The following is a 72,089-nucleotide window of genomic DNA, read 5'->3' as shown; positions in this document are numbered from 1 at the left end:
TTGAATAATAACTTCTATCAACTTTTGAATACCTTTAATATATGAGCCTCCATGCTAAAAACATTATGCTCATGTAAATTATCAAATATAGATCTAAGAGCAATAATGCAAAATAGCCAATATTAAAACCTTTCTATAAGTAAGGGAAGTGGGGCTTGGAGAAGTTCAGGATCTTGGCATCTGTCAAATATGAGTCCTTATTTTGATGCATACCTACCTGAATCTCATGCAAGTAACATAAATTCCACTATGACTTTCGAAAACTGTGAATTAAAAAAACAGAAGTGGAGGCCATATTGACTTCATAAAATTAAAGAACTGTCATAACATCAATGATCCCTATTTTCAAGAAACCAAGACAGTCATCATGTATACTCCAAACAAATGAGTATACCGATCCTTTAACTTAGAAAACCTACTGTTTTAGCTTCACTTCGGTTTTCTACATAATACAGCTTCCAAATTATAGCTTTCCATATAAATAGACTTCTAATTAAAAGCATTTATAACCACCACTCACAGTGTTACTAAAAGGAAAAGTCCCACAAAATTCTGATTTGTATGTAAAAGGGGGGCAATACCCAAACACTAGACCAGAGATGTTTGGGGAGCCCAGCAGGAAATGCACAAAAATGTTGGTGGGGGGGGGAGTCTTGGCAGAGTTGGAATGCAGGACCAGTCAGAATAAATCTCCCAAGGAAAAATGCTCTATGCTGAAAAGAAACTTCTGAAAGCAGGTCCCATGCCTGGTGGGTCAAACACTGGAAAAGGGGAATTATAATGAGTTCGGGAAAGCGCATCTGGGGTAGAGAAAGAGACCCACTTTGGAAGGCAGAGGCAGTGCGTTTAGAAGCACCACTTGATAGTAAATGAAAGGGAAGGAAGGAAGCAGATAATACTATGGTCCTACTGAAACAAGATGGACTCTAAAAATCAGGGGGAGTCTGAGCACATAAGAAAACATCCTATACTAAAGAACTGCTCTTCACACAGCAACAGAAAGACTCCTTTAAAAAAACTGAAACAAATAATAAAAAGAATCAGAGACAACATGATACAAATGAAAGTCAGGCAAAGATGATTGCTATTAGTTTATCGGGGTGACCGTACTAAGTACTACAAGTTGAATGACTTAAAACAACAGTAATTTATTGTCTGTTGGTTTTGGAAGCTAGCAGTCCAAAATTAAAGTGTCATCAGGGCCATACTTCCTCTAAAACCTTTAGGGAAGGCTTTCCTTGCCTCTTCCTAGCATCTGGTGGTTTGCATGCAATCTTTGGTGCTCCTTAGCTTGTAGATATATACCCCCAACCTCTATCTTCATTGCCACATGGCTTTCTGTCTTGATCTTCATATGGTCATCTTCTTAGAAGGAACACCAGTCATATTGGAGTAGGGACCCAACCTACTCTAGTAAGAGTAGAGTTATAACATCATAACTTTAAAAATTGCATATGCTATGACCCTGTTTCCACATAGGGTCATATTTAAGGTATTGAGGATTAGGACTTCAACATATCTTTATGGGGGGAGGGAGGAAGGACACATTTCAAGTCATAACAATTTTATATATATAGATGTATATATATAAATTATATATAAATATATAGAATATATATAAATATAAAATATATGTGTATTTTTTCCTAAAGAAGAAACTAAAATGATTAAACATAAGTATTTAAAATCATAATTTAAGATTCAAGAAAATTTCTAGGAATAAAAAAGCCCTGTGTATATATATGCCGCAACCAGATACTGTATACTGAATAAAATGACAATAATGTTAATGTGTATTGATTAACACATTATAAAATTATTAGACTGATAAAATTATTAGACTTTAAATATAAAGAAAATAATGCTCTAGGTATCTGGGCTAAACAAAACAAAAAACAAAACAAAAAACCCACTTTTCTTGTAAAGGACAGAAAATTAGATTGTTATAATCTTCTGCACATAAACACATCGAACTCCAAAGTGTAGTCAAGCAATATGTATAAGGTACTCAAGGCAAAGAGTGTAAGCAAAAGTTTTTATCTAGCCCAGCCTATTCTCAGTAACAAGACAATTTGCCTTCTTCTGGAAGAATTTAGTACAAAAAAAAACATTCAACCAATAAATCATTGTGCAACTTCAGAAAAAAAACTGGTGGTGAGGAGTGAATTTATTGAACTATACAGATCTAAGATCAAAACAAAGTTTGGAATTGGGTGGTTTTAAAATATGTTCAAAATTACTTTATGTGTTTCCCTTCAAGAGGTCTAGCCTAACTCCCCTGTTGTTGAGTGAGGGCTGAACTTAGAGACTTCTTACAAGTGTAAAAAACAAAAAAGTAGAAGTGATAGTGTATGATTTTTGAGACTAGGTCATTTTTTAAAAGTATGGGTTTTGGTGTGAGTGGGTGGTGCAGTTGGTTTAGCCTCTGACTCTTGGTTTCGGCTGAGGTCATTGTCTCAGGGTTGATATCAAGCCCTGCATCAGGCTCTGTGTTAGGTATAGAGTCTGCATAAGACTCTTTCTTCCTCTCCCTCTGCCCTACGCCCCCTAAAATAAATACATAAACCTTTAAAATAAATAGATAAATAAACAAATAGCATGGCTTTCTCTCTCTCTTTCTTTCTCTGTCTCTCAGGACTCACTCTGGGGAATATCCACTGTCACATCATCACAGTACTCAGGCAGCTCTTTGGAAAGAATAAGGAACTAAGTCTTCTGCCAAAAGCTATGTGAGTGAGCCATCTTAGCAGAGGAAGCTCCAACTCCTATCAGAATTTCAGATGACGTCAGCATTGGCCAATATGTTGAATTTACATAATCTTGTGAGAAATTTGAAGCCAGAATCACTGAATTAATTCCACTCCTGGACTTCGAACACTGAGAAAAAGTTTTCATTGTTTGAAGTTACCACATTTTGAGGCAATTCTTTACATAGCAAGAGACAGCAAATACAGACTTTCATAGCTGTGAGTGGATGTATTCTCACAGGAAACAAGTGAAAATGTGAGTGTGCCTTTGGAACCTGGCAGTGGGAAGATCTGCAAGGACTTTGCAAAGGTTGTTAGTGAAACCATAAAGTCCCTTGAACAGACTGTGGGTGGAAGTCTATACAGTAGAAAGGCTTTTAATGAGACCTTAAAGGGAAATGAGGAACATGTTATTGGAAACCCAAGAAAGAGAATCTTTGTTATATAGTGACAGAAATTTTAGCATTAATGTGACTTGTAGCTCTATAGAAATGAAAAAACATACCTAATGAACTGGATGATATAGCAAAGGTTTAATCATAATGTTAAACCTGTTTTAGTCTTGATGCTTATAATAGTATGAGAGAGGATAAAGATGAGAAAGAAGAAGAAGACAAAGATGAAGAAGACAAAGATGAAGACGAAGAAGACAAACAAGATGAAGAAAACAAAGATGATGAATACGAAGACAAAGATGAAGAAGAAGAAGAAGAAGGAGAAGACAAAGATGAAGATGAAGAAGAAGACAAACAAGATGAAGAAAACAAAGACAATGAAGACGAAGATGAAGAAGACAAAGATGAAGATAAAGAAGACAAACAAGATGAAGAAAACAAAGACGATGAATACGAAGAAGAAGAAGAAGAAGAACTAGTAAATCAAAAGGAGTGAGGACTTGCTAGTTTGAAGAATCCCAGCCTCATCAGATCACAAATAATGCTAAAATTAAGAAATGCCTTCCAAGTAAAAGTGAAATCCAGGGCACTACCAGGATCACTTGGTCTAAAGATGAAGCAGAACATGGCTTCAACTTTTATGAAAATTATTCCTCAAGACTGCAGAAAGCTCTAAAGTGGTGCTTAAGAATACCATTCAGTCAGACAAAGGCACTCTAAAGAGCATAAGGATATGCCTCACTGGGACATGTGTCCCAACAATAGCATTTCTAAGAAGCTGAAGAGCTTTATCCCTCAGCTCTTTCCACAGAAGGTTAAAAGACAAGAGAGGGTGTTTACCCTGAAGAGATCGGTGGGCATGGCTCTTATCTAATGGAGTGAGATTCACAGGAAACCCACCGAGTTTTTAATGGAATTACATTTTTCATTAACACTTCCCACTTAGAATAAAAAGTACAATGATAATATATAATGAAAAGAGTTCTTTAGACACAGAGTTCTGACATGAAGATGGCTGAGAAACTATGCAACTGCAAGCATGAGTTACCATTCTCGGAAAAGGAGAATGATTCATAGGGTGAAACTAACAGTCCAGAGGGTTTAGCCAAGAGCCATGGATATTATTCCTGGCAGGAACAGAACCGAGTCTTAATCTAGAAATTGCCAATGTTTGCCCAGCTGAGTTTTCATAATTCCTGTAGATGAGTGACTCCTTGAATCACCAATCATCTTCCCTCTTTTAACAGGAATTTGAAAGGTTATCTTTTTTTAATTAATTAATTAATTTTGGAGAGAGAGATAATGAGATGGGGAGGGGCAGAAGAAGAGGGAGAGAGAATCTTAAGCAGACTCCCCGCTGAGCATGGAGCCTGAGGCAGGGCTCCATCCCAGGACCCTGAGCCATCCAGGAACCCCAGAATTTGAGACATTACCCTGATGCGTGTCCTACCATCATATTATTTGGTAGATGAGGTGAAGATAACTTGTCTCTTTCAGATCTAGAGAAACTATACTGAAGGAGTTATACTAAAGGAACTATAACAAGGAGCCTCACAGGTACCTAGCTGGGGCTGATTTAAGCAACAAGATTCTTAACTTTAAGGTGATATTTGAATGGTAGGAAACAGTTAAAGGTTCTGGGAGAAGAAAGTGTATCTTGAATATGAGAAGAATACTTTGTGGCCAAGAGATTAACAGTGGATTTTTTGTTTATTTGTTTGTTTTCAAAAAGTCTACAAATTCTCTGATATGGCCCCATTCAAGAGGTACAGCCTAATGCCTCCTCCCCTCAGTGTGAACTGGACATAGTGACTTGCTTCTAACAAATATTACAAAATGCAGAAGTAATGCTATGTGACTCCAAGATCAAGACTTTGAAGGCACTGCAGCTTCCTCTTGTTCTGTCTTGGAGTACTCACTCAGAGAGAACCCACCTGCCATGTAATGAGGATACTCAAATAACTCTGAAGAAAAGCTCATATGATAAAGAACTGAGACCCAGTCACTAGCAAGGAATTGAAGCTTCCTGCCAACAGCCATGTGAGTGAATCATCTTAGAAATGTATCCTCCAGTGGCAGTTAAGCTGTCAGATGACCACTCTGCAGCCAACAGCTTAACTGTAATCTCATGAAAGAACCTAAGCTCGAACCACTCAGCTAAGCACTGGTAGATTTCTTGCCCTCACAAACTATGTGATGTAATAAATGTTAATCTTAGATTAAGTTTTGAGGGCAATTTGTTATACATAAAAAGTATCTTTAAGAAACATAAATAAAGAAGATGTGGTTTTTGTATACAATGGAATATTATTCAGCCATTAGAAACGACAAATACCCACCATTTGCTTCGATGTGGATGGAACTGGAGGGTATTATGCTGAGTGAAATGAGTCAATCGGAGAAGGACAAACATTATATGGTCTCATTCATTTGGGGAATATATAACAATCGTGAAAGGGAATAAAGGTGAAAGGACAAAAAATAAGTGGGTAATATCAGAAAGGGAGACAGAACATGAAAGACTCCTAACTCTGGGAAACGAACTAGGGGTGGTGGAAGGGTAGGTGGGCAGGGGGAGGGGGTGACTGGGGGACAGGCACTGAGGTGGGCACTGACGAGATGAGCACGGGGTGTTACTCTATATGTTGGCAAATTGAACACAAATTAAAAAATAAATTTATAAAAAAAAGAAACATAAATAACATAGGGGCTAAATGAATGCCATAGGATTGAACAATGTGGAAATAAAATAACAAAAAAATGGGGAAATAGGTACAGAGAGAGAAAGAAGAAACATGTGCATCAATTATCTCAAAGGTGGGCATCAAAGAATATAATAAGCTGATAAATCAAATAATAAATCTGAATCAAACCTATGAGTAAACACTTAAAAAGCTAATACCATTGATTCAAACTGAATGAAAGGCGAGTGAGAAGAGACATGGTTCTAATCAAATAAAACAATTACTAAAACTGACAACTAATACAAACAAAATAAACCTAACTGCATATTAAGTCAATAACACTAACATCCATTTAGCAGGATCATTTCAGATTTGTATGTTCTTAGTGACAGAGATTAAAAAGAAAAACAATGGGACTCCTGGATGGCTTGGTGGTTGAGTGTCTGCCTTGGGCTTGGCTCAGGTCATGATCCTGGAAACCTGGGATCAAGTCCCACCACGGGCTCCCCACATGGAACCTGCTTCTCCCTCTGCCTGTGCCTCGGCCTCTCTCTGTGTGTCTCTCAGGAATAAATAAATAAAAGCTTTAAAAAAATTATTTCTAATAGTTAATGAAAACTCAAAGGACATTGTTAAAAGAAAAGTGCACAAAATGAACACACACACAAAAATTAAACTCATAAGTCGCTGGATATCATATTTCAAATACTTTATCACGTAAACTTGATTCTTCTGAAAGAAAAAGCAAAATAAATAAATATAGTGGATGATTTCATTCTTTGAAACACCCAAGATTTGAGACGCCTGGGTGGCTGAACATCTGCCTTCGGCTCAGGGCGTGATCCTGGAGTTCCAGGATCAAGTCCGACATTGGGTGCCCTGTGAGGAGCCTGCTTCTCCCTCTGCCTGTGTCTCTGCCTCTCCCTCTGTGTCTCTCATGAATAAATAAAATCTTAAAAAAACAAACAAAGAACTGAAGAGGAAAAATATTCAGCTAAATTCTTTTTGTAGTAAAACATAATTACACAGAAATTATTGCCAGTAATGAGATGACAAAGATATGTAAAAGAAGTACTAAGTGAAGTAAAGCTAGATAGTTATATTAATATCATGAAAAATTGCTTTCAAGGCAAAAAAATATTAGAGATAAATAAGGTCATTAAGTGTGGTGAAAGAAGCAATGCATCAAAAATATAATTCAGAATAACCTACCATGAACTCAAAATATCTCTAAGTGACAGAATTATAACCAGAATTTAGACAATTTACAATAAATGAAAGATTTAAACAAACCTACACTACAAACAAGTAATTGATAAATCATGTAGACAGAAAATTAATAAAGATGAATAATATACTTTGTGAGGCTGACTTAAGAAATATATATATAAATCTACAACAAAAAATCAGGATACATGCATGCTTGGAAAGCAGTCATAAAACATTTAAAAAGCTGCTGATGGGGGCTTAGGCCACAAAACAAATCTCAACCAAAAATACTAAAAAACTACTTTCTCATAACACAATATAGTACAACTAGAAAGTAATGTCAAAAGTGGGCCCCCAAAGCTCATACTCATCAAAAAAATAAAACAAAATAAATGTGAATAATTCATATGTTAAAAAGGCTTAATAAGAATTGTTCTTTTTAAAAGATTTTATTTATTTATTCATGAGAGACAGAGAGAGAGAGAGAGAGAGACAGAGACAGAGACACAGGCAGAGGGAGAGGCAGGCCCCATACAGGGAGCCCGACGTGAGTCAGGATCTGGGGACTCCAGGATCACGTCCTGGTCTGAAGGCAGGCACTAAACCGCAGAGCACCCAGGGATCCCCAAGAATTATTAAATAATTAGAACTACTTGTGGTTCTAATTGTAAAATCCGGTTAAATTAATAGGTAGAAGATGATTTATAGGCTTGAATGTGTATATTGAAATGTAACAAATATTAAGAATTATGATTTACATAGTGATTTAAGAACTCAGATAAAGAACAAAAGACCAAGTCCAAATAGAAGGAAAGAAATACTGAAGGCAGTATGAAGTAATAAAATAGAAAACAAAGAATGATAGGGTGTAGTAATCACACACAGAAGATATTTCTTAAAAATATTAATAAAACAGGGATCCCTGGGTGGCACAGCAGTTTGGCGCCTGCCTTTCGCCCAGGGCGCGATCCTGGAGACCCAGGATCCAATCCCACATCGGGCTCCCGGTGCATGGAGCCTGCTTCTCCCTCTGCCTAATGTCTCTGCCTCTCTCTCTGTCTCTCTGTGTGTGACTATCATAAATAAATAAATAAATTTTTAAAATGTTAATAAAACAGACAAACCTCTGCCATAGTTGATAAATATAAAAAATAGATAAATTAGCAATATCAGCAATGATTAGTTTATTATTTAGGTAATGCTCACTGCTAATAAACTTCAAATGTCAGTGACTAAACAAAATGAAAGTTTCTCATTTATCTAACAGCTGAGTACAGAAGGTTTTCCTCCATTCATTGATTTAGAGAACAAGATTTACTCTGTCTCAGAGGTCACACATTCCCAAGGTATGAGTTTTTTCATCTACACTAAAAGATTTCTGTAAAAGGCCAAATAGTAAACATCTTTGAAGCCTACATATGGTGTCTGATGCATACTATTTTTATAAAATAATTCTTGAAAATATTTCAAAAATTCTTAACTCACAAACTATGAAAACAGGCCAAAGACCAGATTTGGCCCTAGGTCATTTTTTGCCTATTTCTGACCTACATGAAAGAAAAGAGAAAGTATATATATATATATTAAAAAAAAAAAAGTAAATCCTCTTAACCAGCTTGATTCATAGGTGACGCTTACCATTTTTGTTCAAATTCCACTAACAGGAACTAGTCCCACAACCTTAGTTAGATACAGGAGGAGCTAGAAAAAGTATCTTCCAGTGAAATTTCCTCACTATGGGAAAAAAAAAAAAGGAGAAATTTTAGTTGAAAGTTAGCCATCTCTGGAACAGGCATGAAGAAGGACATAATGAAATTTTTAAAAAACAAAATCACACAAAATGTTTCGTGACCATGTAGGTTACTTCTCAATATTGCAAGAAACATTTGAAATAGAAAAAAATTCACCATTTAAAGAAAAATTCTATGAACATCTCATTTTATACAGAAAAAAAAACTGAGAAAATATATTTGTTCACAATTAAAACTCTTTCAAGTTGGAATCAAAGTGAATCTTGACAAAGAATATCTATCAAAAATCTACAGGCATCTGTCCTCATTTAGTCAATATTATACCCAAGTTCTAGCCTCTACATGGGCAATGTGCAATTCTAGCCAATGCAATAAAACAAGATAAGAAAATGAAAATTACTAGGACAGTTGCATGGCTTAGTCAGTTAAGTGCCAGACTCCTGATGTCACTCAGGTCTTGATCTTATGGTGATGAGTTCAAGCCTTGTGCTGGGCTCCATGCTGGGTGTGGAGCCTACCTAAAAAGAAAAAAATGGAAATCACTGATAACTATTAAAAGACAAGTCGCAGCATATGAGTTTATTAGTTTTTAATTCATATAATTGGGGAAAAAAGCTCTAGGAAACAAAACTGAAGGTCAACAATTCATATAAGAAAGGATAAAACATAAGACCGTGTCATTCATAGGACACAAAAATACAAAAAGTCATTAAATATATCTTTAAAATTAGGAAATACACATTAAGGGCACCTTGGTGGCTCAGTGGGTTAAGCATCCATGATCCCAAGGTCCTGGGACTGAGTTCTGAATCAGACTCCCCGCTCAGTGGGGAGTCTGTTTCTCCCTCCCTCTCTGTCCCTTCCCCCTGCTTACGTGCATTCTTGCTCTCGCTCTCAAATAAAGAAATCTTAAAAAATAAAAATAAAAATTAGGAATTACACATTAAAGAATTGCCACTTCCTACTAATCCTAATGAAGGGGGAAAAATATTCTAAGTTCTCTTGATGTTGGGAGTGAATAGTACACACTTGTTGATGTGTAAATTTGCAAACATTTATGAGAAGCAATTAATAATATCTAGCAAAACTTCAGACTTGCATACATTAGAATCCAGTGATTCTGACCACTCACAGTGAATACTGCTAGCAAACCTTCAAACAACACAGGTCAGAGGGCCAACAGAGTCCTCTATTATTTCAATAATAAAAGCTAACTAATATCACACATACAATCATTAGGAGGTACCTTAAAGGTTAAGCTTAACTTTTAAATGTTTGAAAAGTTTTTTGGGAAAAGAATGCTTCCATGCATTACTTTGAGACAGGAACCAATTGACATGTCATCATTTCTTAATAGCATATAAATCAGAGTCATATAATGGATCATCTGCCAAATACATAGTCTACTGACATCAAGCCAAGGCATTTAAAGTAGACTTTCTTTCATTTAGAAAAATAATGAAAAACAAGGTACCAAGGATGCTCTGACTTCCTGCAATCATAGAAGTATGGATATACAGAGAGCAGAGGGAGCCAAAGTTGCTGAACCTATTTAGAAGTGTCGTAAATTGTTTAAGGATCCAGGGAATTATTTTTTGCTTCAAATTAAAATACTATAAAATGCTATACCAAAAGTACAAGAAAATAGTGGTAAGGAGAAAAAAATGTTAAATGAATGACTTCCACATCATCCCAACCCCAAAATGTAATTCATGGGGAAAAATGCACCATAAAGTGCATGGCCCCACATAAAGGTGACCTAAGATAACAATTAATATTTATTCACTGGAGGGGCACCTGGGTGGTGCAGTCAGTTGAATATCTGACTCTTGGTTTTGGCTCAAATCGTGATTTGGGTCCTGCTTCTCACTCAATGAGAAGTCTGCTTAAGACTGTCTCCTTTTCCCTCTGCCCCTTCCCCCAAAAAATAAATAAATAAAAATCTTTAAAAATATATTTATTTTTTGGAATTAAAAAGGAATACAAGCATACAGAGAAAAAACAAGTTTCTCACCAAAATGGTCAGAAAATTTTTATGAAGTCTAATTTCTTTTACCTAGATATAAAATCTAGAAGTTCACCACCAAGATAATACAGATTATTTTTAATTCCTGTAAATATAATCAATTCACTACAGTAAATGATTTAATTACATTACAATGTCTCCTTTTAGAGAACAGATTTCAATCATTTATGTGCTTTTCTGCAAGGCTAACACCATAATATAAAGAGTATATTAAATTTATCAGGATATTATACATTCACTTTCATAGATGAAAGAAAGGATATAGTTCCCTAGATAGTAGAAATAAAATAACCTAGAATAAAATAACCCATATGTATATTAAAATAGAATTTGTGAAAATGAAGCCTGCCAGATATTAGAAATGATCTCATTACAAAATCTTCAGGTTCTCATTTCTCAGAAAAGCCATAATTACAACCTTATCTTTTTAGTGACCAATTACCGTGTTCGGGGTATTTTCTGAAATAAATGCTTTGCTATTTTTACGACTTGCCTATCTGTGTTTCCAGTTCCAAGAATAGAAATCTACAATACAGCCATTTCCATAAATAAGAAGTCTGAAATAAATGACACTGTTCTATCAAAACACAAGACAAAACCTTAAATTTTAGATGAAATGTAAAATAGAAATCTTTATTAGCATAAATAAGATACTTAGATGAAAACCTTGATATCTCTCCAATTTTTAAAATTAGGTCATTAGAGCTTTCAAACTAACAAGAAAAAAAAAATATGCCTGTGCCATACAAAGTAAATTGGGCAGCTTTTCTAACGAGCTAGTTTCTTGCATTAGAAGGAGAGAGTAGCTGATTTGCATTCCCAAATATAAAGGTTTGAAAAATCTTACTGTTCTAAAGAGGATAACTTTTTCCTATATAAATTAATGTTCTTATTTCCCTTTTTTGTTACTAAACTAGATATTCACAATGTAAACACTACTCTCCAGGTATAGGTATGTGTGTATTGGGATAGGGGCTGGTGAAACAGAGGATAGATGAGTGTGACAACATCCCCAGAAAATACCGTCTTCCGACACATGCCATGAGAAACACCACCAGAAATAGCATTCCAATATGACCATTGTTCCAGTACCTGACCCCCAAAATCATTTGGAGGATACAAAACAGAAGTATTACATAATCTCATTAGAACATGCTTGATATTTACGTATCACTAGAAAAATGATGGATCATCACTGCTCAAAAGTTACACATACATGCTCCAGCTACCTTTCAAATTGATATGAATAGATCCCTTTCCTTTACAGCATTGGCTTAGGAGAAAAGCATCTCCTATTCAAGGCTGATAGAATCTCTCAACCTTCATATTGAATGAGGACCTGGTAAACCAGCTTGGAATAGAAGTCAACCAGATATTGGAGGAAAAATGATCGTTAAAACCTCTAAGTGCCTCTGGTCATCTTTTTCAGGATCCTTCTTTGCTGGAAATACCCTGCTCAGTTGAATTTTTTTTTTTTATTTTAGCTCCTGAAATCATTTATTCTTTCAATTTTTGGGTTTATTTGATGAACAAAGAGACCTCTTTAAGTAGTCCAAAACTGAAACTGATATTCAAATCTTTCTTAGATTATAATTTAGGGTTTTTCAACAGTGGTAATGTTGATATTTAGGCCAGATCATTCTATATTGTATGGGGCTACCATATATTTAATAACATCTTTGACTTCTGCCAGAGGTGATCTACTAAGGGTGATCCCTTTGTGTTCTTAGCTTCGCGATAACCAGGAATGTCTCCAAATACTACCAAATGCCTTTGGGATAAATACAGCCCCTCCCCTTGAGGACATCTGGATTAATGTGAGTTTTTTCTTTAACATTTGTAATGGAAATACAGAAGAAATAAGTCTGCACACTCAAATGGAAAAAAAACAAACAAAACAAAACAAAACAAAAAACAAGTATCTTTAATTTGAGATAATAATAAAAGCACTCTAAAAATATACGTATTATATTATAAAAAATAATAATAATAATAATAAAAGCACTCAGAGGCTCTTTCCAGGGCATAACAAGCTCCAGCTTGCTGTTTCCAGATGAGATTAACACTTAATTTGGTAGACAAAGCAAAGTAGATTGCCCTCCGCAATGTGGGTAAGCCTCATCCAATCAGTCAAAGGCCTAAATAGACCAAAATGGTTGACCCTTCACCTAAGCAAGGGAATTCTTTCTACCTGACTGCCTTCAACCTGGGACACAACCAAAACATCTCTTCTTCTGACATAACAAAAACATCTGTTCTTCCTGAGCTCAATCCTAATGGCCTCTGGACTAAAGCTACACCATTGCTTCTTCTAGTTCCCAGGTCATCAAATTCAAACTGGGACCACGTCATTCTCCTGGATCTCCAGCTTGCTGACTCACCCTACAGATCTTAGAATTTGTCAGCCTCCACAGTAGCATGCCCCAATTCCTCTTAACAAATATAATATATGATTAATTTATATATATTCTATTGGTTTTTGTATATATACACACACACAAACAAATCTGTAGATACATATATATCCTATTGATTTTGCTTCTCTGGAAAATGCTAATACAAATGACCTGGTCTTTTGAGGGAAGAAAGTAGAGAAAAGAAGAAGGGAAGACCTGGTTAAACATTTTTACACAAACAAAAAATCTGTACACAAATATGTGTTGGACTATATTGAACTAGTCAGTGGCTCAATACATGAAAACCATAATTTAATTCTCCTAAGTGTTACATTCAGTTTCCAAAAGGGAAAGTTAATCTTTATACCCAGGTCACAGGCACTGCTTACTTTCTTTTTCATAAGCCTTATGTGAATACAGATCACTTTATTAACTTTCCTTGCCTATGAAATAACACAATCTAATCTCTTTAGTGCAACTTCCCTAGATCTCCTACTTATAATTCCATTAATTTTGTAATGAATTTTTATTTCTGCTTCATGTTCAATTTGTGAATCCCTGAAGAACTTTCCCCTTTTCTTGTGACATGTAGTTAGAAATGAAAATTATGTTTCTGGAATTCCCTCACCCGATATATTTCAAGGTTAGAATTGGCCAAAAGAGTTGCTAAGGCAAATTTTGGAATGTTGGAGTGAAAGTTTCCATCATCAGATATGATGACACACAGTTACAGGTAAGGTCCCACTTTATCCTTTATTCTCTATCTAGTCATTTTTTCTAATTGCTCAACTTCCTGGCTGACAGCGATTCCAGACCCAAAACAACTGTTTGCCTGTAGATGTACTCGGTGAGAGCCAAACAGAAGCAACAGATTCCCATGCCTTTCCCCACGAGCTTTTCCCTTTCAGTTCCACTTTGGTGACTAGATGTGGTTGCTTTTTCAGATGGATATGTTAATGACTCCCTTCCTGAACTCCAACTCGCCTTCTGAACCTTTCCCCACATCCTGCACTTGTGTAGATGTAAGTCGCATAATAAATCCCTTGTCGCAAAACTCATAGTGACTCTGCTCCCCTGACTGAAACTTAATTGATAAATACCCCACATTGCATATGTTATATTTTATAATATAGCACAAACCCCCAAAAAGATGTGTCTATCATGAAAATGGGAGTTTCCTAGTTTCCTAGTAGTTCACCTCTATTCAGGATCAGATACCTAACATTCTTCTTCCTTGGCTCAGTTGGTTAGGCTGCAGACTCTTGATTTCAGTTCATGTCATGATCTTGAGGTCTTGGGATCAAGCCCTGTGTTGGGCTCTGTGCTCGGTCAGCACAGAGTCTGCTTGAGGATCCTCTCTCTGCCTTCCCACACTCACATGTTCTCTCTGGCTCTAGGATAAATAAATATTTTTTAAAAAGTTAAGCTGTCTTTAAACAAAAATACACATAAAATAAGGTTATATAGGGCAGCCCTGGTGGCCTTTAAAGTTTAGCGCTGCCTTCAGCCCAGGGTGTGATCCTGGAGACCCGGGATCGAGTCTCACGTCAGGCTCCCTGCATGGAGCCTGCTTCTCCCTCTGCCTGTGTCTCTCTCTCTCTGCCTCTCTCTCTCTCTGTGTCTGTCATGAATAAATAAATAAAATCTTAAAAAATAATAATAATAATAAGGTTATATACTGATTGGTTGGTGATTAATGTTGTGATCAGAGGTTCACAAGAACTTATTTCTGTATTTCTCCTAGGAACAACAGTTCCATATTTGCTAATTCAGTGTTCACAGTGATATTATAGAACATAACTACAGTGAATAATGAGGATCAACTTTATCTTGTACTCTGCATGCTAGATAGAAGAAAATGAAAATCCTCTTTGACAAGAAATAACATACTAAGTCTCCAATTATTCCTACAAGTAGGTTTTCAAATATAATGTCTAGCACATAGTCTAAAATAATACACACAGGAGTTAAGAGTTCATGAAGAACAGTGCACAGAAAAACAGATAATGGAAAAGTGCTTCTGATACTGGAATTATTAAACACAGGCTTATAATTAATGATGCTTTTGTTTGAGGACACAAAATACTACCTTCACAGAGATTTTTAAAAGATTTTATATATTTAAAAAAGATTGTAAATATAGCAAATAACTAAGAAATACACACAACTGGCATGGCATGTTTGAAAAAGTACCTTTGGAAAATCTAAAATTAAAAAATAAAATATGCAAAATTGAGAACTCAGTGATCAGGTTTGTTATGGACTGAATACCCCCCCAAATTCTTATGTTGAAATTCTAACCCCCAGTGTGATGCTATAAAAAGAGGGGCATTTGGGAGACCATTAAATCATGAGGGCAGAGTCCTCAAATAGGATTATAAAAGAGACCCCAAATAGCCCCCTCATGCCTTGTACTATGTGAGGACAAATGAGAAAATGGCAGTCTCTAAAATAGGAAGAAGGACCTTATCAGATGCCAAATCTGCTGGCACCTTGATCTTGGACTTCCCTAGCCTCTAGAACTGTGAGAAATAAATATTTGTTATTTAAATCACCCAGTGTATATTTTTGCTATAGCAGCCCAAATGGACTAGACAGTGTTTAATGTCTACTTATTCATCTAGTCCAATATAATAAAACTGGTGAAAATAAAGAAAATGAGAAAATGTCAAGAGTAAGAAAAGATTACCTTCAAAGGAGCAAAAGTAAAACAGACTTCTAATTTCTCAACAGATTTAGTGAAAGTCAATAAATAACAATGAAATTTATAATGTGCTGAAAGATTTCTACTAACCTAGAAATCTGTAACAAAGAATTTATTTCATTTTGAAGAATTAAGATGAAATGACATTTTCAGATAAATAAAACTAAAATGATTTGCTACTAGCAGAACTACACTAAACAAAATATTAAAGTGTATTCTTTAGGCAAAAAAAAATGACATGTAAGCAAGAAAGAGATACAAGAAGGAATAAATGAAACAAAAATAATATGTGGGTACATCCAAATGAATAATGACTATATACAATTTTTTTAATTCTTGAGAGATTTAAAATATAAGAGAATTAAAATAAGAAAGCATGAATAGGACAGAAGACAGAAGAAGGATATGTGGTGTTAAAGTGTACTAAATTTCTTGATTGAGAGGACAAAAACACCAATTAACATTAGAAAAGAAGTGTAGCAGAATTATTTTTTAAATAGTCAAAGAAATGAAAGCAATCCACATTTGCATCAATAGTAAAATAGATTAATTATAATATATTCATACAGTTTAATGCTGCACAACAATGAAAGTAAGCTAACTATAGCCTATGAATAAACCTCAGCAAATTCATGTTTCAAGGAAAGTAGCCAGACAAAAACAAAACAAAACAAAACAAAACAAAAAACACATATATAATTATTCTAGATGTATAAAATACAAAAACAGGCAAAACTAAATTTTGGTGTTAGTGATCATGCTTAGGCAATAAAACTACACAGAAAATCAAAAAACTAATCACCATACAATTTAGAATAGTGGCTACCTTTGGGTGGGAAAGATTGGGACTGGGAGGAAAGCTTAAGAGGGTTTCTGAACTGCCAAAGCTGACAATGTCGGATTTCATGTGACTCTTGTGGTGATTACTAAGGTGCTTGCTTTGAGATATAATGTTAGGCTGTATATTTTATTTTCCATACTTTTCTGTATGAATTTCATAATAAAAATATTTTAAATGCAAGTTACAATGCCAAAAGTATAATAGGTTCCCAATCTTGTGTCACAATTTTATGTGCATATATACATTTGAAACCCTGAAAGGGCTTTTTCTAAACTGTTAGCAAAGTCATTTTTTATTTCTGTTTTCACATTTTTATTTTTGTTTTCATACTCTCTAAATTTTCTACAATGATGAACGTGTGCTTGCAAATGTGCACCCCTTACACAAAAATGTGTAATTAATTTAAGCAATATCATAAGAGACATTTATACTGCTTCCCATTTTTTTCACTCACAAGTGTAACGGTCTTTCTACATGTATATTGTTGTGAAATAAATTCCTAGAAGCTAAATTACTAGGTTGAAAGTCTAAATATTTGGCATCTGCTACCTACTGCCATATTGATCTAGAAAAACATTTCCACAAAATCTTACTAACATTAGATGCTGTGATGATCTGAAAAATGGCCTCTAAAGAACCCAGTCTTAACCCCTGGAACCTGTTGAATATTACCTTAAATGGAAAGTGCATTTTGCAGGTGTGATCAAGTTAAGGTTCTTGAGGAAATTTTTTCTAGATTATCCGAATGGACCCCCAATCAGAGCCCCAAATATAGTCACAAATGTCTTTATAAGAGAGATTCGATGTAGAAGTAGATGTGATGATAAAAGCAAGACATTAGAATGATGCAAGGAGGGAATGTAGGTGGCCTCCAGACACTAGAGACAACTTCTCTCGCTTCTCCACAAGTAACCATCTCCACTAATGCCTTGACTTTAATACAATGAAACTGCAGCCTTCTGGCCTCCAGAATTGTGGAATAAATTTATGTTGTCTTAAGACACACCGTTAATGCTAATTTGTTACAGCAGCCATAGGAAACTAATATAGAGCCCATCACTTTTTTTTAAGCTTTTATTTATTTATTCATGAGAGGCACAGAGAGAGAGAAGCAGAGACACAGGCAGAGGGAGAAGCAGGCTCTACACAGGGAGACCAATGTGGGACTCGATCTCCGAACTCCGGGATCACACCCTGAGCCAAAGGCAAGTACTCAACAACTGAGCCACCCAGGCATCCCCATCCTATCACTTTCTAATTTTTGCCAATTTAGTAGTTAAAAAAAAATATCTGCTTATTTTCTTTCTTTTCTCTTTCTTCTTCTTTTTTTTTTTATTGCTACATCAAAAAGGCTGGTCATCTTTTCTCATGTTTTTTTATTAGTATTTTTTCTATGAATCATCTGTACATATCCTTTGCCCTTTCTGATATTAGATATTATTGCATACATATATATATTCATATTAGACATGTATTACATAAACATAATTCCTTATCTTCCCATATCTCGCTTAAAAAAAATTAAAGTGTTTGATTTTGAATCCTTTGAGTAGTTGAAGCCTTACTACTCATGAAGGACATCCCTAAAGCTGACTGCTTATCTGAAATTTTAAGACAAGCTAACTGCTTGTCTGAATTTTGAGCCCCTTGTTGGCCGCTTCATTTTTGCAAAATATTCAGACTAATTTCACCTCCCTTATATCAACTGTGTCCTCATGCCTCAAACAGCCTTATGCCTATAGACTGGTAAATTCACACCAGCACCTCCCCCTCCGCCCCAAAAAAGGAATTCATTATTGTTTTCTTTTTTAAACTTTATGTCCTCCCTCATCTCCTGGACTTGACATTACTGCCCTGGCTTTCAAAGTTTAATGCTGGCTCCCAGGTACATCATGAATGCTGCTACCCTAGACTGAGTTTTGACTTACTTGGTATTTTCACTATGGACCAGGTATATCATTCTTTGGCTTTTAAAACAAATACACTGGAACTCTATGCCAGACTTACACAATACATCGTATGTTTATCTAGCTCTGTGAGTGTATTCCCAGTAATTATAAATCCACACTCCTTCTTGGGGACACCCTAGTCTAGTCTTTCCTGTCCCCAGATCATATTCCTGCCAAGTGAAACTCCTTCCCACACACAGGAACTGAACATATTGGACAATCATCAATAGCATACACTTTCATACATAATCCATATATCTGACAAGTTCTTTCTGAAATGTGAAATTGTGTTCTATGCTCCTAGCAGTACCCTTCTATGCACCTAAGCCCTCCCACCTCTACTGTTCATATCCCACTCCACCACAAAGGTCCTGGCCCCTTCCAATTACTTCATACCACTGCAGATAACTTTTTCATGTCAATTTTTATGCTAATATAATTTTATCTACTTCTTGAGGTTGTTAGGTAATGGATGGAATTGTGTATATCTAAGGCACGATTATTTATCAAGTTAGTTGAAACTAAAATAAATTTATACTTGAATGTCGTCTGGAATCATATCCATAGCTCTGATTCTAATTCATTTCAAGATCTGGCATATACTCCTATTTCCGTTATTAATGAAATGAAATGTGATATCAAAGACAATTATATTAAACCTCAATAAAATCTGATTGATGTCAAGTGAAAGCCTTTCTATTGAATTTTACTTAAGTGAGAAATCTATATTTTACTCACTTTGCTCAGAATCAATCAAGTTACCAACGACATAAAATATTCCAAGCACAAATTAATACCTCATAAGAAAGGCAGTTTGAAAAGGTAATCTACATATATAATCAATAGAGAACACTCAAAGGCAGTATTTTTATAGTTTCAGAAGTATTCAAAGTAAATTTTACCTTTATCCAGCACTTCTTAAGGCCTGAAGTAAAGCTTTTATTACAAGGTAGATTAAAGAAAATGACCTAAAAGTAAGTCATTTTCTCAAATAAATTGAAATACTATTATCTTAATTCTCAATTCATTTCTGAGTATAGAAAGTTATTGGGATATTCAAAAGATAAGATTAATGATATTCCACTCTGTCTTGATGGTTATAAAGTAATTCCAAAATTGGCTTCATATTATGGTCTCACAAACTAAAATAAAATATACTTATAGCAGACCTGGTGCACTATATGTGTGTGTGTGTGTGTGTGTGTGTGTGTGCGTGCATGAGAGAGAGAGACAGACAGAGAGAGAGAGAGATGCAACATCTCTTCCTTTAGGAAAATATCTCTGATTCATATCATTTGTTGAGATGGGGTTGACTTCCATCAGATAGGTCTAATCAGAGTTCTCCCTGGTGTTTCCACAAAGCCTTAGGAAAATTATATACTTTCTCAAGGATCTGCAGCTTTGAGAGTCTTGTAAGGCTAAAGGCTCTGCTGGCCATTTTCCAACTTCACAGAGAGTCTTTATAAAAATGAAACCAATACAAAGAGACAGAGAGAAACAGACTTGAACCCTATATGCAATGTTTAAGTACTTGTCATGAGGTCATACACGAAATTCTACTATTTTTTGTATACTTATTAGAATCATTAATAAATACTTTCTAGGTTAAGATAATGGAAGAGTAGTGGGACCCTAACCTTGTCTCGTCCCTCAAACAGTTAGATAGTTATCAAATCATTCTGAATGCCCAAGAAATTAATCAGAAATCTGAGAAAATAAAAACTATAAATTAGAAAAGCGACCACCTTTTGGGAAGTAGGAGGTGTAGAGAGTTGATCTGGGGGAGATATAACTCCCGAGTACTGCAGTGGGGAGGGAGCTCTGCTTACTGAGGCTCCTGCAAAGTATTATAAGCAGCAGAATGCAAAATCTTAACTTTTAGAAGTCAACTACCTTGGAGGAGGTACCAGGCTTAAAGGTGCTCAGGTGGTGAAGCAAGTCAGAGTCCCAAGAACTACAGCATGGTCTGAGGATCCTCTGGGTCACAAGAACAATGAGTGGTGCCCCAACATGCTGCACTGTTTGCAGGCATAGGAGCAGGGATGCCAGCTGAGCCAGCAAGTCTAGGTGCTGGCTTTTTGCTCTGTTTTGCCATAAACTCAGAACCTGTTCATAGTAGTTGGACTGCTTTCCTGGGACTGGACTGCAAAAGTGCAGTGAGACCCTCCTCCAGAGGATCAGTATGGGTTCATACTATTTAGGAGTCCCTAAATTTGAAGTTTTGAAACTCAGTCATGCACCTGATATACAAAAAGGTCAGACACAGGGTTCTAACAGAAATTAGGGACACAAGAGGGGTGATTGACTGCTCTTCTCTGATGGCTCCCTGAAGGGGGGGTGGTGGGGAACAAACTTCCAGCTCTAGAGATAGAGAGCAGGGCACACCATATTCCACCTTCTAATAGTAATGAAAGGCTTCAGGGAGCAAAACAACACTGCTTAGTGGAGGCCGGAGCTGCTTTCAAGCCCCTCCTCCCTGAACCCTGGAGGCCCATTTTCACTAGAGCAAGTCCAACTGAGAATCAAGGCAACAGGCCCCTGCCCCAGACCAGCACAAACAACTCCCTAGCACCAAGTCTTCTTCTTCTTCTTCTTTTTTACATTTTTTTAAATTTAAAGTCAATTTGCCAACATATAGTATAACACCCAGTGTTCATCCCATCAAGTGCCTTCCTCATTGCCTGTTACCCAGTCATCCCATCTCCCCACCCACCCCCCCTTAGCACTGAGTCTTCTAATCATAGAGAGCTGCAAAGCTCCAGTGCTAAGGGAAATAGGATCTAGCTTCTTTTTTACTTTTTTACTTTCTATTATTTTTTTCATTTATTTTCCTATTTTTTCAATTCCTTTCTAAATTTTTATTATTTCTTTATTTTTACATTTATATTTGTATATAGACATATGTATATATTTTTGTTTATTTCATTTTATTTCATGTTACTTTTTTAAATTTTTGGACCAAGATTCTTTTAACAAGCAGATCAATACACAACCAGGATCTAGTTTTTCTGTGTTTAGGATTTTGTTTTCGTTTTGTTTTTTTCTTCCTTCTTTTCTTTTCTGGACAAAATGATGAGATGGAGAAATTCACCCCAAAGAAAGAACAAGAAGTAGAACTCATGGCCAAGATTTTAATTAATACAGATATAAGGAATATGTCTAAACTAGTATTTCAAACAATGATTATAAGGATACTAGCTGGGCTTGGAAAAAGCATAGAATACTCTAGAGAACCCCTTACTACAAAGATAAAAGAACTAAAATCTAGTCAGGTTGAAATTAAAAATGCTATAACCCAGATGCAAACCAAAATGGACGCCATAAAAATGAGGATGGATGAATCAGAAGAATGAATCAGTGATACAGAAGATAAATTGTGGAAAATAATGAAGCTGGAAAGGAAGAGGGAAGCCATCTGGCCCTGGATTTTTGTTTGTTGGGAGATTTTTGGTTACTGATTCAATTTATTTGCTGGTTATGTGTCTGTTCAAATTTTCTATTTCTTCCTGTTTCAGTTTTGGTTGTTTGTAAGTTTTTAGTAATTTGTTCATTTTTCTCCAGATTGTCTAGTTTGTTGGCATATAATTTTTCATAATATTATAATTGCTTGTATTTTGTGGTGTTAGTTGTGATCTCTCTTCTCTCATTCATGGTTTTATTTATTTGGTTCCTTTTTCTTTTCTTTTTGGTAAATCTGACTAGAGGTTTATCAATTTTATTATTTCAAAGAATCAGCTCTTACTTTCAATGACTTGTTCTCCTGGGTTTTATTTGTTCTTATACTGTTTATTTCTGCTCTAATCTTTATTATTTCCCTCATTCTGCTGGCTTTACATTTTATTTCCTGTTCCTTTTCTAGCTCCTTAAGGTGTAAGGTTAGGCTGTATATTTGAGACTTTTGCTTCTCGAGGTGGGCCTATATTACAAAATACTTCTGTCTTAGGACAGCCTTTGCTACATCCCAAAGGTCTTGGATTGACATGTTTCATTTTCATTTGTTTCCATGTATTTTAAAAACTTTTTCTTCAATTTCCTGGTTAACCCATTCATTCTTTAGTAGGATGTGTATTTGAAGTTATTCCAAATTTTTTTCTGTGCTTGACTTCAAGTGTCGTAGTGCTGTGGTCTGAAAAAACATATGGTATAATCTTGCTCTTTTTGTACTTGTTGAGGGCTGATGTGACCTAGTATATGATATATTCTGAAAATGTCCCATGTGCACTTGAAAGGAATATGTATTCTGCTGCTTTAGGATGAAAGGTACTGAATATACCTGTTATGTCCATCTGGTCCAGTGTGTCATTCAAAGCCAAGGTTTCCTTGTTGATTTTCTGCTTTATCTGTCCATCACTACAAGTGAGGTGTTAAAGTCCCCTACTATTATTGTATTGTTATCAATTCTTTTTTATGTTTATTATTAATTGATTTATATATCTGGGTGCTCCCATATTGGGGCATAAATATTTACAATTGTTAGATATTCTTGATGGATAGACCCCTTAATATATTGCCCTTATTTATAGGTGGTTATTCATCCCTTCATTTTCCATCTGTATATGTCTCTAGTTGTAAAGTTAGTCTCTTGTAGGCAACATATAGATGGATCTTGTGATTGGTTTGTTTTTCCATTCTGATACCCTATGTCGTTTGATTGGAGCATTTAGTCCATTTACATGCAGAATGATTATTGAAATATAGGAATTTAGTGCCATTGTATTACCTGTAGAGTTGGTATTTTGATAATGATCTCTCTTCCTTTCTAGTTGCTTTTGGTCATTTTTTTCTCCAGAGTCCCACTTAAAATTTTCTTGCAGGGCTGGTTTAGTAGTCATGAACTCCTTTAGTTTTTGTTTGTCTGTTTGTCTAGGAAACTCTGTCTCTCCTCCTATCATGAATGACCACCTGGCTGGATGAAGTATTCTTGGGTTCATATTTTTCCCACTCAGCACATTGAATATATCCTGCCAGTGTCTTCTGGCTTGCCAAGTTTCTGCTTCGAACCTAATCTGTCTTCCCTTGTAGGTTAAGGACTTTTTTCCTCGTGTTGCTTTGAGGATTCTTTCCTTGTCTGTGTGTTTTGTGAATTTGACTATGATATGCCATGGTGATGGTTGGCTTTTGTCAAATTTGATGGGAGTTCTCTGTGTTTCTTGGATATTGATGTGTATCCTTCCCCAGATTAGAGAAGTTTTTTAGTTCTAATTTGCTCAAATAAACGTCTGCCCGTTTCTCTCCCTCTTTATCTTCTGGGACTCCTATGATATGAAAGTTATTTCATTTTAATAAATGCTGAGTTCCCTAATTCTGCCTTCATGATCCATTATCTTTGTTTCACCATTACTATTTAACATAGTACCAGAAGTCTTAGCTTCAGCAATCAGGCAACAAAAAGAAATAAAAGGCATCCAACTTGTAGGAAGAAGTCAAACTTTCATTATTTGCAGGTGACATGATATTCTATGTAGAAAACCTGAAAGAGTCCATCAAAAAATTGCTATAACTGACACATGAATTCAGCAAAGTTACAGGATATAAAATCAACATGCAGAAATCCTCTGCATTTCTTAAGATTTTATTTATTTACTTGAGAGAGAGAGAGAGCAAGCAGGGGGGAAAGGTAAAGGGAGAAACAGACTCCCCACTGAGCAAGTAGCCAAATCCAGAACTCAATGCCAGGATCCTGGGATCATGACCTGAGCTGAAGGCAGACACCTAACCAACTGAGCCACTCAGGTGCTCCAATCTGTTGTATTTATATATATTAATAATGAAGTAGCAGGAAAAGAAATCAAGGAATTTATCCCATTTACAATTGCACCAAAACCCATAAGATACCTAGGAATAAACCTAACCAAAGAGGTAAAAGATCTGTACTCTGAAAACTATAAATAGCTTATGAAAGAAATTGAAGATGACACAAAGAAATGGAAAAACATTCCATGCTCATGGATTGCTATACAACCCAAAGCAATCTACGCATATAATGTAGTTCCTATCACAATACCACCAGTATTTTTTACAGAGCTAGAACAAACAATTCTAAAATGTGTATGAAACCACAAAATACCCCAAATAGCAAAAATAGAAAAACAAAACAGGAGGCATTAAGATTTCAGATTTTAAGCTATATAACAAACCTGTAATCGTCAAGACAACATGACACTGGCACAAATACAGGCACATAGATCAATTAACAGAATAGAGAACACAGAAATGTACCCACAACTATTTGGTCAACTAATCTTCAACAAAGCAGGAAAGACTGTCCAAAGGAAAAAAGACAGTCTCTTCCACAAATGCTGTTGGGAAAACTGGACAGCAACATGCAGAAGAATGAAACTGGACCACTTTTGTACACTATACATAAACATAAATTCTAAATGGATGAAAAATCTAAATCATCAAAATGCTAGAGGAGGACACAGGCAGCAACCTCTTTGATCTCAGCTATAGCAACTTCTTACTAGCCACATCTCCTAAGGCAAGGGAAACAAAAGCAAAAATGAACAATTGGGACTCCATCAAGAAAAAAATCTTCCACCCAGCAAGGAAACAGTCAACAAAACTAAAAGGCATCTAACAGAATGGGAGAAGATATTTACACATGCCATATTTGATAACATCACTCATCATTAGGGAGATACAAATCAAAACCATGATGTGACACCACCTCACACCAGTCAGAATGGCTAAAATTAAAAACTCAAAAAACAATAGATGTTGGCAAGTATGCAAAGAAAGGGAAAACTGCTTGCACTGTTGGTGGGAATAAAACTGGTGCAGCCACTCTGGAAAACAGTTTGAAGCTTTCTCAAAAAACTAAAAATAGTACTACCTTATGATTCAGCATTTGCAGTACTAGACATTTACCCAAAGGATACAAAAATAGTGATTGAAAAGGATACACGTACCCTGATGCTTATAACAACATTATCAACAATAGCCAACCTGTAGAGAGAGCCCAAATGTCCACAAATGTCCAATGTCCATCATCTGATGAATAGATAAAGAAGAGGTGAGATTATATATATTATATAATATTAATTATATGTTAATATGTTTATTATTATATTAATAATGTAATATAATATATAATATAATAAAATATATTAATATAATTATATATTAATATATTCAATTATTATATAATAATATATTAATGTATTAATGTATTAATATTACATTTTGATAATGTATGATTAATATTATATAATATATATTATAATATATATTAGCCATCAAAAAGAATAAAATCTTGCCATTTGCAATGACATGGATGGAGCTAGAATATATTATACTAAGCGAAATAAGTCAATCAAAAAAAAGAGAAATACCACATGATTTAACTTATATGTGGAATTTAAGAAACAAAACAGGCAAACATATGGGAAGGGGGGATAAAGGAGAGAGGGAAACAAACCATAAAAGACTCTTAACGATAGACAACAAACTGAAGGTTGATGGAAATAGGTGGGTGGGGAGATGAGTTAAAGGGGTTATGGGCATTAAGGAGGGCACTTGTTGTGATGAACACTAGCTGTTACATTAAGTGATGAATCACTAAATTCTACTCCTGAAACCAATATTGCACTGTATGTTAACCAACTAAAATTTAAATATAAACAAACAAATAAATTCTTTCTTTAAAAAAGTATATTTCTTAATAAAGTCCTAATTCTTCATTATGCCCATGTTATAGTTCTCAGCATTTCTACTGACACCAAAACAGCATTTCAGACTATGATCTCTATTAGAAAATGATCATTACCTGTCTATAGGTTTTCAATAACTGTTCTTCCTTTTACTTCAACCTTTTAAATAAATTTGAATTTGTAGATCCTGTTGTCCTAAAAGATTATCCAGAAAATTTAATCAAGTCTAATCTGATGAAATATTCATTATTTAAAGCTCGCTATGTAATTTACATTTGCAGCTAGGGTTAGTATTTATCTTGATATTAGACTTTTCCTTCTCATAAAGGAAGGAAGGAATCAGCATCATATCTTTTGTTTGATCAACAATATTTATAACCATTTCCAAATATCTATTATCTAGTACTAGGGCTGCACAACCCAAACAAGAAAAATATTATCAGAGATGGGAAATAACTTTGGTTCCTTCATTTTCTAAGAATGGTCTACGTTCATGATGATGATACACTGCTTTATTAGAACTTTAGTGCATCTCTCAGATATTCTGTTTCACATTCAAGCAGTATTTAACATAATTTTAAGTATAACCTGGCATCATAAGGCCACAGATATTTTTTGACTTGCATGGTTAAAGAAGAGGATAGTACACAGATATTCATCCCGAGATTAAAACTCAAGTAGTGTGTGGCTCTCAGATTTTAAAACTGTTGAATTATTCAGTTCTAAATTCAAATTCTGAGGTTTGGAGTTATGCTTTTAAATAGAAATATTAAGATATTTTGTTAAGATATTTTGTCCTGACACTTAAAATATGACCAATTTAAATATTTCAGATGAAAATGATGAGGTTGTTTACAAAAGCTGAGCCTATTTCTGTGACAGAAAAATAGTCATTTTAATTTTATTGAACATTAATTTTATATCCATGTGTTCAGCTAAAAAAATTTCCATCATCCCTTGCAGCTACATAATTAAAACATGTTGCTAAATTTGGGTCAATGAGATATTACCAAAAATGTCATGTGGGTGTCCCTAAAGGGAGAAGATAATCTCCCATTCATCCTGTTGCTTGCCACCAAATGTGATGTGGACTTCAAGATAAAACCACATACTGAAGGGCAGAACAGATATATTAAAACCAGGATGCCTGATGATATAGTGGACACTATGTACAGCCCTGAATTGCCAAATTCCAGGCTTGTTTTATGAGAGAAAGAAATAAACTTCTGTCTTATTTAAGCCACTCTGGTGTATGGACCTCTTTTCTGTTTGCAGTTGCAGCTATACCAATTTTTGAATTTCAAACTGGAAATACCTCTTGCTAATGTTATACCAGCAGTTCCATTAGGTAACATTATATGCTTAAAATCCTTATTTCCCATGTCTCTTTTCCAATTCTCCAGTGGTCAGTATAAAGAAGAAATAGGAATTAATCAGTGAAATTGAGGCCCTGCAGAAAACTTCCCTAAACAACAAGGATCATGTATGTGTGGGGCAAATACGTGTATTGCATAGTGATAAACATAAGGCATGTATCTTTTTTCAGGTTCTAGCTTAACAAACATCCATATAAATCTATGTGGCAAAGTATGGAATCAGATAATCATGTTTTCATGATAGACATGGGCTAAGATTATTCAGGATGAAGTTACCAGATCGCCTAACTTAATTATGTATCAGTTAACAGAGAGTGAAAGCTAATACTTCAAAAGTTTTCTTTCTTGTATGTCTTTCTTCTTTCTAAGTGTAAGAATTCCTGGGCCACTTTCTCCTTCTTTTTCCAGATTCATTATACTATTTTCTAGAAAGTCCATTGTCATTATAACCGATGGTGGGGGGTGGTATTTCAAAACACCATTCAGGAAATTTTTTCCCAGACCATAAGACAACTGACATTCTGAAAAATCAACTTTAAATAAGTCACTAGTGTAATGAAATACTTTCTATAGGCCATTGAAATTCAATTTTCAGATCAAATAAAAAATAGGCACATGTAACATTTTTCTTACATAACTTTTTCAAACACTGAAATGATTTTTTTTTTTTTTTGGTTTGGAAGAAAAAAATATTCTATTATCCTCCTTTCCACTTTCCAAGATAATTTATTTAGAAAGAGATGACCTAGAACTCACCCTAAGAATTTTCTGTAGATATTTAAGGGTATTTAAGAAATGCTATAATTTTAGAGTTTTCTCCCATTGTCTATATGATGAAAGGTAAAATATGGGTCTAGTAGAGCCTTCGGTACACAACAGAAATTCAGTTCAAATTATGATCTGCAAACCCTGAGACTTTCACAGTATCTGTAAGGTCAAAATACATATGTAAATTCAATGAAGGAGGCTTTTTGGAATCCTTTGTGAAAGATTTTTGCTGGCTCATTGTGGAGTTGTTGGCAGTCCTCTACTCACACTTAATCTCCCATTTCTACTTTTTTGGTGGTTAATTCCCTTCTCCCTTACCCTGACGATGGTAGCATAATCATTCTACCAGTGTATTGCTTTCATCTTGAAAAACTGGATAACTTATTGAGATATCCACTAGGTAATATTGTTTCTGAGGGGAAAATATTAAGATAGTCTCCCTTTTCCTAGATTCAGTGACCAACAAATTATAAAAATAAGCAATGCTAGGTAAAGTAAAAACAAAGAAAAGATCCAGGGTCACACTAGCCATAGCTTCTCTATAGTTGTTAAAACTAAGTAATTCCCAGAATATGAAAGCAACCCTAATCTTTGTCATTCCTTGATTTTCTTTATAAGAAGATTCAGATGTGAATGCAACTCCACCAGTGAAGAGTATAGCTCTCCTTTTAGTTGCCATTATCACAAAAATGAAGCTTAGAACATTTAAATAGTAAACAAGACAAATTCTTTAGGTGAACCATGAGGTCCTGAACTATACTGTCATTTTGATGTTGAAACTACAGGCAGATTCCAAACAGCAGCTATTTACCATTTTGAGAGCCTCAAATGACAAGTGGTATATAAATAGGTGTTGCTATTACTATACTTAGGAAATCATGAGGGTTGATGTGCAAGACTCCAGGATAATGAGTTTTTGAAAGAGATGTTCCCACTCTGGATAGCAATGCTATTATTAACTTGCAGATTTTTCAAATATGTTTTATAAAAATCGATCATCCTTTCTAGCATCCTTCTGAAGTTAGCCAGTAACACTTCTTTATGCTTTAACCAGTTTTTCTTATTCTCTCCTTTCTTCAAGGGCCCAATATGAGAAAAGCCATCATGTTAAACCTTAAATGTTTAAAATCCTCTGAGTCAGGTCCCTAAACCTAAGCCCCAGTCAGTTTGACCGGTATTCAAGTATTAATATTAAAGTTGACTGTGAGACATACAGTCAATATTTCCCAAAGTCTAGGAATTGAGAATAATCAATATTGCAATTCCTATGACTGGCTCAATAGATAACCTGTGTCATTACATATTTGCTTTCTAGGGTCACAAGAAAAACCCTTTGTGAGTCCAGGGCAACAATCATAGCAGATAGTAAGTGAAACTTGTGAAACCAACTTTGAGCTTCCATATTTTTTTTTCAAATAAGAAACAGGAGTAGTCTATGAGAAGGCCAAGAAAGTTGAAGAATAATATCTTCATTTGCACATTGAGGATGAATTTCTAAATAGGACCAAGTGACCTCCCAATACTTGGAAGCTTGAGGCAGGAACAAAGTAGACTCACATGGCACACATCTAAATTTTTAAAGTTATAAATTGAGCCAACAAATTCTAAATAAAATATGTTATATCCTCCTGTCTTTACATTTCTTGGGCTTCTCAAAATGCCACCCAGGAATATGACAGTGTAGGGAAAGTCATCCCTACAACACCCACCTCAGCTCCTGTTCCTGCCACCACTCTCTCCACTTCCTTGCACCTGGCTTTGTCTCTTACCATGAGGATTCTCATGACACAGGTATTTCTATCCCAACTTACACATCCAAGTTCTATCTACATCCCTCATTCAGCAACTAACCACTCCTTAGTCACCCCTTGGACCAAAGGGATCTACTCACCATTGATGCTGTTTCCCCTTTGGCCAGAGTCTCACTAATCTTTCCAGAGGCCAAATTTGGAGAAAAAGATTCATGTTAACTCTACAAGCAAGTTCAGCATTGGGAATGGAATTCTGGGCCCTCACATACTCAGAACCTGGTCTAGGTGGGGAGATGGTGCAAGAGTTGCAAAGGCATGTCCCACTAGTCCCATAGACTCTTTGACCCATTAAAAATATCACAACCAATGGAAAAACAGACCAAGGCAAGGGCCCCTCTTGTTTGAGTGTAAGGATAACATTGTAAATTCATATCATTTACTGATTTTCCAGAGCAAAAAAAATTACATGAAATGTAATGTTTTGTTGGTCCTTTTAATGCCATTGTATATTCTAGATTTTCTGGAGCAAAAATTACATGAAATGTAATATTTTGTTGGTCCTTCTTATGCTACTGTATATTCTACCTACCAATCAAGTGGCCAGTGGGATAGTCTAATGCAAGGAAATTTGAATTTAAAAGGTCAGGAATAGGGATCCCTGGGTGGCGCAGCGGTTTGGCACCTGTCTTTGGCCCAGGGCGCGATCCTGGAGACCCGGGATCAAATCCCACATCAGGCTCCCGGCGCATGGAGCCTGCTTCTCCCTCTGCCTGTGTCTCTGCCTCTCTCTCTTTCTCTCTGTATGACTATCATAAATAAAAAATTAAAAAATTAAAAAATATATATATTATAAAAGGTCAGGAATATTAGATGCAGGAAAAAAAGATGGAAAATCATTGCCAATATTCATTTTACAAGGCACAGAAATCATCATTTTCTAATGATATCATTTGTCAAAGAAGAACTTGGAACTTTGATCACAGTGAAGCTGCCGTCAGATCTGCATGTCTGTTCAGAAGCATGCAGTATGTTTGTTCAAATCTGCTTTACTTTGGATGCACTCTGTACATTGGAAAAGGTAACCATTCTTGTTGGTTCCTAATGAGTACTCCACACTAGGCATCCAGACTAATTCAAAGGAATGAGCATTTGGTATCTGAACAGTGGTACTGGATAACAAGTTTCCTAGTTGGCAAGAGAACAGACCCATGTAGGAAAGCCTGAGATGAACTGGGCATGTGAAACTCTGACCCCTCTCACTGTAGGCAAAAGAGAAAGGGAGTTTCACAGGATTTCCCTGATTAGACAACTGCTTCATAATGGTCTCATCCATGAATTGTGGGTGTTCTGCATAGAACTGGCACCAATTTTTTTTTTTTTTTTGTAAATTAAAGAACTGTGCTTCTAATGCTTTGTGTTTCCCATTGTCATGACCCTGTGGCTTCCTTCTTTGTTGGCCCTCAGATTCCTGGGACTTCCATTACAACTCCATCTGTTCATATCCACAGCAGACTAAATTACCACCAGTATCTCAAGGACAGATCTGAGGGAAGTCTGCCGAAGCACACCGCTCACTTCTGAAATCACCAGATGTAAGAATGCACAGGAACTTAGCCTTCACTTACTCAAAACCCTCATTTTATAAATGAACAAGATGAAGCCTAAAAATCTAAGTGCCATATGCTTGATCACATGGCTTGGGACTAGAATCCAGGGTAGGAAAAGGAACAGAAATAGCTACTTCATAGCTATTAGGTTTTTATCAGTATGTGCAATGTGCCAGGCATTTGACTCAATTCACAGCTTTTTAACATCCACATCAATCACATAAGATGAGTATTTATTAATCCCATTTACAGATAAGAGAACAGAGGCTCAGATCAGGTGGGTAACTTAGGTCACAGTTCAAGTAAGTGGCAGAGCCAGGATTCAAAGTCTCAGTTCTTTCTATTACACCAGGCTGCCTCTCATATTCTATACACTTTTATGCTCCCTATAGTGTGTATAGTAAACATGGTGCGCATTTGCCAAGTGATTATCTAAAAATAGCTCAGACAAAGTAGAATAACAGACAGGACAACTTGGAACTCTCTTTCTATTGTTGACACCGTGATAAAGATGGCAATAAACTGAGTTGCTTTATTTAGTTCATAGCAATGTGAATAACAACCCAGTGTGCCTTACAGTCACACAGAATTGTTATGATTCTGAGCTCAACTGCCTATAAGGTTATTGCCATTTTCATTTCCATTTTTAAAACAATAAAACTGAAAAAGAAATAATGGAACTGAGACACAGCAAAAGACATTGAGAAACCTCCTTCAAAGTCACAAAGGTAAGCAGGAAACAAAATAAGAACTGAAAAATGAATTTCTGCCCATTCCCCTACACTCCTCCCATCTGGCAATACTGGTTTATTTTCTGTATTCATAAGTCCATTTCTGGTTTTTTTTGTTGTTGTTATTTTGAGTTTTAGATTCCACATATAAGTGAAATCATTTGTCTTTTTCTATCTAATTTATTTCACTTAGCACAATACTGTCTAAGTAACCATGTGGCAAATGGCACAATTTCACTTATTTTATGCCTGAATAATATTCCATTGTAATATTCCATTCCACATATACACATACATATACCACATCTTCCATATCCATTCATCTACCAATAGATATTTAGGTTGCTTCCCTACATTGGACATTGTAAATAATGTTGCAATAAACATAAGAGTGTATATATCTTTTAGATTCAGTGTTTTTATTTTATTTGGGTAGATACACAGAAGTGAAATTACTGGTTTATATAGTATTTCTATTTTTAATTTTTTGAGGGCCCTCCATACTGTTTTCCACAGTGGCTACTTAATGTATAGTCCCGATAATGGCGTACGAGGGCTCCCTTTTCTCCACATCCTCTTGACACTTGTTTTTCTTGCCTTTTTTTCTTTCTTTTTTTTTTTTTTTAAATTTCAGGTAGTTAACAGTGTAATATTAGTTTCAGAATTTAGTGATTCGTCACTTACATACAATATCCAGTGCTCATTACAAGTGCTCTGTAATGTCCATCAGCCATTTAAAAACCCAGCCCTTAGGCCACCTCCCCTCCAGTAACCCTCAATTTGTTCTCTATAGTTATGAGTCTGCTTTCTAGTTTGTCTCATTGTCCCCTCACCTCATATTCATCTGTTTTGTTTCTTAAATTCCACATATAAGTCAAATCATGTGGTATTTGTCTTCCCTGACTGACTTACTTCACATAGCATAAAGCACTCTAGGTCCATCCACATCTTGCAAATGGCAAGATTTCATTATATATTTATTTACTTATTCGTTTGTTTATTCATTTATTTATATAAATATATATAAATGTTTAATTTGATAAGTTCTTTCAGATTTTGAATACTAACTCTCAGTCATATATGTCATATGCAAATATCTTCTCTCATTCTGTCAGAAGCCTTTTAGTTTTGGTGATTGTTTCCTTTGCTGTGCGGAAGCTTTTTATTTTGAAGTCCCAATAGTTCATTTTTTCTTTTGCTTCCCTTGCTTCAGGAGATGTGTCTAGTAAGAAGTTGCCATAGCCAAGGTCAAAGAGGTTGCCGTCTGTGTTCTCCTCTAGCATTTTGATGGTTTCCTGTCTCACATTTAGGTCTTTCAGCCACTTTGAATGTATTTTTCTGTACAGTGTAAAAAAAGGATTCAGCTTAATTCTTTCACATGTCACTGTCCAGTTTTCCCAACACCATTTGTGGAAGAGACTCTTTTTTCCATTGGATAGTCTTTCCTGCTTTGTTGAAGTTTAGTTGGCCATATAGTCTTAGGTCTACTTCCGTGTTCTCTATTCTGTTCCATTACCTATGTGTCTGTTTTTGTGCTAATACCATGCTTTCTTAATGATAACAGCTTTGTATTATAGCTTGAAGTCCAGAATTGTGATGTTTCTGGCTTTGCTTTTCTTTTTCAACATTACTTTGGCTATTTGGGATCATTTTATGGTTCCATGCAAATTTTAGAATTGTTTGTTCTAGCTCTGTGACAAATGCTGGTGGTATTTTGATTACTTTAGGTAGTATAGACATTTTAGGAGGATTGCTTTAGGTAGTATAGACATTTTTTTTTTCTCCCTCTGCCTATGTCTCTGCCTCTCTCTCTCTCTCTGTGACTATCGTAAAATAAAAATAAATAAATAAATAAATAAATAAATAAATAAATAAAATAAAATAAAAATTAAAAAAAAAGAAGAGAAAGGAAAGGAAGCGAAATTGTGTTCATGGATAAGAAGAGTCAGTACATCCATTCCTTCCGACCGGATCTGTAGAGGCAGTAGGGCTGGTTGCATTAGAGTTCCCAAAAGTCCGGGAACGCTCAGCGGAAACAGACAGAAGGCAGAGAGACGAGACCTCTAGCGTCAGAGCGCCCCAAGGAAGACGAAAAAGAGACCGCCCGGCACAAACGCAGGCTCCAGCTTGGCTTGAGACACAAGCCCCACAGCAAGAAAGGAGCAGGTTGCAAACCCAGCGATAGCCGCGTCCCCCGCAAGGCAAAAACTTCTCTTTGACAAGATTATTTCCCCCGAGGGGGTGCACCGTTCCTGGAGGTACTGCAATACCAGGTCGATGCGCGGAGTGGACGGAGCAAGCTCCTATTCCATCTCCCTGCTCCAAAAATCCATTTAATATATTGTCCTCGGATAGAGGATGTATCAGATATTAAACTGATAAGAACAGATACTACACTTGATCTTAGCCAAAAGGCCGAGAAGCGATGGTAGTATAGACATTTTAACAGTATTTGCTCTTCCAATCCATGAGCATGGAATGTTTTTCCATTTCTTTGTGTCATCTTCGGTTTCTTTCATAAGAGTTCTGTCATTTTCAGAGTACAGATCTTTTACCTCTTTGATGAGGTTTATTCCTAGGTATCTTATGGTTTGAGACACAATTCTATATAGGATCAATTCCTTGATTTTTCTTTCTGCTGCTGCATTAGTGGTATATAGAAATGCAACAGATTTATGTATATTTTGTACCTTGTAACTTTACTTAATTTGTTTATCAGTTCTGGCAACTTTTTGGTAAAGTCTTTCATGTTTTCTACATACAGTACCACGTCATCTGCAAAGAGTGAGAGTCTGAGAGTTTTGTTTTGTTTTGTTTTTGTTTTGTTTTTTTGCCAATTTAAATGCCTTTTTATTTCTTTTTGTTGTCTGATTACAGAGGTCAGGACTTCTAGTACTATGTTAAATAACAGTGGTAAGAGTGGACATCTCTGTCTTGTTCATGACCATAGAATAAAAGCTCTGTTTTCCCCCACTGAGGATGACATTTGGTGTGGATTTTTCATATATGGCCTCTATGATGCTGAGGTATGCTCCCCCAATCGTTTTGCTGAGGATTTTTTATTATGAATGGATATTGCACTGTCAAATGCTTTTTCTGCATCTATTGAGAGTATCATATGGTTCTTATCCTTTCCTTTATTAATGTGTTTTATCACACTGGCTGATTTGTGAATGTTGAACCACCCTGGGCAACCCAGGAATAAATCCCACTTGATCACAGTGAATGACTCTTTTAACATACTGTTGAATTTGATCTGCCAATATTCTTTTGAGAATTTTTGCATCCATGCTCATCATAGGTAAGTTTTGTTTTTTATTGGAGTCCTTGTCTGCTTTTGGAATGAGGGTAATGCTGGTTACACAGAATGAGTTTGGAAATTTTCCTTCCATTTGTATTTTTGGAACAGTTTGAAAAGAATAGGTATTAAAATTTCTTTAAATGTTTGGTAGAATTTCCCTGGGAAGCCTATGGCCCTGGACTTTGTTTGTTGTGAGATTTTTGATTACTGATTCAATTGCTTTGCTGGTTATCAGTATGTTCAAGTTTTCTATTTCTTCCTGTTTCATTTTTGGTAGTTTATATGTTTCTAGGAATTTATCCATTTCTTCTGCATTGTCTGATTTGTTGGCATATAATTTTTCATAAAATTCTCTTAAACTTCTATTTCTGTGGTGTTGGTTATTATTTAACTCTCTCATTCTTGGTTTTATTTATTTGGGTTCTTTCTTTTTTCATTTTGATAAGTCTGGCTAGAGGTTTATCCATTTTATTGATTTTTTTCAAAGAACCAGCTCCTGTTCTCATTGATCTACTTTTTTTTTGTTTGTTTCTATATCATTTATTCCCACACTAATATTTATTATTTCCCTTCTTCTGCTGGCTTTAGGTTTCATTTGTTATTCTTTCTCTAGCTCCTTTAGGTGTAAGGCTAGGTTGTTTATTTGAGATACATGGAGTTAGGCCTGTATTGCTATATACTTCCCTCTTATGACCACTTTTGTTGCATCCCAAAGGCTTTAGACTGACATGTTTTCATTTTCATTTGTTTCCCTGTAATTTTTTATTTTGTCTTTAATTTCCTGGTTAACCTAGTCATTCTTTAGTAGGATGTTCTTTAACCTCCATATATTTGAATTGCTTTGTTCCAAATTTTTTCTTGTGGTTGACTGCAAGTTTCATAGTGTTGTGTTTGAAAATATACATAGTATGATCTTGATCTTTTTGCACTTGTTGGGGGCCAATTTGTGACACAGTATGTGATCTGTTGTGGAGAATGTCCCATGTGCACTCAAAAAGAATGTGTATTCTACTGTTCTAGGATAGAATGCTCTGAATATATCCGTTAAGTCCGTCTGGTCCAGTGTGTCATTCAAAGCCATTGTTTCCTTGTTGATTTTGTACTTAGATGATCTGTCCATTGATGGAAGTGGGGTGTTAAGGTTCCCTACTATTATTACATTATTATCAATGAGTTCCTTTATGTTTGCTATGAATTGTTTTATATATTTGGGTGCTCCCAAGCTGGGAGCATAAGTATTTACTGTTGTCAGATCTTCTTGTTGGATAGTCCCTTTTATTATGATATTGTGCCCTTCTTCATACAGTCTTAGGTTTAAAATCTAGTTCGTCTGATATAAGTATAGCTACTCAGCTTTCTTTTGACATCATTTGCATGATAGATGGTTCTCCATTCCCTCACTTTCCATCTACAAGTGTCTGTAGGTCTAAAGTGAATCTCTTGTAGGCAGCATATAGATGGGTCTTGTGGTTTGTTTGTTTTTTTTATCCATTCTAACAACCTATGTCTTTTTATTGGAGTGGTTAGTCCATTTATATTCAGAGTAATTATTAATAGATATGTATTTAGTGCCATTTTATTACTTGTTTTGTCATTGCTTCTGGAGATTTTCTCTGTTCCTTTCTAGTCTTTCTCACTTTTGGTCTTTTCTTGCCACTCAAAAAGTCCCCTTTAATATTTCTTGCAGGGTTGGAACTCCTTTTGTGTTTGTTTGTCTAGTAAACTCTATCTCTCCTCTTCTGAATGATATCCTTGATGGATAAAGTATTCTTCGCTGCATATTTTTCCCATTCTGCATGTTGAATATATTATGCCACTCCCTCCTGGCTTGCCAACAGTCTGTGAACAGATCTGTAGCTGCCTTCTTGGTCATCCCTTGTAAGTAATGGACTTCCTTTGCCTTGTTGCTTTTAGGATTTTATCTTTATCATTACATTTTGCAGATTTAACTACAATATGTCTTAGTGCTGGCCTGCTTTTATTGACTTTGATGGGAGTTCCTTGTACCCTTTGGATTTTGATATGCTTTTTACCCACATTAGGGAATTTTTAAGCTATAATTTCCTCAAATAAACTTTCTGCCCCCTTTTGTTTTCTTCTTCTGGGCCTCCTATGACACGAATGTTATTATGTTTGATGGAGTTACTGAGTTCCTAAGTCTACTTTAATGATTTAATATTTTTCTTTCTGTCTTTTCTTCAACTTCATTATTTCCCATAATTCTATCTCCTATATCACTTATTCATTGTTCTGCTTCTTCCATCCTATGACCATTACATCCAGTTGGTTTCGAATCTTGGTTGTTGCATTTTTCATTTTGGCCTGATTGTTTTTTAGCTTTTTTTTAAATCTCTGCAGTAAGGGTCTTCCTGATGTCTTCCATGCTTTTCTCAAGCCTACTTAGTATACTCTTATTATATTGTTGTTTTAAAATCTGGATCAGGGATATTGCCATTATCATATTGCTTTTATCTATTTTATGACTTATTCTTTCTTTAGGAATGAATTCCTCCATCTTGGCTTTTTATCTAGGTCTCTATCTTCTCTATGTTGGAAAAGCCTGTTATATTTCCTGCTTATGAGAGTAATGGTTTTATAAACAAGAGACCATATAATGACCAGGACCTGGTGCTTCAGAAAGTGTCTCTGGTGTATGCTGCGTGCACTCTGCTGCTGTGTTTTGTTTGCTCTATCCCTCCGGTCAGTCCTCTGCAGAGTTTCTCCTTGCCTGCAGAGGGGAGCATTTGGACCTTGGCCAGACTATGGCAAGTTTTAATGAGGTGTGCTCTGGTCGGCTCGCTGAAAGAGACCTTATGCTAATTCTACTAGTACTGAAACTTTGCAGAATTGTATGGTCAGGAGATGTGGTGCATGCAGCTGTTTCTGCTGGTCTTTTGGGGGAGGACCCTGCTGCTCTGGTCCTTAGGCACATTTGCCTGAGAAAAAGCAGTACCAACAGAGTTTAGGGGGTGGGATTTGGTGTAAGCAGATTTAGGCAGCCAGTGTTGGTGCTGTGCCATTTACTGAAGTTGGTTAATGCTGAAGTGTGGGGGCAGCAGGGTGGAGATAGCACTTTGTCCTGGAGATGAGAGTCTATGCTTACTACTCCTTTTCCCCTGAAGATGGAAGTTCATGCTTGTCTCAGGCTCTCAAGGAAGTGGTTTCAGAGGAGCAAACAATTTCCCCTCAAACATCATAGACATTTTTGATATTGCTGATTTCACGCTCTCTGTCTCTGGGTCACTTGCCTGTAGAGAGAAGCACAGCACCCCTTGGGCTTTACCCCCATCCAGGCCCCTGGCTTTTAAAATTCCAAACTTCAGGGACCTGTTGTGGTAAGGACCTATACTAGTCCTCTGGGAAAGGGCCTCACTGCACTGGGACAAATGCAGGTTTGATCCAGATGGCAGTCATGCCAGAGCACAGGAGCATGGGAATGGAGCAAAGTGGACTAAACAAACAGTATCTGGGTTATCCACCCTCAACAGGTGCTTCTGCACCTATGCCAAGGGGCAAGGGAGGAAATGGTCCTCATTGGCTCTTTTGTCCCTAGATAGGCAGGGCCATCTTTCTGAGATGAGTTCCAAAAAGTAGGAACAGTCTCTCCCTTGCACCTTAGGCAATCCTCAGATCACCTGGTTTGCCCCTGGTTTGCTTATGTGCCTGCTTTTCAGGAATAGGGCAGCATCCTCAGGTCTCTGTCCCATCTAAGCCAGGAGACCTCTGAAACTCCAGACTTTGAACTCCACTCATTGCAAAACTGAGCCCCTCTCATTTTCCAAGCGAATGGCTTTGTAAGTATTCCCTTTGTGCATATCTCTGTGTGCTCCACTCTCTCCAAGAATGAGACTCCCTCGCCTCCACAGCACCCATAATCCATTTCTTTCTTTTACTTAAATTCAATTTGCCTTCATATAATATCCAGTGCTCATCTCATCACTTACCCTCCTTAATGCCCCTCACCCAGTTACCCTATGCCCCCCATCCATCTCCTTTTCTGCCATATGTATGCTTCTCAGAGTTAGAAGCATGGCTTGTCTTCCTCTCTAATTTTCCCCCCCTTCAGTCCCTTTCACTATTTCTTATATTCCTTACGTGAGTGAAACCATATGATAATTCTCTTTCTCCAACAGATGTATTTCATTCAGCATAATACCCTCCAGTTCCATCCATGTCAATGTAAATGGTAGGTACTCATTCTTTCTGATGGCTGAGTAATATTCCATTGTATCTATACATCTTCTTCTTTATCCATTCATCTGTTGAAGGATATCATGGCTCCTTCCACAGTTTGGCTATTATGGACATTGCTGCTATGAACATTGGGGTGCAGGTGCCCCTTTGTTTCACTACATCTGTATCTTTGGGGTAAATACCCAGTAGTGCAATTGCTGGGTCATGGGATAGTTCTATTTTTAACTTCTTGAGGAACTTTCACACTGTTTTCCAGAGTGGCTGTGCTAGCTTGCATTCCTACCAACCATGCAAGAGGGCTCCTCTTTCTCCACATCTTCACTAACATTTGTTGTTTCCTGTCTTGTTAATTTTAGTCATGCTCACCGGTGTAAAGTGGTATCTCATTGTGGTTTTGATTTGTATTTCCCTAATGGCAAGTGATATGGAGCTTTCATGTGCTTGTTGGCTATATGTAGGTCTTTTCTGGAGAAATATCTGTTCATGTTTTCTCCCCATTTTCTGACTCAATTGTTTGGTTTTGGGGCGTTGAGTTTAATAAATTCTTTATAGATCTTGGATACCAGTCCTTTATCTGATATGTCATTTGTAAATATCTTCTGCCATTATGTAGGTTGCCTTTTAGTTCTCTTAGGACTGTTTCCTTTACTGTGCAGAAACTTTTTATCTTGATAAAGTCCTAATAGTTCATTTTTACTTTTGTATCCCTTGCCTTTACAGACATGTCTTGCAAGAAGTTGCTGTGGCTGACATCAAAAAAGTTGCTCCCTGTGTTGTCCTCTAAGATTTTAATGTATTCCTGTCTCACATTTAGACCTTTCATCCATTTTGAGTTTATCTTTGTGTATGGTGTAAGAAAATGGTCCAGTTTTATTTTTCTGCATGTGGCTGTCCAATTTTCCCAACACCATTTATTGAAGAGATTGTCTTTTTTTCCATTGGATATTCTTTCCTATTTTGTCAAAGAAGAGTTGACCATAGAGTTGAGGGACCATTTCTGGGTTCTCTATTCTGTTCCATTAATTTATGTGTCTGTTTTTGTGCCAGTACCACACTGTCTTGATGATCACAACTTTGTAATACAGCTTGAAGTCAGGCATTGTGATGCCCCCAGCTTTGGTTTTATTTTTCAACAGTCCTCTGGCTATTCAGGGTCATTTATGGTTCCATACAAATCTTAGGATTATTTATTCCAACTCTGTGAAGAAAGCCCATAGTCTTTTGTTAGGATTGCATTGAATGTCTAAACTGCCCTAGGCAGCATAGACATTTTCACAATATTTATTCTTCCAATCCATGAGCATGGAATGTTTTCTCATCTCTTTGTGTCTTCCTCAATTCCTTTCATAAATGTTCTGTAGTTATTTGGGTACAGATCCTTTACCTTTTTGGTTAGGCTTATTCCTAGGTATCTTATAGTTTTGGGTGCAATTGTAAATTTGCAATTTCTTAATTTCTCTTTCTTCAGTCTCATTGTTAGTGTATAGAAATGCAACTGATTACTGTGTGTTGATTTTGTATCCTGCCACATTGCTGAACTGCTGTATAAGTTCTAACAATTTGGGGTGGAGCCTTTTAGGTTCTCTATATACAGTATCATGTTATCTGTGAAGAGTGACAGTTTGACTTCTCATTTGCCAATTCAAATGCCCTTTCTTTTTGCTGTCCAGTTGCTGAGGCTAGGACTTCTAGTACCATGTTGAACAACAGTGGTGAGAGTGGGCATCCCTGTCATTCTCAATGGGGAAACACTGGGAGCCTTTCCCCTAAGATCAAGGATCTTAGGGGAAAGATCAGGGATCTTAGGGGAAAGGCTCCCAGTGTTTCCCCATTGAAAATGATATTCACTGTGGGCTTTTTGTATTTGGCTTTTATGATATTCAGGTTTGTTCCCTCTATCCCTACACTTTGAAGAGTTTTAATCAGGAAAGCATGCTATATTTTGTCAAATGCTTTCTCTGCATCTATTGAAAGGATCATATGGTTTTTGTTTTTCTTTTATTAATGTGATCTATCACATTGATTGATTTATGAATGTTGAACCACCCTTGCATCCTAGGGATAAGTCCAACGTGGTCATGGGGAATAATCCTCTTATAATGTACTATTGGATCCTATTGGCTAATATCTTGGTGAGTATTTTGGCATCCATGTTCCTCAGGGATATTGGTCTGTAATTCTCCTTTTTGATGGGGTTTTTGTCTGTTTTTTGTTTGTTTGTTTGTTTGTTGTTTGTTTTTGTTTTTTGGGTTTCTTTTTTTAGTTTTTTACTTTTAATTTTTAAATTTTTTTATTGGAGTTCAATTTGCCAACATTTAGCATAACATCCAGTGCTCATCCTGCCAAACGGCCCCCTCAGTGCCGATCACCCAGTTTTTGTCTGGTTTTGGAATCAAGGTAATGCTGGCCCCATAGAAATAGTTTGGACATTTTCTTTCCATTTTTATATTTTGAAACAACTTCAGTAGAATATGTATTATTTCTTCTTTAAATTTTTGGTAGAATTCCCCTGGGAAGCCATCTTTCCCTGGACTTCTGTCTTCTATGTCACTTACTCTCTCTTCTGCCTCTTTTACCCTAGATGTTAGAACATCCAGTTTAGACTGCATCTCAGTTAGAGTATTTTTAATTTTGGCCTGATTAGATCTCATTTCTGCAGTGAGAGATTCTCTAGAGTCCTTTATGCTTTTTTTTTCAAGTCCAATTATAACTTTATAATTGTAATCCTGAATTCTATCCCCAACATTTTACTTATGTCCATATCCATTAAATCTGTAGCAGAGTATTACCTCTGGTTTTTTCTCTTGGGATGAATTCTTCCTTCTAGTCATTTCATTCCCTGCAGAATGGTTGTGTAACTGAGTGGAATCAAAAATATCAACCACAACCCAAGCAAAATACACATTACACAATTCCAAAGAGGTCAGGAACCAAGAAATAAAAGAAAAAAGACAAAGAGAAAGAGAAAGAAAAACAAATTTTAAAAAGAGTGAGGAGAGAATATTATCTCACAGAATGGACCAAGATGGTGATCCACTTGGTTCTGAGTGTATTTTGGTCTGTATGATAGAAGGTACTAAAATCCAAAATTGAAAAAAAAAAAAAAAAGCAAAACTTATATATATACAAAAGTAAAATTGAATACAGTGAAAGGAAGCCAAAAATGACAAATATATTTATAACATGTAATTGTAAAATATGAAAGTCAAAAAAGGAAAAAAACTTAAAAATGAAGAGTTGATAAAATATCATGGTTAAGATGGGAAAAAAGAAAGAATATTGGAAAAATTTAACCTGAAAGATAAAGGAATCATAATTTAAAAACAAACAAACAAACAAACAAACAAACAAAAACCCTCAAGTTCTATATACTATTTTCCTGTAGTCCTGGAGTTTTCCAGTGCTGTTTGGTCAGTAAACTTGCTGTTTCCCTGTTGTTCCAGCTCGTCTTCTGTGGGAGGGCCAGCTGCACTGATTCTCAGGTGCCTGTGCCTGGGTGGAGATGCACCACCCCTTGCCAGGTGGCCAGGCTCAGTGTAAGCAGTTTGCCATGTGAAGCCTTTGTTCCTGGAAGCTGTGCCTCTCTTGAGAGTGAAAGGTAAAAACAAAAGTAGCCATGCCCAGACCTCCAGCCCTGGAGCCAAGAGATCCTGGCATGTGCCAAACTGCAGATCTATAGTGCCCACTCAGATCCTCCTCGGAGGCAGGGAGGGGATGGGGAACATTGATTTGTGCAATGTGGAGGGTGCGAGCAGGGAGAGGCTTTGCCTACCTGTGCATGCACCCACTCTGCCCCTCCCAGAGGAAGGGGTAGAGCTTCTGACTGGCATGGCCCAGGGCCATGGCATGGAGAGCATTCACCCAGTAGAGTCCCTCCCAGAAGAAAGCAGAGGGTTGCTGGGTTCCAGTCCTTTGCAGGGACCCAGCACCGAGAGCAGTCACCCAATCTATCCCCCATTTTCAGTTTATTGCACAACAAGCTGAGCCTTCTCCTGGGCTCACTGACTTAAACTCACTTCCTGCTCTAATGTTTCTCTTCTCTGCACTCCTACCTTGCAAGAAGTGATCACTCTTGAATTTGTAGAGTCCCAGCCATTCTTTCTTTACATCTCAGGTTGAATTCATAGGCATTCAGGATGGTTTAAAAGTTATCTAGCTAAATTTGGGGGACCAGATGAAAGCGGACCCCTACTCTTCTGCCATCTTGCATCAATCCCATAATCCATTTCTTCCCCAAACCACTATTGTGGTTCCTACTTTCCTTGATGTGGTCTCTTCTCTCCCTCTAGTTGTGCAGTTTGTTCTTCAGTCCTCAGGTCAACTTATTGGGTATTCAGAATGATTTGATAGCCGTCTAGCTTTGCTTGAGGGAAGAGGCAAGCGTAGGGCCCTCTTACTATGCCACCATCTTAGCCCCCCCCACTCTTCTATTTCTTGTCTTTTTGATACTAGAATCACTAGATTCTGACCGGTGTGATCTGGCTCCTGTCTCATCTCCTCTCAGTTGCATTCAATCAACAACATTTGTTAGGTATTAATTATGTGTCAGACATTGTACCAAAGTATTTGAATGCAGCTGAGTCAAAAACACAATAGCCCTTTTTTCCTGAAGCTTACAGATATTAATCAAATTATCACATTAATGCAGAATTAGGCATTCACTGAAACTTTCAGAGGCACAGCCCACTAGGTGCAGGGTCTTTTCCACCAGATGCTTCCAGCTCAGTAAACCTACAGTGATGCAGTTCTCCTTGAACTCATTCAATGATCAGTTGGCCTTTCAAAAATATGAATTATCCTAATCATGTAGAAACATCCATTTCTTTTTTTTTTTAAGATTTTATTCATTTATTCATGAGAGACAGAGAGAGGAAGACAAATAGGCAGAGGGAGAAGCAGGCTGCCCACAGGAAGCCTGATGCAGGATTCAATCCCAGGACCTCAGGATCATGACCTGAGCCAAAGGGAGACATTCAACCACTAAGCCACTCAGGGATCCTGAAACAACCACTTCTAAAGAGATAATTTTTTGGTGCTAATAATATTTTTTTCAATTTTATTTTAGAAAAATATTTCTGACTGGGATGCCTGGATGGCTCAGTGGTTGAGCGCCTGACTTTGGCTCAGGTCATGATCCTGGCATCCTATGATCGAGTCCTGCATCAGACTCCCCACGAGGATCCTGCCTCTCCCTCTGCCTATGTCTCTGTCTCTTGCTCTGTGTCTCTCATGAACAAATAAAATAAAATCTTTTATTTTTAAAAAAGCATTTCTTACTACATACTCAAGCTTTTGATGAATTCCTTAAAATTTTGAGGGGTTTGTAAATAGAGAATAGTATCTTATTAATGCTAGTCTATGAATATACATTTGTTATTTGAAAACTGGCAGAGAATTATGACCCTTATCTACCTCAATTGCTTTGAAGCATTCACAGAAATTTAATCTGTTAATAACTGAACTTGGGAAAATAATAATTTACACTTAGCAAATGCAATATTTCAGTGTCACAGGTGAGACAAAGAGCGACTGAGGAGCTCATTAATCATGGTTTTCCTCTTACTTATTACAGAAAAACAAGAAACTCAGTTAAGTTATGCTAAAATAGAATTAAAGAAATTCTTTTACAATAACACATAATCCTTGAATTTCCTGAAAGAACATCTTTGAGTCATGACTGAAGTCAAGTATGATTCCCTCCAGGAGTTTTCTTGAAATAATTTTATTAGTAAACTAGGGTAAACAATATTTTAACAAGGAGATTGTACAATGATCTTCACAGGTAATGTTTCTATGAATATACCATTTTGGCTTAGATGAAGGCAAGCAAATAAAAAGATAAATCACTTCATCTAATTCTCTCCCACAAAAGAATTTAAATAACATCACTTAAATTACCAATGTGTACTGCTTTCATAAATCCATATACAAAACAAAAGCAGAAAGAATAATAGTTTGAAAGAACTTGTATTTATCTTATTAATACACAGCGGTAAAAAAATTCTTACAGTATATGTGTGATATTATAATAAAGTTGTGTGACTCTCTTTTAAGATATTAGAACTTGTATTTCCAAATAAGTGTTAGCCTTTCTCAAACCTTTTGGAAATAAGGTGGAATATAAATGTACAAATGAAAAGTGAATGATGTTGCCAGCTCACCATACACAATCTTATAACACTTCTATTGTTCAAGCTGTTTCTATTCCCTTTTTAAAATTACTTTCAAAGTCTGTGACATATTCTCTTAAATGAATGTAATGATGACAAATGCTCATTTTTTGTTAGTCTTTTATTTTTTATTTTTGGAACAATAAAAAAGATATTTATTTCCAAGTCTAGTAAGTATTGGGAGTCTATGGAATTATATTTAGAAGTCTATTCATCACAAAGAAATCTTAACTTGAGAGCTAAAAAACCTGCAAGTCTTAAACAGAATGCCAGTCTAGACTTGACAGATATGGGGTTTGGTTTTCTGGGGGGAAAATTTTTTTCAGTGGGCTAAGAGTGGTGCAATGTGAAGGAGTGGGCATGTTAGCAGTACATTCTTTCCATTGTCTTCTATCTAAAGAGATAAAGCAAGAGAAGGGAAGAAGTAAAGATGGTGGAGAAGTAGGGTGCCCCTAAAATTGCCTCCTACCTTGAAGACAGCTAGATAAATATGAAATTTTTCTGAACAGCTAAGAAATCAATCAGAAATCTTCAAAACAGAGCTGCATATCTACAAACAGAGAAACCACCCATGAAGGTTGGAAGAATTCACCCCAAAAGAATGAGCAGAAAGAAACAAAGGCCAGAGATTTAAGCAATATGGCTATAAATAAGATGTCTGAACTAGAATTTAAAACAACAATTATAAGAATGCTATTCTGGCTTGAAAAAATCATAGAAGACACTAGAGAAGCCCTTACTGCAAAGATAAAAGAGCTAAAATCTAGTCAGGCTGAAATTAAAAATGATATAACCAAGATGCAATCCCAAATGGATGCCATAACAATGAGGATGGATGAAACAGAGGAATGAATCTGTGATATACAAGATAAAATTATGGAAAATAATGAAGCTGAAAAGAAGAAAACAAAGGTAGACTTATGGAATTAAGCAACATACTAAAATGGAGTAACAGTCATATCATAGGAGTCCCAGGAGATGAAGAGAAAGAAAAAGGGACAGAAGATTTATTTGAGCAAATTATAGCTGAAACCATCCCTAATCTGAGGAAGGACACAGACATCAAATTCCAAGAAATATAGAAAACTCCCATTAAATTTAAATTCAACAAAAATCAGTCATCACCAAGGCATATCAGTAAAATTCACAAAATACACAGACAAGAAAAGAAGCTGTAAGCAATAAGGGGTTGGGGGGAATGTCTTTACCTACAAGGGAAGCCAGATCAGGTTGGTAGAAGATCTGTTCACAAAAATGTGGCAGGCCAGAAGAAAGGGGCAGGATATATTCAATGTGCTGAATGGGAAAAATATGCAGCCAAGAATACTTTATCCAACAAGGCTGTCATTTGGAATAGAAGGAGAAGGTGGCGGGGGGGAGGGGGATGAGGAATTGAATAGAAGGAGAGATAAAAGAGTTTCTCAGACAAACAAAAACTAAAGGAGTTCATAACCTAAACTAGCCCTGCAAGAAATATTAATGAAGAGTCTTTGAGTGGGGAAAAGCCTAAAAGCAACAAAGACAGGAAAGAGAACATCAGCAAAAACACCAATTTTACAGGTAACACAATGGTACCAAATTCACATCTTTCAATAAACACTCTGAATGTAAATGGACAAAATGGTCTAATCAAAACACATAGTGTATCAGAATGGATAAAAAAACAAGATTCATCTATATGCTGCCTACCAAGAGACTCATTTTAAACCTAAGAACATCTGCAGATGGAAAGTGAGCAGATGGAGAAACATCTATCATGTTAATGGATGTCAAAAGAAAGCTGAAGTAGCCGTACTTATATCAGACAAACTAGATTTTACTTATTTTTTGAATATTTATTTATTTATTTTAGAGGGAGAACATGGAGGAGAGGGAAAGGATAAGAGAATCTTAAGCAGACACTGGGCTGAGTGGGGAGTCCAATGCAGGGCTTGATCTCATGACCCTGAGATCACAACCTGAGCAGAAACCAATAATCAGACATTCAGCCAACTATGCCACCCAGTTGACCCCAGACAAACTAGCTTTTACAGCAAACACTGTAACAAGAGATGAAGATGGGCATTATATCATCATTAAGGGGACTACCCATCAAGAATATCTAACAGTTGAACATATTTATGCCCCCAACTTGGGAGCATCCAAATATATAAAACAAATTATTAACAAATATAAAGAAACTCATTGATAACAATACAATAATAGTAGGGGACTTTAATACCCCACTTACATCAATGGATCTAAGCAGAAAATCAATATGGAAATAATGGCTTTGAATGATACACTGGACCTGATGGAAGTAACAGATATACTTAGAACATTCTATCCTGGCCAACGGCCTGCAGAGCAACATGCCTAAGTTTTATTATGACTACTGTGACACTCACCTCACCTATGACTCTCCATCTGTGAGGAAGACACACTGCAGTGGTAGGAAACACAAAGATAATGTGAAAGACTACTATCAGAAATGGATGGAAGAGCAGGCTCAGAGCCTGATCAACAAACTTCTGCATTTCAACAAGGAAAGATACCTCCTACTCCATTCTCTGCTCTACCTCCTGCAGGGGCAATGATCCCACCTCCCCCCAGTCTCCCGGGTCCTCCTCACCCTGGTATGATGCCAGCCCTCCCATGATGCCAATGATGGGCCCTCCTCCTCTTGGAATGATGCCAGTGGGACCTGCTCCTGGAATGAGGCCACCTATGGGAGATCACATGCCAGTGATGCCTGGGCCCGCAATGATGATACTTCCTGCCCATCCCATGATGGTGCCCACTCAGCCAGGAATGACTCAACCAGACAGATAAGGAGAGACAGGAACCTCTTTATATTCATTTTATATTACTTGTTCTACTTCACCAGGAGATCATGGTGCTGGGACTCTGGGTGTTTTTTAACAGAATGACAAGGAAGACTTGCTTCCCCTTCCTATCAAAGAGAAAATAGTTTTTGCAGGGGAGTAATGGGACCAAAAAAAAAGGCAATTTTCATTTGTATTGTGAAATGTGAAAATAAAATTGTCAACTGTTCTAGTTAAAAAAAAGAACATTCTAGACATTAGAACATTCTAACATTCTAAGGCAGCAGAATACACATTCTTTTCTAGAACACATGGGACATTCTCCAGAACAGATCATATACTATGTCACAAATCACCTCCAAACAATTGCAGAAAGATCAAGATCATACTATGTGTATTTCCAAACACAACACTATGAAACTTGCAGTCAACCACAAGAAAAAAAATGGAAAGAACACAAATATATGGAGGCTAAAGAACATCCTACCAAAGAATGAATAGGTTAAGCAGGAAATTAAAGACAAAATAAAAAAATACATGGAAACAAATGAAAATGAAAACTTGTCAGTCCAAGCCTTTGGGATGCAACAAAAGTGGTCATAAGAGGGAAATATATAGCAATACAGGCCTACCTCCAGAGGCAAGAAAAGTCTCAAATACACAACCTAGCTGTACACCTAAAGGACCTAGAAAAGGAACAACAAATAAGACCTAAAGTGGGCAGAAGGGAAATAATAAAGATTACAACAGGAATAAAAATATAAAACAAACAAACAAAACAGTAGAACAGATCACAGAAACTAAGAGCTGTTTCTTTGAAAAGGATTAATAAAATTGGTAAACCTCTAGCCAGATTTACCAAAAATAAAAAAGAAAGAACCCAAATAAATAAAAACATGAACAAAAGTGGAGAGATCACAGAAACACAAATGATTATAAGAACATATTATGAAAAGTTATATGCCAACAAACTGGGCAATCTGGAAGAAATGGACAAATTCCTAGAAACTTACAAATAACCAACACTGAAACAGGAAGAAATAGAAAAATTTGAACAGACTCATACCCAGCAAAGCAATTGAATCAGTAATCAAAAATCTCCCCACAGACAAAATGCCTGGGCGGGCTGGCTTCCCGGGGCAATTCTACCAGACATTCAAAGAAGAGTTAATACCTATTCTTCTCAAACTGTTCCAAAAAATACGAATGAAAGGAGAACATCCAAGCTCATTCTACAAGGCAATATTACCTTGATTCCAAAACCAAAGACTCCACTGAAAAGGAGAATTACAGGCCAATATTCCTGATGAACATGGATGCAAAAATTCTCAATAAAATACTGGCAAATCAAATTCAACAATGCATTAAAGAATTATTCACCACAATCAAGTGAAATTTATTCCTGGGCTGCCCAGGTGATACAATGTTTGCAAGTCAATCAATGTGATAAACCGTGTTAATAATAGTAAGAATAAGAACCATATGATCCTGCATTTGACAAAATACTGTGGATAAAGACCCTCAACAAAGTAGGAATTGGTGGAACCTACCTCAACATCATAAGAGCCATAGATGAAAGACCCACAGCTAATATCATCCTCAATCGGGAAAAACTGAGAGCTTTTCCCCTACAGTCAGGAATAAGACAAGTATGTCTACTCCCACCATTACTATTTAACATAGTACTGGAAGTCTTAACCTCAGTAATCAGATAACAAAAAGAAATAAAAGGCAGCCAAATTAGCAAGGTGAAACCAAACCTTCATTATTTGCAGATGACATGATACTCTATGTAGAAAACCAAAAGACTCTACCAAAAATTGCTGGAACTAATACCTGAATTCAGCAAAGTTGCATGTTATAAAACCAGACACATGAAAAAATGCTCAGCATCACTCATCATCAGGGAAATACAAATCAAAACCACAATGATATACCTCCTCACACTGGTCAGAATGGCTAAAAATTAACAACTCAGGAAACAATGGATGTCCTTGAATATGCAGAGAAAGGAGAACCCCTCGCAATATTGGTTGAAAGGCAAAGTTGTCCAGTCACTCTGGAAATAATATGGAGTTTCCCGAAAATGTTAAGAATAGAATTACCCTACCATCCAGCAATTGCGCTACTAGATATTTACCCATAGGATACAAAAATACAGATTCAAAGGGATGCATGCACCCCAATGTTTGTAGCAATATTATCAACAATAGCCAAAGTATGGACAAAGAAGAGGTGGCATATACATATGATGGAATTTTATTCAGCCATCAAAGTATGGACAAAGAAGAGGTGGCATATACATATGATGGAATTTTATTCAGCCATCAAAAAGAATGAAATCTTGCCATTTGCAATGATATGGATGAAGCTAGAATGTATTATGCTAAGCAAGATGTCAGAGAAAGATGAATACCATATGATTTCACTTTGGAATTTAAGAAACAAAATTTAAGAAACAAAGCAGATTAACTATGGGAAGGGGGATGGGTAAACAAACCTTAAGAGACTCAAAGATAGAGAACAAACTCGGTGTTCATGGAGGGAAGTGGGAGAAGGGGATGGGCTAGTCATTAAATTCTACTCCTGGAACCGATATTGTGCTGTATGTTAACTAGAATTTGATAAAAAGTTAAAAAAAGAAAGAACGAAAGAAAGAAAAGAAAGAAAGAAAAGAAAGAAAGAAAGAAAGAAAGAAAGAAAGAAAGAAAGAAAGAAAGAAAGAAAGAAAGAAAAAGAAAGAAAGAAAAGCTATTCAAATATAGAGACACATCATATCTTGATTTCTATTGTCAGGATTATAAGTTAAAATGCAAATATCATTCCCATCCCCATTCACAATAATAACTCTGAAATAGAGGAACCAAATAGATTTTCTGAAAGCAGTCAAGGAGTTTCTCAATTGACTTTTTCTAAATTCATACAGCTAATACAATACCACAATTTTGGGGTAAATCTTCCCTAAGACAGTACCTATAATATTTTAAGTTAATTATGGAGAAGGCAATAGCCAAGTGGAGAGAAACATAGCATCTTTTTTATAATTTATTTCATTTGCAAGTAAATCATTCATTACAATTAGTAGTAGTTGTATCATACTGCACAGAAGCTGTCCATGTGAAACAGCCTAATAAAAATAGACTTTGCTTTCTTATTTTTTAAAAATAGTGATATTATTTTGGCTTTTCATTCTATGTGGAATATTTCTGGGACCCAATATAAGATTTTTTTCTCATGTGAAGAATTTTGTTCATTCCTTTAAAAATAAACTATTGCATTAACTGCTCAGCTTCTCTCTGATTGGGTCAGTGCATAATAGCTCTAGAAAATGTTCTTTTCATTCAATAGCATCAATGAATGGACCAGGATGTCGAATAACTTGAGATATAAATACACAAATTTAAGCAAAATAAAAATTTTAATGGCAAATGATAAAAATAAATATAAATATATGAAAAAAGCAAGATATAACCGAACTTCTCTGCTTCTAATATACTTCCACCCACTGAAACTTTTGCTGCCTGATAGTGCTTTAATTCAAATACTTCTGTATAGGAGGTTGAATTTTTTAGTTCACTCAAAGGTCTTCATGGAACAGAGAGAAGAAAAACAATCACCAAAATATTGTTATTCTATGCCAGCAAAATGACCCTCATTACTATAGATTGTGAAGAGGAAAAAATTAGACATGCTGATCATTTAACATTTTTAACTAGTGTTGTTTTGTGATAGCACTTTCACCAGCCACAACAGTAGTAATAACTGCATTTCTTCACTATGTGCCAGACTCCATTCAGAGTGTTTCTATACAAACATATGTCACATATATAACATCCTATGTAGAGGAAACCACTATTATTCTCATTTTATAGATGAAAAAATTGAGGTACAGAATGGTTGAATTATATTTATCAGACAAAATTTTTCATAAGAAAGATCATCTGTCAGGCAAAGACAAAATTGCACTATATATGTATGAATAAAACAGATACACTCAAGGGGTGCCTACATGGCTCAGTCAGTCAAGTTATCAACTCTTGATTTTGGCTCAGGTTGGGATCTTAGCCAAGACTGAGACTGAGCCCCATGTTGAGCTCTAAGCTGGGCCTGGAACTTGCTTGAGATTCTCTCCTTTCCCTCTGCCCTTACCCCTCTCTATAAATAAATAAAACAGAAATATTTAATATAAACATCCCATCAGATTAACTCAGATTAACTGGGCTACAGGCCCTATGCTCATCTGAAATCTTGCCATAGACAAAGCAATACACTATTTCCAAGCAAACTTCAATTTACACTGGGAGATTATATACCCACATTGAATTATAATTTGAATGGACAAATACACATTAAGGAAGTATACTGTTTACAGGTTAAAAGGATAAGTACTTAAATAGAATTTTAATTAGGATACTTGAGAAAGAATAATTTTTACTGGCAGGAATTGAATAAATATATTTGTTGAAAACAAGGAAGGGATCACAGCCTGCCTTTTAATTAATTTACAACTCAAAAGACAAATTCTTGTGGGCCTTGATTTTATTATTTGCTGGAAGAATTGTTAGATGGTTCTAATTGATTGCATGTAACTCATTACTTTATAACATTCACCAATTACTGAATTCCTAATATTAAGAATTATTCACTCATTGTGTTTAAAATTGAGTTATGAGGTTAAAGCTGCATTGTTCAAGTGTTAAAAATTAATCCAAGTTGGGAATATTAAATGATAGGTTGCATTGTAAAACCACAGAGCAGTAATATGTTGAATTTTACATTTCTCTTGCAATAAATGTTTAGTTTTTTCACAAATGATAATATTGAGGTTATGAATAAATGGTACACAAAATAAACATAAAGCAACTAACTAATAATTTTAAGTGGTAGGTGTTAACTGCTGTTTTTGACAAAAATTTTTACTTTCCACAGGAATTCAAGAAGGAGGAAGATTATTCAAATCTGAAATATTTATAGAAGGATTCCTAGCAGACAGGGAAGGTGAGAGGAACATAATGAGCAATCATTAAGCACTGGTGAGAAGAGAGGAATCTGGATCACAAATCATAATGGAAAAACACAAAAGTTTTTTGCATGCACATACAGCTTAAAAACATTGTTTTTTTAAATGATTAAGCATTATCCCTAATCTATAATTACCACTAATCTATCATTAGTCAAAAAGTTTGCTTTTATACTGGACTGATAGGAAAGAGCAATTGTATTGTTGTATTATTAATTGAGTTTTATGTTACACATAGATTTAGTAAAGAGCATACTGATTATTCCTATTATGTGTTTTGTGGTTACTATGTCTTACCCTAAAGTCTCATTTCATTTCTTTTTTCTTTTTTTAAGGATTTTATTTATTTATTTTAGAGAGCAGAGAGCCCTACACAGGGCTAGATCCCAGGACCCCAGGATCATGACCTGAGATGAAGGCACACGCTTAACCAACAGAGCCACCCAGGAGATGCTCCCATTTCTTTTTATAATCATAATTTTGGATCTTGATGTGTAAAATTCAAAAGTTATATCGGTTTTTGAGAAGAAATGGGAAAAATGTTAAATGCTCTTGTCATTTCTAGATTCTTTATGAAACTACATATATCATCTTTGAGTAAGTAGCTATAATTTTTTAACTTGATTTTTTTAGGGTCTTTTTGAGCACAGTAAGTAATTTTGCAAAAATAGACATGAGTGGGAACAGAACGATTTGCCAAATAAAATTTAATATTTTTGACCATTTACAGAAAGTAATTTTAAATGAAACAGATTTTCATCCCATAAAGCCATTAATCATAGGAAAAGAAGCATAGAAGCAGAACAAGAAAAGGTGTTATAGATTAATTTCTGTATCACAAGAAGCTACAGGGAATTTCAGAGTAAGTGTAAAATCACAATATTTTAAACAAAAGGCCCTTTTACATGTGCCTTAATTTCAAAAATGTCTTTGAAAGCTTTGGAAACTTCATTGTCATTGATTAATTGAATTGCAGAATTAAAGAGGTTATATGTTTTATAGATTTCCTTTTATGTACAATTTAAATCAGAGTTTCATTCATCAAACCTTATAAACAGATACAGCAAATAATTAAAGATAAGCTTCTCTTTTGTCTGAATTCTCATTGTTGCCCTCCATCTCTAAGCCAATGTTTAACTATCTCCAAGCTCCACACATGATCCTTAGACAAGGGACCAGTCGGTGAGACTCCAGTCAGTACATGCACTAGAAGGGACTTGTGATGTCCCCAGATGGAATTCCTGCAGGCGAAGGCACAAGTGCCAAGGCAAGGATAGCCAAGGTAGAACCATGGGAAAGAATGCAGGGATGAAATCAGGGCTGGGAATAAAGAAACACGTTGCCCAAGAGTTTCCCCGGTTTCTTAAGTTGTTAGATATGTTAACCATACAACCTGGCAACAAGAACAAAGCAAACATGCTACATTCAAGAAGACAGTGTGTGTGTATCTGTGTCTCTGTGCATCTTCTTAGTACATAATAGTAGAAATATGTGTATCTTGAGATATATAGATACATACACATATACAACTGTGTGCACATATACACACATATATGTATTTATACATACAGTTTCTTTCATTGTTCCTAAAATAGAACAAGGACTTAATATATCTACAAATTGTTTCTCCCTGGATAACTTTTTGAAATAAGCTGAAGAACTTATACTTGGGCATACCAATTTTCCCAACAAAAAAAAGCAACAATCAAAGAAAAAGACTAATAGCAGAGTTCTTTCTTCCCAAATTTTGTTTAAACTCAAGTTAGTTAACATATAGTGTAGTACTAGTTTCAGGAGTAGATTTAGTGATTCATCACTTACATATAACACCCACTGCTCATCACAACAAATGACCTCCTTAATGTTCATCATCCATTCAGCCTATCCCCCCACCCTCTCCCTCTGGTAACCACCAATTTGTTCTCTAAAGTTAAGAGTCTCTTATGGTTTCTCTCCTTCTCTGTTTCCATCTTATTTTATTTTTCCTTCTCTTTCCCTATGCTAATCTGTTTTGTTTCTTAAATGCCACATAGGAGTGAAATTATATGGAACTTGTCTTTGACTGACTTATTTCACTTAGTATAATCACTCTACTTCCATCCATGTCATTGCAACTGACAAGATTTCATTCTTTTCAATGGCTAAATAATATTCCATTGTATATATGTATACCACCTTTACTTTATCCATTTATCAGTCAATGCACTTTTGGGCTCTTTCCATATTTGGCTATTGTTGATAATGCTGCTATAAGTATTGGAGTGCATATGCCTCTTCAAATCTGTATTTTTGTATCCTATGGGTAAATACCTAGTAGTGCAATTGCTGGATTGTAGAGTAATTCTATTTTGGGTTTTTTTTTTAAGATTTTATTTATTTATTTGAGAGATAGTGGGTAAGAGAACACAAATGGGGTGAGGGGCCAAGGGGAAGGGAGAAAGAGAAGCACACTCCCCAATGAGTAGAGATCCCACTGCAGGGCTCAATCCTGGGACTCCAGGATCATGACCTAAACCGAAGGCAGCTTAAATCACTGAGTCACCCAGGTGGCCCTATTTTTAGTTTTTTAAGGAAAAAACAAACAACCAAAAAAGGTGGGGGGAACAGTCACTGTTTTCCAGAGTGGCTGTACCAGTTTGCATTCCCACCAACAGTGCAAGAGGGTTCTCCTTTCTCTGCATCCTTATCAATATCTGTTGTTTCCTATGTTGCTAATCTGGCCATTCTGACAAGTGTGAGTTAATATCTAATGGTAGTTTTGATTTGTTTTTCCCTGATGATGAGTGATGCTGAGCATTTTTCATGTGTCTGTTGGCCATCTGAATGTCTTTTTTTTTTTTTTTTTCTGAATGTCTTCTTTGTCTATTGATGTCTTCCGCCAATTTCTTAACTGGATTATTTGTTTATTGTATGTTGAGTTTGATAAGTTCTTTATAGATTTTGGATACTACCCTTTATCAGATATGTCATGTGCAAATATCTTCTTTCATTCTGTCAGAAGCCTTTTTGTTTTGGTGATTGTTTCCTTTGCTGTGCAGAACCTTTATCTTGATGGAGACCCGATAGTTCATTTTTGCTTTTGCTTCCCTTGCTTCAGGAGATGTGTCTAGTAAGAGTTGCTATATCCAAAGTCAAAAAGGCTGCTGCCTGTGTTCTCCTCTAGCAGTTTGATGGTTTCCTTCTCACATGTAGGTCTTTCATCCACGTCGCATTTATTTTTCTATACAGTGTAAAAAAAGTGATTCAGTTTAATTCTTTCACATGTCACTGTCCAGTTTTCCCAACACCATTTGTAGAAGAGACTCTTTTTTCCATTGGATAGTCTTTCCTGCTTTGTTGAAGATTAGTTGGCCATATAGTCTTAGGTCTACTTCTGTGTTCTCTATTCTGTTCCATTACCTATGTGTCTGTTTTTGTGCTAATACCATGCTTTCTTAATGATAACAGCTTTGTATTATAGCTTGAAGTCCAGAATTGTGATGTTTCTGGCTTTGCTTTTCTTTTTCAACATTACTTTGGCTATTTGGGGTCTTTTTATGGTTCCATACACATTTTAGAATTGTTTGTTCTAGCTCTGTGACAAATGCTGGTGGTATTTTGATAGGGATTGCACTGAGTGTGTAGATTACTTTGGGTAGTATAGACATTTTAACAGTATTTGTTCTTCCAATCCATGAGCATGGGATGTTCTTCTACTGCTTTGTGTCATCTTCAATATCTTTCATACGTATTCTATAGTTTTCATTTTACCTCTTTGGTTAGGTTTATTCTAGGTATCTTTTGGGCTTTGGTGCAATTGTAAATGGGATAATTCCTTGATTTCTCTTTCTGCTACTGCATTATTGGTGTATAGAATTGCAACAGATTTCTGTATCTTGATTTTATATCCTGTGACTTTACTGAATTCAATGGTAGAGTTTTAAAAAGAACTTCAGCATAAAATTATCTCCTATAGAAACATAGAATTATTTTTATGTGTGGAAGAATTTATGATATGATTTAAAAACCATCTGGAATTCTAAACTGAATGCATCATGGAAGCATGGTGGTATTCTCATCTCTTTTCTTCAAAAAATATAATATTAATTTTCTGCTATTATTTTGGATCATAAAAAAAGAACACCTGATTTTTTTCAAATGGAATGATGCATGCAAATAATTAGCAATATTTACCTATTTCTTTTTTCTTTGTATTGAACTTTGTTTCAATGTTCTGAAATTTCTGAAACATTAACTCTCAATCAGAAATGCATATGATGTATATGTTTAAAATATTTTGGAAAATGAGAGGGAAGGAAATGAATAAGCAAAAGAGAATGGCAGGATGTTGTTAGCTATTAAGCTGAGGGATGAGTATATGGGAGTTTATTGCGTGATTCTCTCAGCTTTTGTGTGTTTGGAAATCTTCAAAATAATTTTTTTAATCTGGTAAAGATTTTTTCATTAAATGGTTTCCACTTAAAACTACAGATTTCAAAACCTAACAATAACCACAAAACAAATGATCCACAAACATTTTTCCTTCCAATTTTTACACTACACTGTCATCATTTGTCTATTTTATACTATTAAACTTGAATGGTCATTTGAGAGACACATTTCTGAGGTCACTCTTCTGATTTAGCTTACTGGCTAGAGATCTGCAAGATTGTCTCTTACCATCTCCTGCAGCCTTCCTGACAAGACTTTGAAGATACACACAACAACACATACATGAATTTACATGAAAATGTCTCAATATCAGAGCCATTATCTGCTTCCAAGAATTTGAGTCCTCTTTCAGTTTCTTAGCAAGATGGGCATTCTCCCCTTAAGCCAAGTAAACTTGTAAGCAACATGAGAAAAATAAAACCAAATTCAAAGACAGAACCAGCTCTGCTTTGGCCTGGATGGTTCAGGATGGTAATTTATGCAGTGAAGCAAGTCATTGCCATTGGTGAACATTCTTGCTGCCACCAGCCACTTTGCAGACACAGCCTCAGTGGTAAAGCCCATATTGTCTCCTGGTGAACTAACTATGCTTGAGCTGTTATGGTGTTATTTAGCAGACTTCACTATAGTTAACCATTTGATTGGACCAGAGGTAAGCACTATGCTTGATCTTAGAATATTAGTCTCCATGGAGCCCATGTTAATGGCTTATTCTAAATTTAAAGATACTCTGAAAGAATGGATAGTAGATTTTGTAGGTTAGCTAAATTGGTAACATAATGTAATCCAAAATTTATCCCATGAGCAAAAGCATATCAGAACTTGGCTCCAAAATTTTGTCACAATTTGAAAAGAAAGTTGGCATAAAACATTTTAGTCAGCTTTCTGAAAACAACTGTTGATTCTCTTGACAATCTCCTCGTATCTTGTCAGGTTCTAGAATGGGTTGGTGGAATATATTTGCTAACACCAACTATCAGTGCTGTAAAAAGTATGTAAATCAGAACAATATTCCTTAAAGTGCCAGCTATAAATGCAACAAAAACAAGGCATTTACAATCAGATTTATCAATATTAATTCACAATGTCCCAAGGTATCAGTGTGACTCACATAGTGTTTGTATGCCTTCAGTTTTCCACAGGGAGATATTAATAGTGATACCACATTCACGGACATTTTCCCAAGACTCAGGTAGGTAGATGAGAGAGGCTTTTTCCATCTCAGCAGCCTCCTTCTCAGACTTCTCAACAACCTAGTTCCTGACTCCACTAATTTTCTCTTTTTCCAGTCCCAGATCCCTTATATATATTTTTAATGCCCAAAGTTTTTAATGTTTGCATGAAATTATCACATTCAGTTTTTGTATAATTATTCATATAAAACATGGTATATAGATCAAGGAAGATGACAGCACTATTTCATTCTGCAGTTTACTAACAATTCTTTGAGTATTGTCTTTGGTTTGGAGCCACACACTTAAAAATGAACATTTTTTAAATGAAGGATATACTGTGAAAATCCTTTATAATGACAAAGTGACCCAGAATCACATTACATAAGTAGCAACTGGAAAGAAAAAAAAAAGAGGGGAAGGGGGATAAAGGACCAGAAAATGAGAAGATTTGGGCTGTAGTTAAGAAAAGGATAGAAAAGGGAGCAATGGGGTGGAAATAACAGATATAGATTTGGACTCAATTGAAAGAAAGAAGTAACAAGATCTGTTAAAATAAAATGTGATGCCCCAGGAGACAAGCATATTCCATCACTGAAGGTGTTTAAGAAAAAATGAGATAAGCATCTGTCTGGAAAACTTCATACTATTTGTCTGAATGACTTCTAAAGTCTCTTCCAGTTGTAAAAGCCTCTAAGCTTTTCTTCCATTCTGAAATTACTAAATAGAATTCTCTACTGTAAACAGGACTGGCCATGGGCTTCTTTTATAACAGTAGTGACGAAACATCAGTCCCTCCAAATCTTAATGTTCTCCAAACATTAAAAATGTTGCTAGAACATTTTATGTAGGTTTTACTTATTGTTTGTTAAAATCTAAAAAAAAAAAAAAATTTTTTTAACTCAAAGTAGTTGAATGCTTATTATTTTCCCATGTTAATAAGCTCTTCAATAAAATATGTTTCTAACATATTAAAACATTTCCATCCTCTGGTATATAGTCTTAACATATTTCATAAGAATGAACTACCAATTGCATATTTAATTCCAAGGAAAGAGGATGGTTAATTTGAGGATGTGCCAGTGTTCTTTTAGGCTACTCTTAAAGCCTTGATGAAGAGCATGATGGTTAAGAACACCATCTTTAGCAATGAACAGATGTGGGTCCTTTTTCAGGCTGTCCCAATGACTTAACTATGCGTACCTCTACCAGCCAACCTTCCTGTCTGAGTCTCTGTTTCTTCATCTGTGAATATAGATACCATCACTGCCTATCTTGTATTATTATTGTAAATTAAGTAACACGTGCAAAGTATCTATCATAGTATGTGACATATAGTGATCATTCAATAAATATGAGCTGCTGTTATTGCTTCTGCTGTCAAGAAAATTCTGTCATTACAGCAACATGGATGGACCTTGAGAGCATTATGCTACATGAAATAAGGCAGATGGAGAAAGACAAATACTGTATGATCTCACTTATAGATGGACTCTAAAAAAAACCCAACTCATGGAAACAGAGAACAGATGGGTAGTTGCCCAAGGGGGTGAGGGCAGGGACCAGGGGCAAACGGATGAAGGTTGTCAAAAGTACAAACTTGGGGCAGCCTGGGTGGCTCAGCAGTTTAACGCTGCCTTCAGCCCAGGGCCTGATCCTGGAGACCAGGGATCAAACCCTACATCGGGCTCCCTGCATGGAGCCTGCTTCTCCCTCTGCTTGTGTCTCTGCCTTTCTCTCTCTGTGTGTCTCTCATGAAAAAATAAATAAAATCTTTAAGAAACAAAACAAACAAAAAAAGTACAAACAAAAAAAGTACATACTTATAAATAAGTCCTGGGGATGTAACTATAGTTAATATTACTATACAGTATATTTGCTAGTTGCTAATGAAGCTAGCATCCATCTTGTCAGTTCAAATGAAAAAATGAACACTAAAGGTCATATTTCCCCCAAGTGTGGCTGGACCAGCCAAGGAATGTATAGGAATGTAATCCTATTAGCTTACAAGTAGTTAATCAGCACTACTCTAAAGATATGATCACCAGATGTACCTAATGAAATCTTTAACATAGTGAATAATTATATTTTTCAGATTCCAAGTTTCTTAAGATGGAAAGGACCTCTGGGGAACCGGACAAAGTGACACCAGAGCACCTGCTAGCATTAATCATGGGTCTCCAAACAACGGTGTCCACCCTCTCAGGAGAACACTGCCCTAAATTTTTGCCCTTTAAAACCCTCACTTGCAAGCCATTGGGGAGTTCAGGACTTTAAAGGATTAGCTCCCCATTCTCCTGGGTAGTGCCACACCAATAAATAGCTTGTCTCTTTTCATTGCAAAAGCTTGCTATCCATTTTTATTGGCTTGCTGTGAATCGGGTGGACAAACTCTCATTTGGTGAAGCTACACTAAGAGAACCTATCTTATGAGTTCTCATCGCACACAAAAGAATTGTAAGTCTGTGAGGTGATAAATGTTAATTATACATACTGTAATCATTTTGCAAACATATACCTATGTCAGATCATTATGTTGCATAATACAATGTTATATGTCATTTATATCTCAATAAAACTGGAAAAAATATCATGGCTAATTTTCAGACATTGAAATAACAACTAGAAGGAGGGAGAGGAAGAAGAGGAGAAATAGAAGTAAGAGGGGCAGAAGAAAATTTATCTAATCCCACATAATAAATCAAAACGAAAATTTACATGATAACCCAATGCTAATGACTTGACTTCATATTTTAATAGCTCCTTCACTCTCCTTGTAACATGAATATTTTTTACAGAAATAGCTAAAGTTTTTTAAGCTTTTGGTTGAAACAAACCAACAAAAAGACCTAAACTAACTCATTAAGTTTTATGCTGTTAGTATTATTTTTCAATTCAGTAACTATATTTTCCTGTTCATTGAGTCATGGACCAACATATAAAAATATTCATGGAAGACAGTACTCAGACCAAAAACACAGTGTGTAAAGGCTCAGGCAAAACATTTGTAAAACTCTAAAATCAATCGTGAATCCTAAAAACTCTTTTAGTTTGTTCAAAGAGAGAGAAAAACTAAGAATATAGCATCATTACTTTCAATTAAAAACGTAGGACGTATTTAAAAATTATTCTTTCAAGTCTCAGGAAGACAGTTCAATAGATCTGTGAAGAAACACAGGGGACTCCGTGGCCATGGATGACAGCACAGCATAGTTAGGGGCCTAGGTCTTGGACATGGAAAGGCCTTGGTCAAATTCCACCTCCACCACTTTCTAGGCTGCATAAAATTGGGCAAATTGTCAACATTTCTGATTCTTAGATTTATTTTCTATAAAATGAGGGTAACAATAGCCCCTGTCTGCTAGAATTCTGATAATGCATGATAAGTGCTTAGCAAAGTACCTGTCCATGGCAATTATTCACTAATAAGATTACCAAAATTAAGGTCCCTTAAACCAGATAGATGGCCACTCTACTGGCTTATTCCAGGATAAGCAAGAAACAATTCCTATTTCAAAAGAGCTTTACTGAGGATTCCTAGGAAGTTTCCATGATCTGACGGTCCATAAAGCAAAGCAGAGGGAAAAGAAACCTCTAGAGAAAAATTGCCTCTAGCACAAAAACGCCTAGTTCCAGCTCTGCATTTTATTAACACATTGGGAGAAATTTGAAGTAATCTGGTAACATAGTTCTTAAAATGGGATTTTTCTCACATCATTTCAATAGTACCTTTCAGCACTCAAGCAAACATATCCATTTGGAAGCTAGTCTACCTCAAAGAGCAAATCAGGAGGGAACATAGTTTTTTCGTGTTGTCAATCCAAGTCATCACATGAGAATATGTCAGTGATAGTCAAAAGGTACCATGAATATAAAAATTATCATTTTAGAGACAGTTATTTGAACAGTTTCATGCTGTTTGTCAGAATCAGAAATTGATTCTTCCAGAAAACTAGAGAATAAAATAAACGAGCTCCCTTCACAGTTGATGATGTGGAATGGGGAAAGAGAGGTGCAATTTGTTCATTAAACACATTGAAACTTAAAAACTTTGCAAAATATGTTATAAATAAATGTTTCAGAGGCATGAAGTAATTTTTATTAAAAAGTCATTCTTTCAGCCAAGTACTTGATCTTTTAGTTCTACTTTTTTTGTTCTTTCAATCTTTAGGCTTACAAGTCCTAGCCCACAGTAAATACATTTCAGTAAAGAAATGATAACCTTAGACATCAAGTACCACAATTTTTAATTTAGTTATTGTAAAATGGCACAGAAAACTAAGTGGCATATTCAGAACCATACAGGCTTAGAAAAGAAGGGAAAAAGAGATAGTCATGCTAGGTTTGAATACTGACACCTTTTATTATCTATAACTCTGACATCCTAAGCTCTCTGACCTTTAGTTGCTTTTTGTCAATGGTGTATAGCAATAAATACTTTCAAAGTTGCTGTAAGATACACCTATACATAATAAGAGCCTAGCACTTTATAGGCTCTATTCATCATGACATCTACAAAGAAATCTCATATTCTCAATGAGAATTTGCTGCTTAGAGCAAGCTTTGGAATTTTTGTTGTGGACTGCTACAAGTGTCTTCCCAGTTACGAGGCTAAGGGAATGTCCTGCTTCCAACAGATACAGCTGGACATAACTGAATTTTTAATTCAACACAGCCTATCCCTATCAGGAAACTGAACTGCCCATGCAGGACTCCAGATCAGTTAGAATCATGCAGATGCCCATTGGGCAGGCAATACTGCCAATGAGAACTGAAACCCAAATGCAAGGCTTGAGCAGGCGATGGGCCAGGTACTCAGAAAGGGCTCAGGGCCACTGGCTCAGGAATGACAGACACTAAAAAAACAAAATTGGCAAGGGCTCATCATAAGGGAGATGGGAGGAAGAGAAGTTCCATCTTTATCTGAAGCAGTCCTGAAACCTTTTATTCTAAAAATCCTAGGCAGACTTATGTGGATCCATGCTGTTTCTAGTACTGCTTTCCTTTAGTCAATAAACCTAATGCCACCAAATCTTTCAGCCTTTTTCATCAGATGGAAGAATTTCCTGTAGTATTATTGAGGCTCCAACTGATTGTTTAGTTGCCTAAAAGTCCTAAAAGAGATCTTTCATCTTCTTGGCTAACAATAGTTTATGTTTTCATTACATTCTCTCTCCTAGCTCTGGATCAACTTTTCAGTCACCCCTCAGTCTAGAGGATATATATTATCATCTTTTACTTTCTAAAACTTCATTCTTACATCCCACCCCACTAGCTAATAGCTGCTTTCCTTTCCCTGCAGCTGGTTATAATTAATAAATTATAAATTAGACACATCTCAGCTGTTTCCCTTTAGCAATGTCTTAGCGATGGCTCTCTGTAGGAGCTTGGCAAAAGGATTTCTTCAGAAACAGTTCCAAGCAAAAAATTTTGTAGTTATCAAGTAATAGAATCCAAATCTTCAAACTTGTCATTTTGGATAAAAACTGAGGCTGTGAGGATGTTTGTCTAGGGACTCCTCTCAATTTAAAGAGCCAACACCTGGCATCAGAATCTAGGTCTTCTGAATCTTGATTAATTTTTGCATTATACCACATGCTTCTCCTCTTAAAAGTTCAGTATAATTTAATGAAATGAAGAAAATTTTAATAGGATTGCATAGAAATTTGGAAAAAGATTATGTTGATTCCATCAGCAAGGCTCAGATGAGAGAAATAAAGACAGCTAGACACAGGATTCATAAAGGTCGGTAAGAGGTGGGAAAAAGATAATTTGAGTCAATTCATTAAATCATGAAGATGCATCTTTGATATACTTCCCCAAGAGAACACTTGTAAATGAGTCACCTAACATCTCCAATCATCAGATCACCAATCTCTATGTCAATAGGGGAAACTATTATCCCATACCTATCTGCAAATACTAATTGCCCAATGACATTTACATAATGAGTCAATGAGACAGTGAAACAACAAAAAAAAAATGTCACTTAAAAATGTGCTTAAGGAGGCACACAGTCCTCAGAATGATAGTTTTACTCCCCACACGACAAACTTTTTCACATCTTTTAAAGAATAATCCCCAGAGGTTTAATGAGCTGAGCTCTGTACAATGGGAATTATAGGAGATATAAGATTAGCATTATGAGACATGAGGCTAAAATTTTTTTTTCTTTTTTGAGGCTAAAATTCTTATTAGGGCTACAAAGTTTAACACATGTATAATAATTTAGGAACTGCATAAGTACTCTCTAAGTTCTAAAATGTGAGTTCAACAAAAAATTTAAAATAAATAAAAATTAAAATGAAAAAATGTGAGTTCAGATAATAAGTACCTCAATTGTCTGATGATGGAAATGAAATTATTCTATATTAAAAAGATGTCTGTGTCTTGTTATTACTATATTTAGTTATTGTATTAGTCAAAGTTCTCCAGAAAAAAAGAATAATAGATACAATGACACTTATGGGTAGGGCGGGGGAGAGAGATTTATTTTAAGGAATTGGATCATGCACTTATAGGGGCTCATAAGCCTGAAATCCATAAACCAGACCATCAGGAAATTCAGATAATGTGCTGTGGTTGATGCTGTGGTCCTGAGCTCAAATTCAGCTCAAGAGTCTTTATTCAATCTTTGATCTTTCTGAAAACTACCTTCACGACAACTTCTAAACTGGTGTTTAACTAAGCCAGTGGAACCACAGCTTAGCCAAATTGACACATAAATTTAGCCATTACCGTTATAGACATCCTTATCATAATCAAGGAAATAAGTACTTGTAGGAAAATCACACTCATCATAGTATTTACCACAACATATGGCATTTTAAAATTCTTTGGCATTCCTCCCACTGAGAGATTGCAGGGAAATCCGTCTCTCTCTGTGGCCTGAGCTTCTCACAATACGATGGCTTCATTCAAAGAGAGAGTATCCCAAGAGGCAACTTCTGAGAAGCATTTCAAGATGCATTCAAGGAGGAAGCTACACGACATTTTATGACCTGAGCTCAGAGGTCCCATGGTGTCACTTTTCCATGTTCTACTGGTTGATGTGGTCACAAGCATTCCCCAACTCAAGAGAAGGGGACATAGACCCCATCCCTTTCTGAGAAGAGTGTTCAAGAATTTGGGGCTCATGTTTAAAAACTGCCACAATTAATTAATATTAATTGAGCTGCTACTATGTCCCAGGCTCTATGATGGGCTTTTATGCTTCACTTAATCCTCCAACTTTCCTGAAACGTGATTATTATACATAAGTAAACTGAAGCTGAGAAATATTAAAACTCTTCCCAAATTCACACAACTAAAATGTAGCAGAACCAAGATTCCAACTTGGCATTCTGACTCTAAATCACCACACATTTTGTATAATGCAACACTGCCTCCCATCTAGAAATACAGAGAAGTGGGGGTCAGTCAGTTAAGCATCTGACTCTGGGTTTTGGTGAGGGTCATAATCTCCAGGATCCCTGGATCAGGCTCTCAGCTCAGTGGGGGGTCTGCTTGGGATTCTTTCTATCTCCTTCTGCCTCTACCCTCCATCCTCTCTCTCTCTCTCTCCCTCTCTCAAATAAATAAATCTTTAAAAAAAAAAACAGAAGTAAAGAAAATCAAATTTAACCATAATTTTGAAAAGATTTTTTTTATTTGAGAGAGAGAGTATGTGAGCTGAAGTGAGAAGAAGAGAGAACCTGAAGCAGACTCTGTGCTGGCACAGAGCCCAGTGCAGGTCTCTCTCCCATAACCATGAGATCATAGCCTGAGCTGAAACCAAAAGTCAGACACTCAACTGACTGAGCTACCCAACACTCCCATGATTTTTTTAAACTGCTACTCTTTTGTTTAGGTCTACTCAGCTTTCATTCATTCTTCTGAATACAGTGTTCTGAGGCAAATTTTAAAAAGTTTCCCATTTAAGCAGATACAGCTCCAATGTATCATGCCTTGGCAAGTGGAGCCCAGGCTAGATTTCAGTCCCTAGTCATCGCCTTGCAGGGCACCATCCTGAAATGCAAAAATATTCATGAAAAACTACGCAAGCTGACCTTGCCCACACCATTCCTCAGAGAGATGAATGAGGCAAACTCCTCCCTTTGCTCCAACTGGAACATGACCCAGGTCTGCCTAATGAGACTCAATTCCAGGATTCTTACTCAAACTGTTAGAAAAGTAAATTATGTTCTTTGCAGAGACACCCACCAATAAATAGCTTAAGACAAGAGTAGCTGGGAAATGCAAAACCTGAAGTAAAGCCACCACAGCAGAAAGCAGAATAAAAAGCTAAAGAATGTAACCCTGGATCCAGCCTTGCCTAAAAGCTAGACTTATCCCTGGACTCTGCAGATACTTGGGCTTAAAAACCACCCTCTTTTCTTTTTAGTTTTAAAGACCAGTTTCTGTTGACTTTGTGATACAAAGTGTTCCAACTAATACATCTCCTTGGTCATGACTTCTTCAGTTTCCTTATCTGTAAAAAAACCAAATAACCTTGAAAATCCTTTCTAGTTATATATATATATATATATATATATATATATATATATATATATATATACCTTAGTTTCCTCGTTTTACAACTAGAATGTAGGACAGAAAGGTTTTCAGCTCCCTTCCAAAGCTAATAGCTATGAATCTGTGATTTTTTATGGATTGTGGCAGAAAATGTCCTAGGAAATTATTTCTATCCAGATTACATCAGAGAATGCAGCAGGTTGAGAACAGCTCTGTAGCACTGCCACCTGGTGACTCTTTGGTTCAGCTATGCTTCACCTTTCTAATCAACAAGTAGAAACAAGTACAATTTCAAGATTTTGTGAAATAGTGTTCTAGGACTGAAACGTATAAAGTTAAAATATACCATTACATTTCAAGCAACACTGATTATCAACTGGGCACAGGTCACCATAAAGATCATATGAAAATATCTGACACAGTCTCTGCTATCTCAGGATTTTAATTTCATGAGGACAATCATATGGTTCATACCAAAAGAAGGTAACAGAAGAAAGTAATAGAGGTAAATGATCAGAAGGCCACAGATGATGAAGGATTCCAAAGATATTAGTGGAATTTTAATTTTAATCATGAATTTTAAACATGAATGCTAAAAGTCTACAATGGGATACTATCACTATAGATAGAAGCATGGGCACAAGGCAATACAGTGACTTATCATAGAAGATATTTAAGAAATAACTAGAAGACCACTTGGAAAGGAATACAGATGTGTTCAGGGGATGACTAGGACTAAGGGCTTAAAAAGGTAGTTGTAAGTCATATTTCAGAAGCCTGAAAGTCAGTCTAAGGAAGCAGAGCATAGAATGAATTGAGGGTGAAACATGAGAAACAGGAATACAGGCAAGAACATGAGATAAATATGTCATGAGGACCTAACCTAGGATGATAGTGGCAGGAAGACTGGATTAGAAAAAAAATGCCAGAGCCATTTCTGAGTCAGACTCTACATGGTTTGACAATTGGTTAAATTTGCACTAGGAGAAAGGAGTTCTTTAGGATGGACAAATGGAATCTCAATTTTTTTTTTTTAGCACAAATGGCCATAAAAACAGACATACTGGGATACCTACGTGGCTCAATCGGTTAAGCATCCAGCTCTTTTTTTTTTTTTTTCTATTGAAGTTCAGTAGCACCCAGTGCCCATCCCACCAAGTTCCCACCTCAGTGTCTGTCACTTAGTCTTGATTTCAGCTCAGGTCATGGTATCAGGGTTGTGAGATCAAGGCCCACATCAGGCTCTGAGCTGGGTGTAAAGCTTCCTTATGAGTCTTTCTCTCCCTCTCCCTTTGATCCTCCTCTTATCCCTCTCTTAAAAAAACAAAACAAAACAAAAAACCAGACATACTATTGAAAGAAACAAAGGACTTAGGAAGAAGAGCTTTTTCATGTGAAGAAAAAAATATCCTAATCCTCTACTCAAACATGCTAAAGTTAGAGCTCAGAAGGATTTCTGGTAAAAGATGTCCAAGGTAGAGTTAGAAATAAATGTTTCCGTCTCAAGAAAGGGTCTGGACATAAAAATGCAGGGTTTGGAACCATCTTCGAAATAATTTAAACACATGATAATAGGTAAAATGCCATGAGTAGTTTGTATACAGAGAAGATTAAACAATACACTGATGAACACCAACTTTTAGGAGATGGAAAGAAAAAAAAAGAAATCATTAGAGGCAGCAAAAGGAAAGAATCATAGCTAAAGGGAGTTTTAGGGTGGGGCCGTGTAAAGAAGCCAAGATAGAAGAGCATTTCAAGAAAATCAACAGGGGGAAAATCCATTGGAGAATGGAATGAGTAAAAAGATAAAAAACAACAAAGACTCTTTGTTGAACCACTTGGCAGTTGTTAAGAGGATTGTTAAGAGAATCTTAAGAGAATTGTTCCAGTGAAATTCTGAGGACAAAAGCAAGAGAAAAAGTAATGAAGGAATTCAGAGATCCTAGCCTACTCTCAAGTAATCTGTTGTAAGAAGGAAGGAGAGAGACAAAAATGATAGCTAAGACGAAAAAGGCCAAGGGAAGTCTTTATGGATGGAGGGCAGAAACTTGGTGAAATGGAAACATTTAAAAAGATGAAAAGGAGGGATGCCTGGGTAGCTTAGTGTTTGAGCATCTGCCTTTGGCCCAGGGCGTGATCCCACGGTCCCAAGATCGAGTCCCACAGGCTCCCTGAAGGGAGCCTGCTTCTCCCTCTGCCTGTGTCTCTGCCTCTTTCTCTGTGTGTCTCATGAATAAATAAATGAATAAAAATAAAATAAAATAAAATAAAATGACAGAAAGGAGATGTCAGTTGGAAAGGCAAGATTCCAAAAAGAAAGGCCAATAAATCAGGACATGGCGGTAGATATCATATTTGTAAAGAAGGAAAAAAAATTTTTCCTCATGTGGGAATAAATTATCAGCAGATGGGAAAAACAAAAAATTATTTGTGGCAGAGAGAAGGTAAAGTCCCATAAGCTGTCCCTTAGGTTGTTATTCTTGATAAATAAGACAGGAATACGTAGGGCAACCAACTCATCTCAGTTTAGCCAGGACTCTTCCATTTTAACCCTGAAATGCTCCATTCCTCAGGAAATCCCTTGGTCCAGGGCACACCAGAATGGTTGATAACCATAATCAGGGGTCAATTGCTGATGTCATGTGGGTGTGGGTTCTTATCTCAGTGAGATTAAGGAAGAAATTTTAGAATAAGTTTATGAGGAAACCTGATAGTTCATCAAAGATGGATAAATAGCTGAGTAAGAGTGATGGGCTATTTTATATCTTATTAGATGGCTGGAATTTGTAATGTCACTCAGTACAGTGTCATCTGCACAGGTTTGTGCTCAGCAGTAAGACAGGGAAACTGAAGGATTCCATAGAAACCTGCTTTCTGTTCCTTTTCCTGCTTCTATTTTTGCTAGGACCTGCACCTCTACTTTACGCATGCCTCAAAATCCAAATAGTATAATCTTCCTTGTAAGGATCAAGGAGTTAGTGACTTCTTTAGAAGAGATAATATCTAAGGAAGGACCATGTGAGAATGACTGGATCATATTCATCATATTTCACACCACCAGAACTAGACATCTCTATGCCCAGACCTCCTGGCTCCAAGGAATTTGTTCTAATCGGTTCCTTGATGCCTGACCAGGACACTCAGTAAAAAACCCCAGACCCCAAAACCCCGCCTTTCTTTCCTGAGTCTCCCAAACACTCTATCTGGACATGAACTCTCTCTATACCTTCAATAAACTCTGCTTTCACCTTTTGCCAGTTTGCATTTGATTTCTATCCTGCATGCAGTCAGGGACCCTGTTGGCAGGTCCTGTGGGAGCCCCTCTGGGTCCTGGGACCTGGCCTGCCAGCATCAGCAGCACAGGACTATGAATTCAGAAAGGAAGAAAAAAAGGAAAATGCAGTTTATGGAATTTGTTTCAGCTAGTAGGAAATGTATGTAGATTGTTTTCAAATGTGGGGAAATGACAGTTTCTTTTGTATATAAGCTGGAAGATTTTATGAATTTTGCTAAGATTAATTTCTGGCTCTGATGATTTCTCATGTGATCCTCCTTACTACCTTCCTGCTGGTGTTGGGCACCAAAGGACACACTCACATGACAGTATGACCTCCTAGCCCTACATTTTCATGTCTCGATGCTCAGTGAGTTGGTACAATGGATTGTATGTAGAATTCCCGGACATTATTCAGAAACAGCTAGCAAAAATTTAACTATACAGAGAAGTGACTGTGAATCACATAATGTCACTAAAGTCAAATAAAAGAATCCCTAGCCATCTTCCCTGATACTTGATCCCAAAACCTCCTGTAACCATCCCTACCACTCAACATGAGAAGTGTGATAAAAGTGAGTCAAAATGAAAAGAAACCACTGTTCTAACCAATTGCAGTTAA

The 72,089-nt window shown here is 36.2% G+C and overlaps 1 long non-coding RNA gene and 1 other non-coding gene across 4 annotated transcripts; one reads left to right on the top strand and one right to left on the bottom strand.

Annotated features, from left to right (window-relative positions):
- Positions 1 to 32,461: 32,461 nt before the first annotated feature.
- LOC121499084 lies at positions 32,462 to 62,252 on the top strand. 3 transcript variants are annotated; one of them, XR_005990001.1, is made up of 5 exons: positions 32,506 to 32,584; positions 42,142 to 42,214; positions 43,526 to 43,680; positions 53,986 to 54,054; positions 61,775 to 62,252. It is a non-coding gene; the product is annotated as an uncharacterized LOC121499084 (long non-coding RNA). The 3 variants fall into 3 exon arrangements; XR_005990003.1 differs by lacking the exon at positions 42,142 to 42,214 and having other exon boundaries at positions 32,465 to 32,584; XR_005990002.1 differs by lacking the exons at positions 42,142 to 42,214; positions 43,526 to 43,680 and having other exon boundaries at positions 32,462 to 32,584.
- LOC121499203 lies at positions 34,824 to 35,014 on the bottom strand. The gene has a single exon (XR_005990047.1). It is a non-coding gene; the product is annotated as a U2 spliceosomal RNA (small nuclear RNA).
- Positions 62,253 to 72,089: the final 9,837 nt, after the last annotated feature.

This window comes from Vulpes lagopus, chromosome 9, assembly GCF_018345385.1.
Source record: "Vulpes lagopus strain Blue_001 chromosome 9, ASM1834538v1, whole genome shotgun sequence".
NCBI classification, from domain to species: Eukaryota; Metazoa; Chordata; class Mammalia; order Carnivora; family Canidae; genus Vulpes; species Vulpes lagopus.
Note: the sequence above shows the minus strand (reverse complement) of the source record. Positions and strands in the feature narration are given on the sequence as shown.